This window comes from Neolamprologus multifasciatus, unplaced genomic scaffold (assembly GCF_963576455.1).
Source record: "Neolamprologus multifasciatus unplaced genomic scaffold, fNeoMul1.2 chr13_unloc_8, whole genome shotgun sequence".
In the NCBI taxonomy this organism is placed as follows: Eukaryota; Metazoa; Chordata; class Actinopteri; order Cichliformes; family Cichlidae; genus Neolamprologus; species Neolamprologus multifasciatus.
In genome coordinates this window covers 1-62,587 of record NW_028181981.1, presented here as the reverse complement: position 1 = coordinate 62,587, position 62,587 = coordinate 1, and the positions used below count along the sequence as shown (strand labels likewise).

General features: G+C 40.5%; 1 protein-coding gene, 1 long non-coding RNA gene and 1 pseudogene across 3 annotated transcripts; all 3 read left to right on the top strand.

Moving 5' to 3' along the window:
- The first annotated feature begins 8,100 nt into the window (after nucleotides 1-8,100).
- On the top strand, nucleotides 8,101-9,727 carry LOC146490386 (uncharacterized). The gene is made up of 4 exons (XR_014872780.1): nucleotides 8,101-8,514; nucleotides 8,695-8,831; nucleotides 8,912-9,134; nucleotides 9,225-9,727. It is a non-coding gene; the product is annotated as an uncharacterized LOC146490386 (long non-coding RNA).
- A 32,157-nt stretch (nucleotides 9,728-41,884) lies between these two features.
- Nucleotides 41,885-52,431, top strand: LOC146490384 (uncharacterized). 2 transcript variants are annotated; one of them, XM_085153253.1, is made up of 6 exons: nucleotides 41,885-43,649; nucleotides 44,507-44,560; nucleotides 47,720-48,748; nucleotides 50,668-50,823; nucleotides 51,066-51,161; nucleotides 51,415-52,431. In XM_085153253.1, exons 3-6 carry the CDS (start codon nucleotides 47,720-47,722, stop codon nucleotides 51,730-51,732), a joined length of 1,599 nt encoding a protein of 532 aa, XP_085009379.1. In that variant the 5' UTR covers nucleotides 41,885-43,649; nucleotides 44,507-44,560; the 3' UTR covers nucleotides 51,733-52,431. The 2 variants fall into 2 exon arrangements, with proteins under 2 accessions (XP_085009379.1, XP_085009378.1); XM_085153252.1 differs by having other exon boundaries at nucleotides 41,885-48,748.
- Nucleotides 48,742-50,605, top strand: LOC146490385 (uncharacterized; annotated as a pseudogene).
- Nucleotides 52,432-62,587: the final 10,156 nt, after the last annotated feature.

Below are 62,587 nucleotides of genomic sequence, written 5' to 3'. Positions count from 1 at the left end.
CCAGGACGTCTCATGTACAGGTTACAAACAGTGAAAGTCGTCCACGAGTGAGTAGCATCTGTGCATCCCGAAGTCAGGCCTCTGCTAAGTATGGAAAGTACCGGAATCAGCAATGCATGGCTAACAGTTTGGTTTTCCTGTCATTCTTACACGAGGATGAAATTCATTACCAGAGCAGATCTTAAACCGTGTGTTGACAAAGGCCATGCCGTGTATTCAGATGCCAGAAAGAGGTTTGTGAACAGCGTGTTTCTAAGCCTGTGATGAGCTTCCCTACAGTGGTCACCAGCCGCAGACACGAGTATCAAGTGGATATGTCTCAGTTTGCTCGTTATGGCACATTTGACTGGTACAGATCATCTTCCGAGCCTTGAACAGGGACTACAGTGTTTGGCTTCAGAGTTTCGCTACGCTTTGCTAGTCATGGGAGGAACAGTCATCGCAGTTTGCAGGCTGACTTCAGGTGAATATGCATACTTTGACCCTCACCCACGTAAGTCTACAGGACGCCATTGTCACTGAATTCTAAGTGGTGGAACTGCAGTAATGTTAAAATTCGCACGTCTAACGACATGATTGACAGGATCAAATGTTTTGTACCGAATGTTTAGCATCGCACCAACACTGCACTTTTGAGCTACAGCCCATCGAGTTCACAGTGAAAATGCTGCTTACCAAATAGATGCTAATCAAAACACCGAATACAGACAATGCACTACAAGTGCTCCAGCACCAAGATTTAAATGAACCTGTTCCTGAATTAAACTCCAAGACATCCACTGAGCAAGACACAGAAAACTGTGACTGACACTTAACCACAGAAGTGACAGTCATCCAGAGTGGATTATTCAAATGAGACAGCGCTCCTGAAAGCAACCATGTCCCTTCTGATTTTTTACAAAAAGAAACATCTGCATCTTCTGTGAGATGACCTCAGGTAACATCAGATTCTGTTCCTCAGAAGGATCCAACCGCTGCCTCCTGTTCAAACCAAGGACAACACAGGAACTTTCACATAAACTGCTGAAATATAGTAAACAGGAAAGGAAAAAAAATGAGGAGAAGATCACTGGCCCAACAAAAACTACCAAAAAGACAAGGAAAATCAGAAAAAGAAAGAAAGACAGATGTACACTTTTGATGAAAGCTTTAAGGCAAAGAAAAAGATTCTAGTAGAAAGTCTCATGATTCTGATCACAGTAAGAAAAAGAGTGTGTACAAAAATAATCTGTATAAACTCAATGCTACATATAGAGAGAAACAGAGAGACATTCTAGAAAAATCTATAGAGATAGTGCTAAAATTAGAGAGAGAAAAGAGAACGTGTCATAAGGATGTATAAAGAAGATTCTTCATTCAGAGAAAAGCAGAAGGAACGTATAACAAGAACATATAGAGAATCTCCCATTTTCCGAGAAAAGCAGAAGGCATATAACAAAACATATGAGAATCTCCCATTTTTCGAGAAAAGCAGAAGGAACGTATGAGAAAAACATATAAAGAATCTTATAGACAATCTCCTATGTTCAAAGAACAGCAGAAGGAACGTTTAAGAAGAAATTACAGAACTTGTGCTGGATTCAGAGAGAAACATAAAGCTTACATGAGGTCATATGTTATCTAACCTATATAAAGAAAGTGTAGAATTTAGACAGAAAAAAAAACTGTTACATCACTAAACGTTATGGAGAAGAGAGACAATTTCAGCAGCAACACAAGGACAATATGAGAGAACGAATGAGAGTAAAATATTGGAACAGTTTTTCTTTTAGACAGATGCATAACATTAGATGTGCAATGAAAATAAAAAGAAAATATTGTCAGATGCATCGACCAGCTGAAAGTTTACAGTGTCATCCAGATAACAGTTAATGAATGAGGCCATATCTCGTTTCAGATCAAACATTAAGTCAGGCACCATCTTATGTTTGTACTGTTTGTCTAAAAGCTTCTTTTCCTAATCAGGTGAAAATCTGCAAAGAGAAAATTACTCAAAACACCAAACTGTAGCTCAACAGTGTCTAACTGGTAAATTTGTTCATAGTGTGTGATGAAGCATGTAATGATCACTGCAGCTTTCCTGTTGAGAGAAAAAAAGGAGTATATCTGTCACACAGTGTCACAGTTCCCTCAAAAGTGGACGCATGCCAAGGCTTGCTGCTAGTTAACGGTTTAGAACTGCAGGATATTCCAGCTGAAACTGTGTGATCTCAACATTCTGGAGAGACATCTGATTGCCAAATGCATACCTTTTGCTAAGATTATTCCACTTCCAAAGGGCAGACAAAGACTCATACGTGGTAATGTGGTGTGTGTACCATCTGAAGTCCAACAAACAGTTGACTGTTTACCCAGACTCAGAAGCCAATTCACAGATAATGAGGGATAAAGCTGAAAAGACGACTGTGCTACAAAGGCCATCAGCTGTTCCAGACTGTCACCTGGTCTAAAACTCATGAAGCCCTGCGTAAACTCAAACAGATTCACCCACAGTACACAGATGTTGTTATCAGAGATGATGCATTGCTTTGTGATCCAACGTTACCTGATGATGACAGCAGTGATGAAGCCAGCATGGGAAGCGATGATTATGATGAAGCAGATTTAATGGAAATTGACAACTATGAAAAAGATGCCCTTTTGTGCGAAAGTGAGTCTGAAAGTGAACAAGATATTAATATGCAATCCTGTGATGAACAACCAGAGGAACAAAATCCAGATGAACCAGAAAGTGATTTGAACAATGGAGGTTTTGCTCTAGAAAGTTGTCTGCAGCCTGTAGACATTTCAGAAGAGATTCTCTGTTCACTGATAACACATATTGTGTGGCTCCTGCAGAAAGAAACAATCCTGTTAGCTTCTTCAGAACTCCTCATTTGGAAGCCATGGCATTTCCTGTGCAGTTTCCTACTGGTCAGAATACACTGGATGAAAAGAGACTTCTTAAACTCACACCAAGTGCTTACTTCAAGTCAAGGCTTTTCAACATTGATGCAAGATTTGCTAAAGACACAAATTACCTGTTTTTCTCACAGTTTGTCACTGAAATACACTTGGCTAATTCCAGCATGACAATACAGCTAAGGAAAGGTAAAACTATGACCAAAGATGGACAGCAAAATCACATCAGAATGTTACAAAGTAAGACAGAAGTAGAGAAGCTGGTAAGAAATAAAGATGCAATCAGATTTATGCAGCCACTCAGAGGAACTCCAGCTTACTGGCAGAAAACTACCAAAGATTCTATTCAGTATGCTTCGTCAAATAGGAACACCTCAGTTCTTTGTCACTTTCCTCTGCTGCTGAGATGAGATGGCCTGAAGTGATTCAAGCAATAAAGAGACAGCAAGGTGAAGAGGTTGATTTTGAAGCTCTGGACTGGTCAGAAAAGTGTGAAATTCTAAGATCAAATCCAGTAACCACCATGCGAATGTTTGATAAGCGTGTTGAGGCTTTGTTCAGGAGATTTGCTTTTTCTCCTGCACAGCCCCTTGGTGAAATCATTGATTACTTTTACAGAGTTGAGTTCCAGCACAGAGGTAGTCCGCATATACACATGTTGCTGTGGATTCGAGAAAAGGTAGAAGTAGATGTGGACGATGACCAAACGGTCTGTGATTTTGTGGACAGATACATCTCAGCTCAACTCCCTGATCCAGAAAAACAACCTGAACTGCACAAAAAAGTCACTGAACTACAAAAGCACAGCAAAAACCACACAAAAACATGCTTTAAGAGTGTGAACTCTGGTTGTAGATTTGGGTTTCCAAAACCACCAGCCACAAGAACAATGATTGTGAGACAGGATGAGGATTCAGACACTGAAGCTGCAAAAGCCAAACTCAGACCTTTGATGAACCTGCTGAAGGAACCTGAAGCTGCTTCCCTCACCATAGAGCAGATTCTGTCACGATGCAACTTGACAATGAATGAGTATGAACAATGCCTCCAAGACATAAACAAGAAAACAGCTCTTATTCTGAAACGTGACCCAAAGGACTGTTGGATCAACAATTACAACCCTCACCTGCTTGAAGCCTGGAACGCAAATATAGATGTCTCATTAATTTTGAATGCCTATTCATGTATAGAATACCTCTGTAAATATATAACGAAGAAAGAATCTGGCCTCTCTGAATACCTGAAGACAGTTATTGATAACTCTGCAAAGAACACGGTCAATGAATGTGATGAAATGAGAGCTGTGATGCAGGCTTACTCAAAAAAGAGAGAAATCAGCGCACAGGAGTGTGTGACTCGAGTCTGTGGCCTAAAAATGAAAAAATGTTCCCGCAGTGTTGTATTTGTACCAACAGATGATAACCCAGTAAAAATGAGTCGCCCCATGAGCTATCTGGAAACCACAACACATGACAGTTGTAATATTTGGATGACAAGTTTGAGTGATAAATACAAATGCAGACCTGAGACACCAGAATATGAGGAAATGTCGCTGGCTGATTTTGCTGCCCTGTGCAGGTTGGTGAGTGGTACAAATGAAGGAAAAGATGTGCTTCCTCTTCTAAACCAGCTTGGATTTGTACAAAGGCGAAAGAATGATAAACCAGCTATAATCAGATATTACCACTGTTCACAGGAAAAGATCCTGAGCAATATTATGGACGACTGTTGAGACTTTACCTTCCACACAGATCAGAGCAGGAACTGAAACCACAAGGGTTCCAAACCTATCAGTCCTTCTACAACTCAGGTTTTGTGCGACTTCCATGTTCAGAACACAGTGAGTGTGTTAAACGGATTGTGAAAAGAAATAAAGACAAGTATGAGAAGAACTCTGAGGATATTGAGAGTGCACTGGAAGAGTTTGAACAAAATAGGGATGTTGTGATCGATGAATGGTGTAATCTGGCTCCTGAATCTGAAGTTGTGAGGCTGCAATGTGATGAGAATCTTCCTGAGAGACATGATGATGATGAGAACGAACAGGAGAATGTCCCTGACTACAGTCGTCAGTCTGATGCTGTAACAGAGATCAGAGCCGTCAGAGAACAACCTGCAGTAGATCCAGCTGTGGTACGTGTCATGTATCAGAATCTGAACCAGAAGCAGGCCTGCGTGTTCTATGCTATAAGAGACTGGTGTATTCAGCGCGTTTGTGGTTTGAACCCAGATCCATTTTTCTTCTATATCAACGGTGGTGCAGGAACTGGAAAGTCACATCTGATTAAATGTATTCACTCTGAAGCATCAAAGATCCTGAGCAGACTGCCTGCTAATGCAGAAGAAGCTGACATATCAAATCCAACTGTTTTACTGACTTCATTTACTGGGACAGCAGCTTTTTCTATCAATGGCTCTACATTACATTCTCTACTGAAACTACCCAGGAGTCTGAAACCACCCATTCAAGGACTTGGTAACCAACTGGATGAAGTCAGATCTGAGCTGATGAATGCTGAAATTATTGTTATTGATGAGATTTCGATGGTTTCAAAACCCCTTTTTGCTTATGTGGATGCAAGACTGAAACAAATCAAAGGCACTCAGAGACCTTTTGGTGGAATGTCAGTTTTAGCTGTTGGAGATTTTTACCAGCTGCCACCAGTGCGACAGTCTAAACCTCTCTGTGTTTATGATCCAGAACAGATTGACCTATGGCAGGAACATTTTCAGATGATCACTCTAACCGAGATCATGCGTCAGAAAGATGATGTGGCCTTTGCAGAGATGCTTGAACAGATTAGAGTGAAAGAAAAGACAGATGAGCTTTCTCAGTGCGACAAGATTTGTTGTCACAGGCTGTGACTGCACCAGAAGAATGTCCAACTGAGGTCTTACACATTTATGCCACCAACAAGAATGTGGAATCCCATAACACAGATACCCTGAAGAAGCTTCATTCAAACATCATAATCATCACTGCAGACGATTTCCAGAAGGATAAACGTACAGGCAGAATGGCACGAAGAGGCAAACCATTTACAGGTGGGCGAAATGATTTACCCGACACCCTGAATGTTGCTGAAGGAGCTCGAATCATGCTGACCAGAAACTTGGACACACTAAACGGTTTGGTCAAACGGTGCTTTTGGTATACTGATAAAGGTGGTGAGATCTGAAAATGATGGACAAATAATTAAACTGGGGCTCAGAATGGACAACCGGCAGCCTATGAGACACAACCGCAGTTCTAATGCAGCATCTGATGATCTGGTTTACATTGAGAGATCAGAGGAGAGTCTGAAGTTTAAAGGAGCGGTACGCAGACAGTTTCCTGTAAAGCTAGCATTCGCCTGCACAATTCACAAAACTCAGGGTCTTACAACACAGACAGCTGTAGTTTCAATGAAGAACATTTTTGAACCAGGTATGGCTTATGTTGCTCTCAGCAGGGTGACGTCTCTCAGTGGACTCTATTTGCAGGACTTGGATGAGAAAAAGATTTATGCCAATCCCGAGGTAACTGCAGCACTCCAAACCATGAGACAAGCCAGTGTTGAGGAAATGATGCCTCTTCTTCAGGTCAGAGAAACAGCCAGCAGACCTGACACTCTTACACTGATCCATCACAATACAGAGGGTTTGCCATCTCACATCAGTGACATCAAGAGTCATCATGAAATGTGTTTAGCAGATGTTTTGTGTCTCACAGAGTCTCACCTCCAAGGCTCCTTTGTTGCAGATAGTCTTCATTTGGACGGCTACACAATGTTCAAACGCAACAGACATGTGTCCTACACAAACTTTCCTCACATGGCCAGCAGAAGTGGTGGTGGGGTTGTTGTGTATTTGAGGAATCATTTTCAGGTTCAGGTAAAACAGTATCTGCATAATGTCACTGATCTTGAGTTTTTAGTGTTGAAGGTTCAGGCTCCATTCCCTGCGCTCATTGCGGTTGTGTACAGACCCCCTGACTACAGTTTGACACCGTTCATGCAAAACCTGGTAAGTCTTTTAGATTCACTTGAAATAATGGACTGTCACCCAATAATTGTGTGTGGAGATTTTAATGAAAACCAGTTGCAGAGTGGAAGAAAACAGATTCTGGAGCAGTTTCAGTCTAGAGGGTATTCACAGCTGATCACTTCTGCCACTACAGACAAGAACACCCTGCTTGACCTGATTTTTATTTCTCAGCCACAGCAAAGTCTACATTCTGGTGTTCTGAGAACGTATTACAGTTACCACAACCCTGTCTTTTGTGTCCTGTCCTCGAGCCAATCATGAAGTCGTGTGGTGAGTTTTGAAACAATTACAGATCATGTTTGTTACAGAGTTTACTGATTGTAGAGTATGAAAAAGATTTTTCATTAAAAAACTTGTCTTCCCTACTCTGTCTGTAAGAAGACCCTTTCTTATTGCAATGTTATTAATCATTTCACCAAATCATGGCTGTACTTCATGCAGAGCCGGGAGATCTGCTTTCTGTTATCATGCACCTCAGATCTGAAATATGCTGCAAAAAGTATTAAACGGACATAATTTATTTTTTATTCTCATGTTTTAAATGATTAAATCTACTAATGCATTTTTTCATGGATGTTAATTGTCATCTCCTTTTTTGATACTTTTTTTTACTCTGACGTATGTAGCTCAACAAACAAGATCTTCCCCTCCAAGGGCTTTCAAATATGAAATAGTAAATAAATAAATTCCAGATAAATGCAAGTATTTATTATGGGTCACATGAATAAATACGGACAATTATATTTTCTTGATTATAGTAAATTTTGTAGAATCAATGTTTTTGGGATGAATGAGGTTTTGCTTATCATGTTTTACAGGTAAAAATTTTAAAAGTTTTAAACTATCTTTAGGCTACCAGAGATGTCTATAATTATACATTATGTAGAGAAAACATTTTTACAGCTTACAGAATATGTATAAAAACTGATTTAGAAGTACATGGAAAGTTTCTGCATCCATTTTCTGACTTGGCCTTTATCCGGGTGGGTTTGGGTTTGGGTGGATAAAGGCCAAGTCAGAATTCTCTGAGCAGCTGGAAAAAGCTGCTAATAAACAAAGACATCAGAAAGCGGGGGCTTTAGGTGTAGCCCCCGCTTTCTGACGCACTAATTAGATTTAGTAACTGACACCCCATACCAGCATTACATAGACACTTGGGGGCTGAGATGGGTGGGTGGGGGGGGGTGGGTGGTGTTAAAAGCACTTTATGTTTTGTAGATGTATTTTTTTCAGACAGGGCACACACAGTCCTGTTTCCTTTGTGGGAAAACCTTCAAACTTCACCATCCTCAGCTGAAACAACAACATCTTAACACCATCTTCATGAACTGCTGAGCCAAACCTGATCCATCAGTGCTGGACTGCACAGATAACTACATGCCACACAGAGACTGCTGTTTTATGAACTGCCATACCAGTGTGTCTTCAATGGAGAAGATGACACACCCATCACCTGACCTCCTGCCTGATCTGGAGACCATCATCATGCTGCCACACTACACACCTCTGAGACCATCAATGATGACTCATACTGAGGAAACTGTATTTCCTGTCAGAGATGCTCAGTGATCCTCAGAGCAGAGAGAGGTATGATTCTTTATCTTTAATAAAAAATGTCAGTGTTTTTAATTCAATTAATTAATTTAAATCCTGTTTATTGCACAAATAATTTCACATTCAAATGATTATACTTGTTGACACTTTTGAGTTTTAATTCACATTATGGATTACAAATCTATGCTTTTTCTACTCTGTCTCTCTGTGCAGGTACTGCTGTCTTCTGAGTTCTTCAGTGTCCCAACTGAGACATTCAAACCTCACTGCAGAGCTCATGTCTTTCCTCACCATCATGTGAGTGTGAGATTGCTCTGGATTCTGGTTATGTGGCCTGCAGCACCTATAAGGTATTTCAACATTGTTCATTGTATAACTTTAATTATAAGCCTTAACACAAATAAAATGTTCCTTTTTCTGTATTTTTTAGAACAAGCTCGTACAGTGTGCCTGCATTCCAGCTTCTTAGACTCTACGCAAGTGGACAGAGTATCAGTGTTTGGCCACTCTTACAGACACCGACTTCTGTCAACTCACTGCTACTGATCAGGCACCTCACTCCAGGAAGACAGAGGGCTGCAAGCCTGTCATCGTTTCCAGTGTGGCTTTGTATTCTTGGGGTAGCATCAGATTTTTCCCACAAATATTCAAAGGTAACACTTATTTTAAGCTTAGTTACTAAATCAAAAGTCTTCCCTTTTGTTAATTTTATTGTTTAAAAAAAAAAAATTGTTTTCTTTTAGATTTATATGCAGTGATCGGATGTGGTGGAGCTTTGTTAACTGTGTGAAAAACATCTGTTTGTGATGATATTTACAATGAGGCTTTAAGGTGACAGTTTCCATTTAATTTCAATCCTTTTACTAAGCAAAAACATGTTTGCAATTAACATTTTTTTTCAGTTTTGTCTTTTGGATTTATGGTTAACATTCCTCTATGACAGCAATACTAAACTGGTCCAAGTAACCAGCATATCATTGGTCAAAGGCAAAAAGGACCACATGTCACGCTAGCAATGAATTTTTGACTGTGTTTGTGTCACCAGATTTAACAAACAATATCAGACATATGAAACTGAACTCTGGATTAATGTGCAGATGTTTTTTGTGTGTTTTTTTTTTATTGTTGAATAATTATTTTGTAGGACAAACCCAATCTATTTACCCAAACAATGTAACTTGTTTGGGTAAATAGTGGATTAATATATCTAAGTCTATAAGTATAGCAAGCTGAATTCATACAAACACACAGCTCTAAATCTTGAATTGTAGGATGTACAAAAATGATCATGTGATTATTATGGACATTTAAATAACTATATCTATTGAACCATTACACGTATTCTTTACAGAGATTACACGATCTCAAAATGTGAAAAAAGAAAGTGTTTAAGAGAATAAATAATGTGTGTTTGTATGAATCCTGCCTTAGTATGGGGTGTCAGTAACTACATTAGTATAGAGTAGGTCTAACAGTGGTTTTCCACATCTGCTCTAATATGTATAGATAATGGGTCAGGCATATAAAGTCATTTTGAAAAGTTCATAAAGGTCATTTATATGTGTTCCTCTTTATCATTTTATATCAGGTCACACAGCTGACTTGAGTTTTGATCAGAGTAGAACCATAACATTCATGCTAATGGTTCTACTGTTTACAGTTACTTTATGATGGATTTCACCCTGGTCACAGCACTATGTGAAAAGCTGTTAGAGGTAAAGTTAACCCAATTAATACCTCATCATAAGTCACTCTCTAACGCAAAGAAGTGATTATTTTTCAGTGTAATTTATTGCACAACAATGTTCTTTATTTGATTCCTGTTTCTTTAAATATGCACATCGATTGTTCAGCTGTGTGACTCTCCACACCTCAAATATATCACAATGTGGACTTCATTTCGGTACAGATTTATCATCAAATCAGGAAACTGTAAACTAATTGAAAAAATGAAGCTTATGAAAGTTTTAATGTGGCATTGGAACATGTTGTTTATCCTTGCCAAATGGTATTTACACAAAACTCCAGCAAATCAGAGGATGTATTTTGTCCTTCACTTGCTGTTTATATATGTGTATATTTTTGCAGTTAATAGCCTATCATGTGTCTGCGCATCTTAGGGCCATAAACATAAACATGGCAAACAAGGATATGTTCACTATTCCAACAGATGTTTCAATTGTTTGTATAGATGTTAGATTCATTTGATTTGCATTTTCTATTAATATTATTCTGTTTGTCCCAAATGGGATTTTTATTTCTGTATGCCATTATTGTAATCATTGCAAACAACTGAGTAAATATTTTGTATCATATGTTTCTAAAAATATTTGAATGTTCTACTTTTCTACTACTGGTTTTCTACTTTCTAAACTTTCTGCCACTCTTTGGCATTTCAATAACATTATTTTTGGGTGTTTTTTTATCTCTGACCGCAGCATCTTGTGCATCTTGTATTACCTAAATGTTGTTTGTGTGGGTTTTGTTTTTGTTTTTGTTTTGTTTTTTTTTTGCCATTTTTAGATTTCACCAGCTGTGTAAACTCTGCAATTTTACCTTGGTTTTGTTCCACATCAGTTTATCTGCTGGGTGATTTTCTTCCTTTTCTAATGTTTCTGGTAATTTTTCACAGTTAAACAAGTAACTTTGAGGTTACTTCAGCCTTTTCGGTTGTTATCTGTTGACAGTTTTGCCTAATTATTACATTTCTGCAAAAGTATAGCAGTTCTGATAAGTTGTAATATTTCTGCCAAGTTTTTAATTTTCTACTAATTATATTATTTCTGCTAGGTTACACTACTTTTGTTTGTTATGTTATGTTATGTTAAGTTATGTTATTCTAAATTATTACATTTCTGCTAAGTTGTGGCTTCTGGTAAACTACAACATTTCTGCTGAATTGTTATGTTTATTAGTTATTGCATTTCTGCTAAGTTATTACATTTTTGTTAACTTGATGTTGTCCTGCAAATTTATTAAAATTTCAACAACTTTTTAAACACTGACTTTGATTTCTTCAGCTTCTTCAGCTATTTTCAACTATTTTCAGCAGACAGCTTCAGCTATACAGCATCCACACTGCATTTTCGCAGGAAATGCAAATTTTTCTAGTTATGTTTGGTTTAGTTAGGTTTGGTGTATTTTACCCCTTTTTCTGTTTTTGTGGGCTGATCAGCCACTATTTAAGTTTCCCCTTTGTCTTGTTAAGTTAGGTCAGTTTGTTTGAGTTATCAGTACTTTGAGTAGAGTTTTGTTATTTTGACCTCTTTTATGGGCCCAAGATTTTGATTCTTTTGTCATGATTTAACTAATTATGTTTTTTTTTTGGGTTAAATAAAAAATCATTTTTTTGGACGTTGACCTGTGCCTAATTTTTCCTTCACTGCTCGGTCCCTCACATCACATCACAGAAGAAAGACGAGTCCTGTATCGATATTTGACATCAAAATCAATACAGGACTCGTCTTTCTTCTGTGATTTCAAATATCAATGCCAGAATGTGTGCCGATGTATGTGCATTAATGTGTGCATGTATAGAGTCCTGAGGTTGGCTGGTAGGGTGGACCGCTACGCATAATCACAAGTGTGTGCAAACATTACCATGTTTGGATTTCTTGGAATTTGGTTTCTTTGGGGATTTCTTCAAGTTTTTGTAATGCGACAGGTTAAAAAATTAACATTCAGCTTACCCTCTGAAATGTCAGTGTGCATCTCAGATGTGTTGTTGTCATCAGGGATGATGTGACGTACCAGCCAATCCATCACCGCACCCAGCTGCAAAACTCTGACGCAATCTGCTGTGGTGGCATTAAAGTCCTGCCAGTTTACAGCGGCTGATTTGGTCCCTAAAATCCAGAGAGTAATTATTCATGGTAAGGAATTCATGTGGACTCTAAGCGTGTGGGCAGGCAAGGACATTTAAACAGTGAGGCTGATGACCTACCATTTCTTCGTGTGACTGCTTCTGGTCTAAAAGGGACTCCAATACCAAAAATCGATGAATTTGACACATAGAAATGCTGGATGATCAGGCGATGTGTCAAACACAATGTTGTCTGGCTTAATGTCTCGATGGTAGACACCCTTGGATTGCATTTCAGTGGCTGCATGTACCAGCTGTCTCATTATGACCAGACAGACAAATGAAAAATACGTTTCAAATAATCAGATTTACATTATCCATTAAGTTTGCCATATATGTTATCTTGCCACTCGCTGACCTTAACCTCCCTCTCGTGCACAAAGGTTCTTCTGTTTGCCAGGTAGGCTTCCAAGTCTATGTTTTTTTGGCCTTTCAAAGACCATAATGAGTTCGTCTTCCAAGTCATAAAAGTCGTTTTAAGCGGGCGTCACATTGCTGCTCGTAGCCTCTGGTCCTGCCCACCACTTTTATTAGCAATGCCACCTTCTTGGGAATCTCGGTCATTTTACCATTAAGAAGCTTGAGAAAGAGAACATCAAGGTCAGTGTTCAAATATTAGGCTGTTTGAGGTACACGTAGGGGGAAAAAAAACAGAAAAAGACAAACATTTCTTACCACTGGTAGGTAGCTGACTAAAAACTGAGCAACATGCTTAATCACCACCTGCATTACAGAGAAAATGTGTTTTAGAAAAAAGAGAACAGGAGGAACTAGAAGAATTGTAAAGTGCACACATAAGAAGCCATACTGGGAAATTGTCTTCTCTGCGTTTTCCAAAGAAGACAGTCCCAAAGCCTCCTTCACCCAGCTTATCCTGCTCTTCGTATTTTTCTTCAAAGTCCTCTACAGAGAGACAAAACAAATTGAATTTAACAGGTAAAGGACTTTACTCACCTAGATATTTACGCACACCCACAGCACGTGGTGTGGTAAAGGTCGGCCAAGATTTTGACCACATGTCAGAAACTGGATCAAAATTGGACTAAACTCACTTGAACTCTGACTTTGTCTGCACTTAGAACTATCACAAGACATTAAAACAAAACATCGGGCATTGATGACATCACAGGAATCTAACATTCTAATCTATGCAAACTGTCTCCATGGCTACATAATATCAAATTAAATCATAGCAAAGGAGTAAAAAGCAGGATCAGTCTTAGGGTGTATGTTACATGTTTGCCAGTTTGGATGAGTGAGTGCAATACTTCATCGGCCTGTGTTGTAGCAACCTGTTGAACCTGCTGAGAAACTTTTCTTTGTCCACTCTGCCCCAAACTTCACATGCTCCATAAAAGTCGAGGCCTAGAGACCTCTGCATAGTTATTAGCATTAGGTTATCAGTATCATCTGATATATATGACATTTACAGTACATTACTCACACATGACATAGGAGGAATAAATATGAACTTTTTGACATAAATTTGATCATATGAAATTGGATTTTTTTTAAATATGAAACTTTTTCCTTCCGTCATACTTCAGAAATATAATATATTAAGTTTTGAACATTTTAAAACATTTAAGTTTGCTCGTTGTATTTATAAGATCCTACATGGACGTGCTCCACAATCATTGGTCAGTCATGTTAAAATCCATTATCAGTGGAAAACAAACCTGATCCTCTACTAGAGGCGATTGTGCAATACCTTTTAGACATAACACTCAGCAAACAGTTATTATCAGTTAAAGTCAGTGAGATTTGGAGTGATACATGGCACATGACGGAATAAGCAAAACATGTAAACTAGAGGAGGAGACGGGAGAAAAAGACATTACTAAAATACATGAAGGGCCAGGGCTGGGGCAGCCAACCAGTCACAGACAAACAGCCACATTTTTTACTGTGTCACCGCAAAGAGCCACATCATACACCTGGGCACACATGAACATCACCCATCCCTTCCTCTGTCCTGCGTTCAGTTTGGGGTATCAAACTCAGGACCCTAACCCCATCAGGCCGGGTCTTTGTGTGGAGTCTGCATGTCTCTCCAGCTTCCTCCCACAGTCTAAAGACATGCAGTCAGTGGGGGTCTTCTCGCCCCGTTCACATTCACACAGAGATGCATTGAAGATCACCTTGTGGTTAGTGCCTTCTATTCGATGTACAGACTGAATAATAACACCTTCTAATTAGTTCTGTCTCCTATTGGTGCTCTTCTACGAGTAATCAGTGATTGATGGCTTACTAAGCTTAACTTTTTTCACAACATTGATAACAAACACACACAAAACAACAACAACATATATTATCTAAAAGAAACTTGATTGGACCACAGTTTGGATGTTCATCCTACATGTTTATTGAGATTGTCTAATGTCTGCGACGTTATCTTCTCCCACGTCTGCGGACACCCGAGGCCTTGTGGGCTCTCCTGCGTCTGCGAACGGGGCGAGAAGACCTCGCACGTTTGCGTCTATACCTGCGTTGTGGCATCGTCCAAAACGGCGGTACCTGCTCCACGTCACGGGTTCTATTTATGGACTCACTTGGCAACTTTAGTGATGTCACTGCTGATGTTGTGCCTCTACATAAACAGCATAATAATTTTATATTTTGTCAGCACTTCCTAGCAGTATGTAACTACACAATAAATGTCAGGGTTTGCGTGTTGAGATATGAATGGAGGACCCAAGATGCAGGCACTGCTGATGTGAGTGAGCTTTATTTATGGAGAGTGACATACAAACAAAGGCGAGGGAGGCGAGAAACAAAACTAGGAAAACCTAAACTGGGAAAGCTGAGAACCAGATAAGAAACCTGGACACGAGGGAATGGAGTTAAAACACGAAGGATGACAAGCAGGAAAAACAGCATGGAGGAACACAGACGGACCAGTAACGCACACAAGAGGACGAATGCTATAAATTAGTGATGGCCCGCTTGAAGCTGACGTTCCGGCGCGTGTGTCAAAAACACCAACACACCGCTTCAGAAGCACTCTGCCGATGCTCGATTTGTTTGGCCACAGTCACGTGATCAGTGACGTCCAATTGTGAATTGTGAATTCCACTCTGCAGAGTGGGCAATCATAATGAAGCAGTTCAGTTTTTTTGTAGATTCAAGCTGCTCTTCATATTTTTGACCACCAGATGTCACCACAGAGGACTGTGTTAAAAAGCTTCCAGTAATGAATCGTTTTTCAACACAAGCTTCAGAAAGCTTTGTTTGGCCATCACTACTATAAATACACACAGAGGGAAACGAGGAAACTGCACACAGGAGAGGGACACAGCTGAGCCTAATGAATCTGACGAGATGGGTCATTCATGTACTGTACATGATGCGGGTAGATGCTGTACGTTTATGGGCTGCAGGAGAGACACAGATTTGTGCAGCTGAGGTTGTTTGGGGTGCCTGCGTGTTCGCCTGCTGGGCCTGAGCGAGCCTCTCCACATCTGTGGCCCGGCGGTCTCTTCTCTTGCTGAGGATCTTAACGTAGTTTGCTGGGACGAGCCGGTGGTCTCACCGTCCACGCTGGCCAGGAGCCAGCCACGCACACGGGGCTGTAGCTCTAAACACGAGGGAGATAGTTGTAAACATGGGGCACGCTCACACAAAAGAAGAGCCCTCATCTGTTATTTCTAAGATAAGGACAACAAAAATAGAAGGTTTTGGGTCAAAGCACTCAGAATCAAATGTCCCGCAGCCAGTAAAAAGCTCATCACCTTTAGGAGCGAGGTTGAGCATCTCTCCAGCTTGCATAGAAAGCTCCTCCTGAGAAGCAGCTGTAAAGTCATATTCTCCTCTGGCCACCACGTGGTTGTCCTCCTCGCTCGCCCAGTTAGTGTCTAAACCAAGCAAGGAAACTGAATGAAAGACATTCATCATTTTAACTGGTCTTAACCAAAAACAAGTCCTTCTGCTTTTCCTTACACTTGTAAAGTAACTAATGGCATATGGAGCTATGGTACCCAATTTATTTGCCACTGAGTTACACAAAGGCACATATGATGTCATACAAGCAGACTCATCTTTACACGTGTACTGCAGCCCTGAACATTACCAGCTTCAGATTCTATTAACAAACTTTGCAACAGCAGCCTTAATTACTTTTAACTCAAAACAATTAGCACCTGCAGCCACTGTCCTGTGTTGAGTACACCTCTCAAAACAACTAAATGTACTCATATGAATATGTGAGTGCTTGCTGTTCCATCTCTTCAGCCTGCTGCACAAACCTGCTGGGGGGACGTCCTCAAGGTGAGGTGTGTGTCTGTATCCTCCCAGGCTGTAGCCGCCACCGTAGCTGTAGCTGTAAGGCCTGTAGCCACCACAGATGGAGCTCCCATAGGGGCTGTAAGAGGGGAGAAGGAGCTGTTGGATGGACAGTAGGACTGCTGGACCTTATGAGGGGGCACAAGGGGCGCCATCCTGGGCAGGACAGAAGGGCTAGCAGGGGTAGAGGAGCCTGTAGCTAATCCTAAATCTGTAGATCTGTTTGGTGACAACATAAAGATAGAATATCAGTAAAATCCACCCATAATTCATTGCAACATTAATTGAGCAAAGCATTAGTTCAGAAACGTCATGGAGTCAAGCTAAACCACAAACTGAATGAACAGCTCATAGAGTGGCTCTCTTCCACAGCGTGTCCTTTGTCCTTTCTCCCTCCCCTCAACCCCAACCAGTCCTCAGAGGCTGCCCCTCCCTATACCTGCTTCTACTGGAAGTTTCTTCCAGTTAAAATGGTGTTTTTCCTTCCCACAGTCACCAAGTGCTCGCTCAAAAGGGCTTGTTTTGATCATTTTGTTTTCTCTGTATTACAATAGGGCCTCCACCTTGCAGTATAAAGTGTCTTGAGGTGACTGTTGTTGTGATTAACGCTATATAAATAAACTGAAATTGAATTGAGTCAACTCTTCCTCCTGCCTCATCTCCAGCTCTGCTACTCTTCATCTGTACAGACTGTGGAAACACACAATAAATTCACCATCAACCAGCAGCTAGCGGCAACTTTTAGCATGGGATGTTTTCTCACATGAGCTGACGTTATGAACCAGTCAACACACCTTAAATATCCTTAAATATCATTATCACAGCTCTGATTGTTCAGCTTCTCCAATCTGATGACCATATTCTCTTAACCTTAAAAAGATATGTTGATATGTCCAAAAAAGATAAAGATGTGTCAGATTTAATTCCATTTCCTCACTTAAAGTGGAAAAAAGTGTCAGGGTGGGGGGACTGATTGAACTGTGATTGTGGAATTTGCCTCACACAGGTGCGTTCACTGTTGCTTGTTTGAGAATACTGCTGTATATATACAAATGCTGACTGCATAAACAAACTGTTGTACATATATTTTTAGAATTATCTGAATATATTAAGAAAAAGACAATAAAAAACAATGACTTGCAGCATCAAGCGGAGGACTTTAATCTTCTCTTGTTTACGAGTTTGGGGACAGGTGAGCAGAGGACTGACAGATGAAAAACACGAGCTTTCTCTAAGGGTGTTGCCTCTCCCTTAAAGACAGGCTGAGGAGTTCAGTTACTCAAAAGGGGCTCAGAGTAGAGCTGCTATTCCTACACGTTGAAGAGAGGCTGATGAGAAAAGGAGAAAGAGGCCCAGGGCAGACCTAGGACACTCTGGAGAGGCTATATCTCTCAGCTGGCCTGAGGATGTCTTGGTGTTATCCCAGAAGAAGTGGAGGAGGTGGCTGGGGAGAGGGAGATGTGGGCTTCTCTGCTTAGGCTGCTGCCCGGGTAAACCAGTCCTTGATAAGCAGAAGAAAATGGATGGATAACAATAATAAGCAGAAGAAGCTAAAAGACACAAATTTAAAATAAAACATTGTTAGTTATGAATTGAAATATATAATTATTCAGCTATATAATAACTCAGCTTATAAATATATATGTAGGCATTTTTTTGAAGTAAATTATCGGGCAAAAGAACTGAGTTTGTTGGCAAACAGCAGCTACATTTTCTTCTGAACTGACAGTTAGCAAGTACAGAACAAACAGAAATGCAATGAAAATATTTCTGCGGCTTTTATTAATTTCACTTATTAACCAGAACTGCACAAAACAAACAAAAAGGCTCAATTAACAGAAGAGAGAAGAAATCTAGCAGACACACTGACTAGGACACGGCCTCAGAGGACCAAACTAGCAGTCAGCCACTTGTACGGCTGTGCAGATAAATAATTAGTTGCTTTTTTATTCCTGGGACTTCTGATCCTCTCCAAATACACAGGGAAGTACCTGATGCAGCTAGTTTTGGGTACTACCATCACCAAGCATTTAAAAAATCTATTAGAGGATAATAAAGTGTTTTCACCAACCAGAAGAAAAACATATTTTAGCGTATAAAATAGCAGTCTCTTCCAAACAAGTCCTTTAGCATGCTGATGTTAAAAAAGATCATGTAGAGTAAGACAGGCATAGAGAACAGCACTGACTGGGAGAGGCTTTGAACAGATGACATACTCAGATCAATTCAACATATAAGACTTTAACAATGCACAAGCATCTATCAAAAACCTATTTAATCTATCATCTGTGATATTATTATATACAATTATAATGTATTGTTCATCTCCCTTAAATAAACAGGCAGCCTTAAGGTATGAAATATTCATTTGTCTACTGTTTCAGTGGCTGATAGTGCCTCACAGGCCTCAATGTGAGTTTGAAGCCATTATAATGTTCAAGTTGTTTAACGATAAACAGATTTTGAATGAAAGCCACGGAACTTCGGTAGCACAAAAAAGTCTATATTCTTTGTGTCCATATGGATCAGTCATATTACCATTATTTCCCCCTAAGGTTGCCAAAAGCACCAAGTTAATACTTGAAAAAACTGCAGCAATACACCAAAATAGAATCAATATTCTGTTTACTTGGTGACAACGCTGCTTTTAGCCTTCAATCAGAAAGCTTGAGTTGGCTAGTTAAGCATCGGGCTAACGTTTAAAGCTTTCACTTTGGGGAAGTAACTCGCATTACTGCTACTGCTGTGTAATCTTGGTTAAATTCACAGCATATTCCAGAAATTACCCTGCAATAACTAACTGTTAGAATAGCGGCACCGTATTGCATCACACTGAGGGCATTTCAATCATTTATCCCGCGAGTTTGCTAGCTAGCAAAATAATAAAAACGATTTTAAAAAATTAGCATGTGTAACGTACACACTGGAGAAAATGATTTACTAGGACTTACGCAAACTCCTCCACAGTGAAAACGTACAAATCCTTCTTGCAGACTCCTTCTTGTATTTTTCGTTTTCCAGCAAACACTCATTAAAACGGCCTCCAGGCACGTTAGTGCGCTCACCCCCGACTGTTCGGGGAGGGGGGGGTCACACATTGAAACAGACTGACGTGCAGAGGTACAAGGCAGCACAGGCAGAGAAATGTTGCTTTTAGACTTTGCCATTTTATTTCTCTATCTGATAAGAAAACTATTCAATCAGATAGTTATTTGTGGTGAATGAAATACAGTTTCAAGACGTTTTAAGCACAAAATCCGAAATAGAAGCACTACAATATATCCAAGATTTTCTCGTAATTGTCAGTTTCGTAATTTCAAAATTCTCCAAAACTAACATTTTCTTTGATTGGCTCATATTAAATTGCCTACGGTCAAATTTGGTGTGAACAATATTACACAAACAAACATGTGTGTGTGCACCTGCGCATACATTAGAATCACTTTGATCCCTTGTGACGCGGTAGCTTTGCTTCGATCCCAAAACCCATAATACGAGCGCTCACCCATTATACTTTATGGCATAACGGACGTTGACCTGACACCAACCCAAACCCTTTCCAGATGTTTTCAGAGCATTTTACAAAAGAAACCAAAACAAGTTCAGTTTTGTTTCTAACCAATTCACAGAGCAAACAGACAGATCGTGGCTATTAAAGTCAACAAGAGCGACCCTGAAATTCTGCAACAGGCAAAACTGACCAAAGAACAATTTCAATACGAGACAGATTATCAATCCAAGGAAACTGGATATATAAAACCTAAGCGTTTCAATGACCTCGAACAACTACTGAAGGTTAGGCGAGCACCTGAAAATGGTCAACCATTATTTGTTAGTCTAATCAAACAGATGTTGGCCATGTTTCTGAGGTCGGTTTTCTCCTTTTTTATGTTGTTCTTTCAGTTTTTCTCCTGAGATGAGGTTTGAAGTGTCTGTGGTGCAGCTGATCTGGTCTGTCTCGAGACAGTCCAGGCTGCACTCACCTGCAACAGGTGGAGACTCACCAGAACATTCAGACCTCACAAATTTTGTCTTTCTCAACTCTTCTATAAAGGATTTCTCTCAGGAGGGGAAGGCAGTGAGGCCTGGAGGAGGTCCACCCCATCACGAGGGCTGGCTAGGCTTTCGCAGCCTCTGTGAGTGTATGTGTCTGCACGACCGTGTTTATTGTTTTATATATTTCAAAAAGACGCATGTCCTCACATCTGCAGTTTCTTTGGTGGATCTGGTCTCGTCTGTCTTGAGACAGTCCAGGTTGCATCTTTCTGTAACAGGTGGAGACTCACCAGGACATTATTAACTCTGAATGTGTGTGCAGTGTGCGCAAAAGTTTCCATGTTCGGATTTCTTTGGGGGAGTTTATCTCTGGATGTGTGTAAATGTATGTGCATTCATATGTGCCTGCATCTGATCTGAGGTTGGTTGGTAGGGTGGACCTCTGTGCATAATCACAAGTGTGTGAAAACATTTCCATATTTGGATTCTTTGGAATTTGGTTTCTTTGGGGGAGTTTTTCTCTGAATGTGTGCAGATGTATGTGCATTTATGTGTGCATGCGTGGAGTTCTGACGTTGGCTGCTAGGATGGACCTCTGTGCATAATCACATGTGTGTGCAAGCATTTCCATCTTTGGATTTCTTTGGGGCTGTCCATTAATGTAAAGAGCAGTGAGGCGGCCCGCTCCCGGTTTTTCCTGCTTTCTTTCCCGCACCTGGAGGGCGTCGCAACCTCCTCATGAGGGCTGGCTAGTTTTTGGGAGTGTGTGTATGTGTCTGTACAACTGTGCTTATTGTTTTGTGTATTCCAAACTAACAGGATTATGACATCACATATATTTAGACTCTTACCACCAATTTGATCCTTTGATCCTTGAATCCATAAATAGGGGTGAGAAGCGATGACTTTTAGTCCATTAATCACAGCATTTATGTTTGCAGAATTGAAACGTTCGCCAGAGAAGTATTTTGAAACATCTGGATCCTTTTCAGAGTAACTGTTTACAGATTCCAACATGTCTCAGAGAAAACAACCCTACAGATTTTTAAGGTAAGTTTTCTTTCTTTTTTCTGTTGATCACTAAAAGAAAAAGGACTCACACAGGCTCACCTCTACACAGCTGCCGTCTCCTCTAACCCTGCATGTTTCTAAGGCAAGTTTTCTCCTTGTTTATGTTGTTCTTTTAGTTTTTGTCCTGAGATGAGGTTTGAAGTGTCTGTGGTGCACCTGGTCTGGTCTGTCTTGAGACAGTCCAGGCAGCACCCACCTGTAACAGGTGGAGACTCACCAGGACATTCAGATCTCACAAGTTTTGTGTTTCTCAACTCTTCTGTTGAGGGTTTCTCTGAGAAGAGGAGTGCAGTGAGGCCTGGTGGAGGTCCACCGATATAAAGGGTGGCCATGTGTGTGTATCTGTTAATGTCTGGATGTGTGCAGACTTATGTGCCTTAGTTTGTGTATGCGTGGAGATCTGAGGTTGGCTGGTAGGGTGGACCTCTGCACATAGTGACAACTGTGTGCAAACATTTCCATGTTTGGATTTCTAGGAATTTGGTTTCTTTGGGGGACTTTATCAGCTGCTCAGTGCGTGTCAGAGTATGACAACTGCTTTATGCGTTTGAGAGTATGACAGCTGCTCAGTGCGTGTGAGAGTATGACAGCTGCTCACTGCGTTTGAGAGTATGACAACTGCTTAGTGCGTGTGAGAGTATGACAACTGCTCAGTGCGTGTCAGAGTATGTCAACTGCTCAGTGCGTGTCAGAGTATGTCAACTGCTCAGTGCGTGTCAGAGTACATTGTGGCCATTTTTGTTGAATGTTTATAAAACAGCCCAGAATTTTAGTGAGAAGTTGCATGCACATGAGTCCACAGACAGCTTATTTTGAGGCAAAAAAGCAGCTTTAGTGGAATTTTGGTAACAGAGCAAAGATAACAGCTGCATTTATAGACAAGGCTCTTAACTGGTCAGTTTTAAAGTCTGATGATGCTTCAGCATTACGAGCTTACACATTCTTTCTAAGAAGCTGCTTCAACACAATGGATGAAGCTGGGTTTCTTGATGAGCTGGAAAATTCAACCAATATGAGGATTCTGGTTTCAAAGTTGCCTTTTAGACTTCGCTATAAATGGCGAATAATAGTTGTTGATATAACAGAAAAGTGCAATCGCAGAGCAAGATTTAAAGATCTTCTTGATTTTCTTGAAAAGCAAACTGAAAAGAGCTCATTCAAACTAAAAGCCAACAAAGAAAAGGTGACATTCCTTAAGAGTAAAGGTTTATGCTTTGGTTGCTTACAGAGAGGCCACATGAGTAAAGCTTGTCCACATTGTTTGACGTGCCACACCTGTAATAAAAATCACCCTACTGTTCTCCACATACACTCAAAAGAACGGCAGTGGCAAGCAGCTAAAGCTGTCTGTAAAGAATCATCAGTCTCAAATGCTCTTGTTTCTTTAAACTTTGGTAGCCATACTGGGGCCGGGTCTAATGAATGTACCTTGTCAGTTATTCCAGTAAAAGTGAAGTTGGAAAATGGGACGAAGGTTGTTGAGACATATGCCTTTCTTGATCCCGGCAGCTCTGCAACTTTTTGCACCGAGGCATTGATGATGCAGTTAAATGCTAGGGGTGGGGGGACAAATCGATACTGTGTAGTATCGTGATATTTTGTTTGCTAATAATGTATCGATACAGGGACAGCAGAAATCGATATTTTGTTACAAAAAAAGGTTTTCTGAGCAAGAATCCTGACATTCCTTCACTGACTATGTGTCGCGCTGACCTAGTAGGTGTGGCTGTTGCTCTTCTCTTCCTCCTCCTGCCCACTACCTGCTCTGTGCTGCTGCTTGTGCATGGCTGCTGATTTAGACCTTGTGCAATCTACAGCCTGGTGTGCGCCGCTCCGCCAGGTGAGCTGAATTAGGGAAATCAAGGGCTGGCGTGCCTAGTAGGCCTTAAAATGCATGCAGCAGTCATTTGACCCGAGTGCGACATACTGAGAGGACAGCAAACAAGCAATCCACTTTCCACTGTGAGGAAGACTTTGAACTAGATGGGCTATCGGTTTTTCACCTACCTACCTACCTACCTATCAGATATCAAAATAAAGTTGAGTGAAATTCAAAGTCTGGTCTTTTTCAAGTGTGGGCACCTCACAGACAGAGAACACTTGACAGTGAAAAACCGCCCTGGCCAGTAAAGAAACCGGCCTTGACCAGTGAAGACTCCACAAAAGCTCACCACGAAGACGGAGAAGACTCCACCTGGGGGCCTGGAGGAAATCGCAACTTGCCGTTTGCCTGTCCAATCAATAACCAAGAAAGCAGCATGGCTGAGTCCAAGTCACTCGAAGAGCTGAAAACGGAGCGAACCACTGCAAAGAGACTGTTTTCCAGACTCACCAACCACATAATAAGGACCCACATGGATATGTCTGTAGAGGAGCTGCAGGATTCCTTCAAGAGACTCACAGCAGAGGGCTCCAAAGTGATTGACGTGAATGAGGAGCTTGAGGCCGCCTACATCACGCAGTGTGAAGCAGAGGGCACACCGGAGCTGATGGGCCAACAGAGAGCAGACATCAAGAAAACGGAGAAAGAATGTGAGCAGAAGTTGAAGGAGGTCAAGCACCTGATCAGAGAGACACTGTGGACATCATATGGTGAAAAAGAACTGACCCTTGCTCTAAAATCAGCAGAAATGGTGTGTGAGAACGTCACATCCACTCAGCCTGATACACCCCTGGAGGCATATGATTTTATGCTCCACCATCTGGAAGAACTGGTGAAGAAAGCTAAGCAGGCACACCAGACATGGAACCGCTGGGCTCCACCTGCTGAGGGGCGAGATTGTGATCGTCGACTAATGGAGCTCGAAACCTGCCTTCCACAGCTGGTGTCAGGGAAGGCAGCCCTGATCAAAGCAGAGAGAATTAAAAGAGATGCTGACCAAGCAATTGTCACAGTCCGCAACGCGGCCCCGGTCGCAGCCATAAAACTGAAAGCCACAGCTTTACCAAAGTTCACCGGCAGCCAGCGTGAGTTCTACAGATGGCGGAAGGAATGGGAGGCTCTGCAAAAGCAAGGTGAACCAACCAGGTCCATGGAAGTAAAGAAATTCCAACTTCTCGATAGCCTCGACGATAAAGTGGCCAAAGATCTGCGCCTGTCCACATACACCTCGGCCGATGAGATCTTCAGAGTCCTTGAGAACCGCTATGGAAATCAAGCCACCATCGCCATTGAAATCATTGAGGAGCTTCAAGCTATCCCTCCTGTCCGTAGCAACCAGCCTAGAAGAATTATAGAGCTTATCCACGCAATTGAAAAGGCCCTCTATGATTTGAATGAGCTGGATCAAGCAAGCGCCATAAAGAACCTATTAGTAATAAAGTCTATTGAGAGCAAGCTGCCTGAGTCCCTAAAGAAAGACTGGCTTACCCACGCTGCTGATCCAAAGAATGCTGTGACTCATCAGAACCGGTTTGACAAGCTGCTTGCGTACCTCCGATCTCAAGAGTCCATCTACGAGCAGTTAGACCAGCTGAGAGACATCGACCCTGCCAAGGAGAGAACAAAGTTCCCAATAAAGTACGCCCGTACCAAGTCAGTTAAATCCAGTACTGATCCAGCAGGCTGCATCATCTGTGGGGACCCGAAACACAAGAGAAAGCTCTACATCTGCAGACGGTTTAGAACCAACACAAAGTTACAAGAGAAAAAAGATGCAGTGCAGCAACTTGGAGCCTGCAAGAGGTGCCTCGAGATCCACGACGAACCCTGCAGAAAGACGACTTACCTGTGTGGAAATCCAGAATGCAAAGACCAGCATCATTACCTTCTTTGTCCCCTGCCACGACCCTTATCACAAAGGCCCAAGTCTGGTCCGGCGAGAGCTGAGGGGAGGAGGTACACAGAGGTTCAAGAAGAGTTCATCTCTAAACTATCGCCAGAGCTAGCGCAGCGGTGTCGGGAAGCTTTCTGCAACGTCTCATCACGAGCCTTCAACTCCATGGCAGCAGAGAGAGGTCTACTGGAGGAGACTGGTCTAAAAGAGTACCCTGTGATCCTGATGCTCCTTGACGTCATCGCCAATGATGGGCAGAGAGTTGGGACACTGATTGATCTAGCATCTGACACAAACTACATAACCCATAAAGCTGCAAGTAAGCTCAACCTTCGCAGTGAAGACGTCATGCTTGTCATCCAGGGTGTCGGAGGTATGAAGGTGTCTGTGGCAACCAAGCGCTACCTTCTCAAGATCCATGTCAACACCTCAAGAGGAACTTTAAAGGCTCACCAGTTAGTTTGCTATGGTCTTGACAAGATTGCTGAAGTGAAAAGACATGTTCCACATCAGAAGCTACAGAAGATCTTCCCTGACATCCCTCTCCAAGACCTCATCAGACCCAGAGAGATCCAGCTTCTAATCAGCCATAAAGAAGGCCAGCTGGTGCCCCAAAAGATCCGCTCCATCGGTGACCTGGTTCTCTGGGATGGTCCACTTGGCAAGACAATTGGGGGCACGCATCCAGATCTCTTTGAGGAAGTCACCTTGACGGCCCACACCTCCAAGACTCACTTCGCAAGATCAATGAGAGCTGCTGCATTCAAGTACCAAGAGTTCACTAAAGACCTAGCTTCCTGTCAGCATCCTGATCACCCTGAGACTCTATCCATCACAGCTACCAGCAGCAGAGACTTTCTGAAGTGGTGGAGGTGGGAAAGCATCGGAGCCGCTTGCCAGCCGAGATGTGGAGGGTGTCGTTGTGGGAGCTGCCAGCCAGGGGGTAAAGAAATGACGCTCGCAGAAGAGAGGGAGATGGAGATCGTGAGGAATGGCCTGACTTATTCCACTGGAGATGACCACAGCAGTGAACCACATTGGCATGCCAAATACCCATGGGTGGAAGATCCAGCAACCTTGCCAAATAACAGGAAAGCGGTAGAAGCAACATTCATCAGAACTGAGATGAAGCTATCTAAAGAACCTGAATGGAAGACGGCCTATGCTGCACAAGTTCATGAGATGGTAAACCGCAGAGCTGCAGTGAAGCTGTCCAAAGAAGTCCTGCAGAGTTGGACTGGGCCAGTATGGTATATAAGCCACCTCATCGCGCCAAACCCACACTCGGTCTCCACCCCAGTGAGGCTGGTGTGGAACAGCAGCCAGAAGTACAGGGGCCTCAGCCTGAATGACATCCTCATCAAAGGTCCTGATGTCCTGAACCCGATAAGAGCTGTCCTGTTGAGGTTCCGAGCTGGTGTCTACGCTGCCCTTGGTGACATCCGCAAGATGTACAACTCCGTCTGGCTGGAAGATCGAGAGGTCCACTTGCACAGATTCTTGTGGCGTGACACAGAAGATGCAGGCATAGAAGACTATGCCATAACAAGAGTCAACATTGGAGACAAACCTGCTGGTTGCGTAGCCCAAGTCGCCATGAGAGAAACTGCAAACCTACCTTCATTCAGTCACTTCAAAGAAGAGAAACGTGTGCTGGAAGAAGATGCTTACGTCGATGACATCCTGACATCACACAATGACCTTGACCATCTGAGACGCCTAACAGCCAACATCGAGCACATCCTGAGAGCTGGAGGATTCTACATGAAGCCTTGGGTCTACTCCAGTCAAAGTGGGAGGGAGGAGTCAAAGAAAGAGTTGCCTCGATCAGAGCCAAAGACTATGATCCTGCCGAACCAGCTGACTGAAGATGACAACAAAGCCCTTGGCCTTGGCTACACCATCAATGATGACAAGCTTCATGTCATGGTTGCAGTGAACTTCTCAAAGAAAAGGCGGAAAATGCGCCTTGGTCAAGACCTGCTCAGAGAAGAAGTCAGAGAGCAAACACCTTATCCACTCACCAGGCGAGAACTGCTAAGCCAAGTCTCCGGCCTATATGACCCACTCGGTCTTGTGACTCCCGTCAAACAAAAGGGTGCCATCCTGGTAAGGAGAGCTTTCCAAGAAGCAAAAGTAAAGCACTGCCTCGAAGACACATGGGACGCAGCCTTGTCTGAAGGTCTCCGAGAAGATGCCATAAAGCTTCTGGAAGAGTATGCTGACTTGAAGAAACTGCATTTCACTAGAGCCCTGACTCCACCAGATCCCTGTGCAGAGCCCAGCGCCATCACGTTCTCTGATGGCAGTGAACATGCATATGGCGCAGTGATGTACCTTCGCTGGAGCTGCAGCCATAGTGTCATCGTGAGACTAGTAGAGTCCAAAGCCAAACTGACGCCTCTCAACCACAAAGGCGATCCTATTAAAGCAGAGATGTGTGGCGCCGTCTTTGCTGCCCGTCTGAAGACCTACTTCCAGAGACACTGCAGAATCCAGGTCAATAAATGGTACCACCTCGTCGACAGCCAAACAGTCTTGGGTGCAATCCAGCGTGAGAGCTACGGTTTCCAGACCTTCTTCGCAAACCGCGTTGGTGAAATCCAGAGTAGCACTGATGTCCAAGATTGGTGGTGGATTCCCGGGTCAGCAAACATCGCAGACATTCTCACCAGAGGGGCCAGTCCAAATGTCCTAACCGAGGACTCCGAGTGGCAGTCGGGTCCAAAGTTTCTCCAACTTCCTGAAGATGAGTGGCTGAAGAAATCCGCTGGAGAAGTTGCTGCCCAAGCTCGAGAAAAGGTCACAGCTACAGAAAAAGACTTTTGTTGCAGTCCTTACCAGACTCCACATCAAGGCAGCTCAGGACTCAGCACACGTAGAGTCGAGAAGACCACTGGCAGGAGTAGCAACCCAACAGCTAATCGACGAAAGGCGATTCAGCAACCTGAGAAGGCTGATTGGGATGGTGGCGTGGGTCTGGAGGGTTGCAAAAAAGTTCATGAGATCCAAGACCAGAGACCAAGAAAAGTGGGAGGTAGTACCATCTTCAGGTGTCCTCACAGTCAGCGAGAGACGAGATGCTTTTCGAGACCTTTGCCTAGCAGCACAAGAGGGCGTCAACTTCCCAAGCACCACAACAAACAGACTAGTCGTTTACAGAGACCAAACAAGTGGACTTCTAGTTTGTGGTGGCAGAATCCAGACCTTCAAAAAAGACCGCAGAGCCGTTCCCCTTCTACCATTCCAAGCCTGGTTATCCACCCTCCTCGCCAGAGAAGCACACAGCGAGGGACATGACGGAGTGGCAGGAACCTTACTGCGGATGAGAATGAAGGCTTGGGTTGTAAGAGGAAGAATTATTGCCCAAAAGGTTGTTGACCAGTGCATCATCTGCAAGAAGGCAAAGGCAAGAACCTGTAAGCAAGTAATGGGAGACTTACCTGAAGAGAGGTCAAATCCTGCTGCACCATTCGAATTCACATCTGTCGACCTGTTTGGACCCTATCATGTGAGGGATGATGTCAAGAGAAGAGTGACCATGAAAGTCTGGGGAGTTGTGTTTTGCTGTATGGCAAGCCGAGCCATTCATGTCGAACTAGCGAGCACACTATCAACAGAGAGCTTCCTACTTGCCTACCAGAGGTTCACCTCTGTCCGAGGCCATCCCCGAAAAATCTGGTCAGATCCTGGCACAAACTTTGTCGGCGCCAAACCTGTATTAAAAGAAATGTATGCTTACCTGAGACAGCAAAACAAGGAGTCACTTGAAGAATACTCTGCCAAACATGAGACCACCTGGGCATGGAAGATTCTTCCTGCTGACTCACCTCACCGAAATGGGGCCGCCGAAGCCGCTGTCAGAGTTACCAAGAGAGCCCTTCATACGCTTGGCAATGCGGAGGCTCTTACCTTCAGTGAGTTTCTGACAGCACTCCAGCTAGCTGCCAACCTTGCAAATGAGAGACCCATTGATGCCAGAATTCAGAGCCGAGAAGATCGCATTGACTACATCACGCCGAATAATCTGTTACTTGGTCGAGCCACACAAAGTGGGGACTTCAAAACTATCGACTTCACAAATTATCCTTTCAAAAGGCTGAAAGAAGTACAAACCATGGTCAACAACTTCTGGAGGTCCTGGAGCCAACTCGCTGGACCAAACCTGTTCATCCGCAGTAAGTGGCATACTGCAGAAAGAAACATTGCTGTTGGAGACATAGTTTGGCTCTGCGACCAAAATGCCCTTAGAGGGCAGTTCAGACTCGCAAAAGTCATCAGCGTGAATCCTGATTCCAGAGGGATTGTTCGAGATGTGCATGTGAGGGTCTCTCCAAGTTCCAGCATTGCAGTCAGGAGTCCAAAATCTGCTACCAGAAGTCCTGAGCTGGGCACCATTTTACATCGGGACATCCGGCGTCTTGTGGTCCTTTTACCGGTGGAAGATCAAGCAAGGGACCAGCCCACCTGAGTGCGATCTGTCCAGGCAGTGCTGAGCAAAGATCGAGTGGGAGGTGTCGCGCTGACCTAGTAGGTGTGGCTGTTGCTCTTCTCTTCCTCCTCCTGCCCACTACCTGCTCTGTGCTGCTGCTTGTGCATGGCTGCTGATTTAGACCTTGTGCAATCTACAGCCTGGTGTGCGCCGCTCCGCCAGGTGAGCTGAATTAGGGAAATCAAGGGCTGGCGTGCCTAGTAGGCCTTAAAATGCATGCAGCAGTCATTTGACCCGAGTGCGACATACTGAGAGGACAGCAAACAAGCAATCCACTTTCCACTGTGAGGAAGACTTTGAACTAGATGGGCTATCGGTTTTTCACCTACCTACCTACCTACCTATCAGATATCAAAATAAAGTTGAGTGAAATTCAAAGTCTGGTCTTTTTCAAGTGTGGGCACCTCACAGACAGAGAACACTTGACACTATGGGTCAGGAAAGGCCAGTAAGTAGCTATAAACCTTTTGGTATGGAAGTAGCTGCTTTAAAACAGAATGAGTATTTGAGGTTGCCTGATGTGTACACTCAAAAGGCTATTCCTGTCACTAAAGAAAATATCCCTAAAGAACAAGACTTAAGAAAATGGCCTTACTTAAAAGATGTTGAGTTGACACCGATAAATGCTGGCATTGGGCTGCTTATTGGTGTGAATTCTCCCAAAGCGCTGGAACCTTGGAGAATCATTAACAGTGAGGGTAATGGACCCTATGCTGTGCTAACTCGTCTTGGTTGGGTTGTCAATGGGCCACTCAATCAGGGTAGTCAAAAGGATGAGCATGATGCTAGTTTTGTCCAGGTAAACCGCATTTCTATAAGTAGTTTAGAAGAAATGCTGGTTAAACAGTAGAATCAAGATTTTGTGCAGAAACAGTGTAATGAGCGTGCAGAAATGTCTGTAGAAGATAAACAGTTCATGAACATAATGTCAGACTCAGCTGTACTTAAAGATGGTCACTATTACTTGAAATTACCCTTTCGTAAACCTGAAGTAAGAATGCCAAACAACAAGCAGGTGGCTCAGCAGGAGGCGCAATATCTGCTAAAACGGTTCCAGAAGGATCAGTTATTCTTTGAAGAATATAAAGAATTCATGCACAATGTTAGTATGGAGGGACATTCAGAAATCATACCACAAGAACAGTTGAAGCATGAGGAAGGAAAGGTGTGGTATATACCTCATCATGTGGTCTACCACCCCCGCAAGAAAACACTGCGTGTTGTGTATGATTGTGCTTCAACATTTGCTGGAACATCACTGAACAAAGAGCTATTACAAGGCCCAGATCTGACTAGCACTTTATTAGGTGTGCTGATTCGCTTTCGGCAGGGTCCAATAGCGCTTATGACAGACATTAAAGGGATGTTTCATCAGGTCGTTTTCTCTGGTGGCCCGATGGTGACATCACAAAACAGCTGGTGGAACATAGCATGTTAGTCCACATTTTTGGTGCAGTATCCTCCCCCAGCTGTGCCACCTATGCACTACTAAAGACTGCTGATGACAACCAACATCTGTACCCAGAGGAGGTTATACGTACAATCAGGCACAGTTTTTATGTAGATGACTGTCTTAAATCTACCCAGTCTGTTGAGCTCAATAAGTGGGTATGTAGTGATCGCTCTGTCCTCTGTCAGACCCCGGAGGAAAATAGAGCCACAGGTGTAAAGATGCTGGACCTTAGTCGGGATCAGCTACCCACAGAAAGAGCTCTCAGTGTGCAATGGGATATTGAACATGATGTTTTCACATTCAGTATTGTGAACAAGGACAAACCACTTAAAAGACGTGGTATTCTGGGTTGAGGATTTAGTTCTTCTTAACAAGTTTAGTATTAGTAGATGTGTCACACCCGAAGGATTTGGGGAGAGAAAAGGTGCACAGCTGCATCACTTTTGTGATGCCAGTGAAACTGGGTATGGTGCTGTATCATATCTTAGGCTATCTAATAGCAAGCAGGAAGTGTGTGTTTCCTTTATTATTGGTAAAGCAAGGGTGGCGCCATTAAAACAAGTCACCATCCCACGTCTTGAGCTGGCTGCTGCAGTTTTAGCTGTGCGCTTGGACAAAATGTTACCAGTTGAACTTAAGCTTAATCTGAGTGAATCAGTCTTTTGGTCTGACAGCACAACTGTGCTACAGTACATTGCAAACACAACCACACGGTTCAAAACGTACAGTGGGGCAAAAAAGTATTTAGTCAGCCACCGATTGTGCAAGTTCCCCCACTTAAAATGATGACAGAGGTCAGTAATTTGCACCAGAGGTACACTTCAACTGTGAGAGACAGAATGTGAAAAAAAAATCCATGAATTCACATGGTAGGATTTGTAAAGAATTTATTCGTAAATCAGGGTGGAAAATAAGTATTTGGTCACCTCAAACAAGGAAAATCCCTGGCTCTCACAGACCTGTAACATCTTCTGTAAGAAGCTTTTCTGTCCCCCACTCGTTACCTGTATGAATGGCACCTGTTTGACCTCATCATCTGTATAAAAGACACCTGTCCACAGCCTCAACCAGTCAGACTCCAAACTCCGCCATGGCCAAGACCAAAGAGCTTTCGAAGGACACCAGGAAAATAATTGTAGACCTGCACCAGACTGGGAAGAGTGAATCTACAATAGGCAAGCAGCTTGGTGTGAAAAAATCAACTGTGGGAGCAATCATCAGAAAATGGAAGACATACAAGACCACTGATAATCTCCCTCGATCTGGGGCTCCACGCAAGATCTCATCCCGTGGGGTCAAAATGATCATGAGAACGGTGAGCAAAGATCCCAGAACCACACGGGGGGACCTGGTGAATGACCTGCAGAGAGCTGGGACCAAAGTAACAAAGGTCACCATCAGTAAAACACTACAACGGCAGGGAATCAAATCCCGCAGTGCCAGACGTGTTCTGCTGCTGAAGCCAGTGCATGTCCAGGCCCATCTGAAGTTTGCCAGAGAGCACATGGATGATACAGCAGAGGATTGGGAGAATGTCATGTGGTCAGATGAAACCAAAGTAGAACTTTTTGGTATAAACTCAACTCGTCGTGTTTGGAGGAAGAAGAATACTGAGTTGCATCCCAAGAACACCATACCTACTGTGAAGCATGGGGGTGGAAACATCATGCTATGGGGCTGTTTTTCTGCCAAGGGGACAGGACGACTGATCCGTGTTAAGGACAGAATGAATGGGGCCAAGTATCGTGAGATTTTGAGCCAAAACCTCCTTCCATCAGTGAGAACTTTGAAGATGAAACGAGGCTGGGTCTTCCAACATGACAATGATCCAAAACACACCGCCCGGGCAACAAAGGAGTGGCTCCGTAAGAAGCATTTGAAAGTCCTGGAGTGGCCTAGCCAGTCTCCAGACCTCAACCCCATAGAAAATCTGTGGCGGGAGTTGAAAGTCCGTGTTGCTCGGCGACAGCCCCAAAACATCACTGCTCCTGAGAAGATCTGCATGGAGGAAAGGGCCAAAATACCAGCTACTGTGTGTGCAAACCTGGTAAAGACCTATAGTAAACGTTTGACCTCTGTTATTGCCAACAAAGGTTATGTTACAAAGTATTGAGTTGTATTTTTGTTATTGACCAAATACTTATTTTCCACCCTGATTTATGAATAAATTCTTTACAAATCCTACCATGTGAATTCATGGATTTTTTTTTTTCACATTCTGTCTCTCACAGTTGAAGTGTACCTCTGGTGCAAATTACTGACCTCTGTCATCATTTTAAGTGGGGGAACTTGCACAATCGGTGGCTGACTAAATGCTTTTTTGCCCCACTGTATGTAGTGTCGGATTATAATATTATTTTATGCCATGTTAGACCCCTAATTAAAGATTGTGAATTATTATGTAGTTTTAGTTTGCATTATGCTCCTGAATTAGAAGAAGGTGATAACTATTACATTTGGTAAACTGATTTGCATTACATTAGACTGTTGATTTATTGTGAATGAATGATATTGTTTTATGATGCATTATACTGCTGAGTTATAAGAAATAATGTTTGCAGAAAGTCATCGCCTTATTTGTCTGGTCAGAAGAGAACAGAGCATACTGCCCCATCTCAGCAGGAGCAGATAAAAAGGGAGCCAAGGTCGTAGCTTAGACGCTGTGTGAGAAAGAATGTGAATGTTTAGGCTTTTATGATTAGGAGGGGGCCACTAGAGGCTATAAGAGTTTGATCAATGCTCCACCAATTTGAGATCTGATGCTGTCTGCTGTATGGTGTCCATCTCCCACGCGTGTGTTCATTAAATCATCGTTTGACTTGACCCGGCCGACCAGTGTGGTTATTTTGGGTTTTCCTCTTGTATCCATCCCCAATATTTGAATCCGTAACAAAACCTATACTTTGTTTCGGCCGAATTCCCCCATTCAAATGCATGTAATCGTAGGAAACGCACTCTCTTGACGAAATAAAGCGTTTTTGTACAACTTCATATAAATAGCTGTAAGTCTTGATAGAAGAAGCATACACACATATTTGTGGCTTTCTCTTATACAATTCAAGATCCCCGTGCTGGGCAAACAGGTTTTGAAGCTGTTTGAGCTAAGATTTTCAAGTTATTCACATAATGAAAATCTATACTTTGTTTCGGGCGAATTGCCCCATTCAAATGCATGTAATCGTAGGAAACGCACTGTCTTGACGAAATAAAGCGTTTTTGTACAACTTCATATAAATAGCTGTAAGTCTTGATAGAAGAAGCATACACACATATTTTTGGCTTTCTCTTATACAATTCAAGATCCCCGTGCTGAGCAAACAGATTTTGAAGCTGTTTGAGCTAAGATTTTCAAGTTATTCACATAATGAAAACCTATACTTTGTTTCGGGCGAGTTCCCCATTCAAATGCATGTAATCGTAGGAAACGCACTGTCTTGTCGAAATAAAGCGTTTTTGTACAACTTCATATAAATAGCTGTAAGTCTTGATAGACGACTCAGACACACATATTTACGGCGTTATCTTATAGAATTTAATATCCATCCCCGTGCTGGGCAAACAGGTTTTGAAGCTGTTTGAGCTAAGATTTTCAAGTTATTCACATAATGAAAATCTATACTTTGTTTCGGGCGAATTGCCCCATTCAAATGCATGTAATCGTAGGAAACGCACTGTCTTGACGAAATAAAGCGTTTTTGTACAACTTCATATAAATAGCTGTAAGTCTTGATAGAAGAAGCATACACACATATTTTTGGCTTTCTCTTATACAATTCAAGATCCCCGTGCTGGGATAACAGGTTTTGAAGCTGTTTGAGCTAAGATTTTCAAGTTATTCACATAATGAAAACCTATACTTTGTTTCGGGCGAGTTCCCCATTCAAATGCATGTAATCGTAGGAAACGCACTGTCTTGACGAAATAAAGCGTTTTTGTACAACTTCATATAAATAGCTGTAAGTTTTGATAGACGACTCAGACACACATATTTACGGCGTTATCTTATACAATTCAATATCCATCCCCGTGCTGGGCAAACAGGTTTTGAAGCTGTTTGAGCTAAGATTTTCAAGTTATTCACATAATGAAAACCTATACTTTGTTTCGGGCGAGTTCCCCATTCAAATGCATGTAATCGTAGGAAACGCACTGTCTTGACGAAATAAAGCGTTTTTGTACAACTTCATATAAATAGCTGTAAGTTTTGATAGACGACTCAGACACACATATTTACGGCGTTATCTTATACAGTTCAAGATCCCCGTGCTGGGCAAACAGGTTTTGAAGCTGTTTGAGCTAAGATTTTCAAGTTATTCACATAATGAAAACCTATACTTTGTTTCGGACGAATTGCCCCATTCAAATGCATGTAATCGTAGGAAACGCACTGTCTTGACGAAATAAAGCGTTTTTGTACAACTTCATATAAATAGCTGTAAGTCTTGATAGAAGAAGCATACACACATATTTACGGATTTCTCTTATACAGTTCAAGATCCCCGTGCTGGGCAAACAGGTTTTGAAGCTGTTTGAGCTAAGATTTTCAAGTTATTCACATAATGAAAACCTATACTTTGTTTCGGGCGAGTTCCCGATTCAAATGCATGTAATCGCAGGAAACGCACTGTCTTGACGAAATAAAGCGTTTTTGTACAACTTCATATAAATAGCTGTAAGTCTTGATAGAAGAAGCATACACACATATTTAAGGCGTTATCTTATGCAGTTCAAGATCCCCGTGCTGGGCAAACAGGTTTTGAAGCTGTTTGAGCTAAGATTTTCAAGTTATTCACATAATGAAAACCTATACTTTGTTTCGGGCGAGTTCCCCTTTCAAATGCATGTAATCGTAGGAAACGCACTGTCTTGTCGAAATAAAGCGTTTTTGTACAACTTCATATAAATAGCTGTAAGTCTTGATAGACGACTCAGACACACATATTTACGGCGTTATCTTATAGAATTCAATATCCATCCCCGTGCTGGGCAAACAGGTTTTGAAGCTGTTTGAGCTAAGATTTTCAAGTTATTCACATAATGAAAATCTATACTTTGTTTCGGGCGAATAACCCCATTCAAATGCATGTAATCGTAGGAAACGCACTGTCTTGACGAAATAAAGCGTTTTTGTACAACTTCATATAAATAGCTGTAAGTCTTGATAGAAGAAGCATACACACATATTTTTGGCTTTCTCTTATACAATTCAAGATCCCCGTGCTGGGATAACAGGTTTTGAAGCTGTTTGAGCTAAGATTTTCAAGTTATTCACATAATGAAAACCTATACTTTGTTTCGGGCGAGTTCCCCATTCAAATGCATGTAATCGTAGGAAACGCACTGTCTTGACGAAATAAAGCGTTTTTGTACAACTTCATATAAATAGCTGTAAGTTTTGATAGACGACTCAGACACACATATTTACGGCGTTATCTTATACAATTCAATATCCATCCCCGTGCTGGGCAAACAGGTTTTGAAGCTGTTTGAGCTAAGATTTTCAAGTTATTCACATAATGAAAACCTATACTTTGTTTCGGGCGAGTTCCCCATTCAAATGCATGTAATCGTAGGAAACGCACTGTCTTGACGAAATAAAGCGTTTTTGTACAACTTCATATAAATAGCTGTAAGTTTTGATAGACGACTCAGACACACATATTTACGGCGTTATCTTATACAGTTCAAGATCCCCGTGCTGGGCAAACAGGTTTTGAAGCTGTTTGAGCTACGATTTTCAAGTTATTCACATAATGAAAACCTATACTTTGTTTCGGACGAATTGCCCCATTCAAATGCATGTAATCGTAGGAAACGCACTGTCTTGACGAAATAAAGCGTTTTTGTACAACTTCATATAAATAGCTGTAAGTCTTGATCGAAGAAGCATACACACATATTTAGGGATTTCTCTTATACAGTTCAAGATCCCCGTGCTGGGCAAACAGGTTTTGAAGCTGTTTGAGCTAAGATTTTCAAGTTATTCACATAATGAAAACCTATACTTTGTTTCGGGCGAGTTCCCCATTCAAATGCATGTAATCGTAGGAAACGCACTGTCTTGACGAAATAAAGCGTTTTTGTACAACTTCATATAAATAGCTGTAAGTCTTGATAGAAGAAGCATACACACATATTTAAGGCGTTATCTTATACAGTTCAAGATCCCCGTGCTGGGCAAACAGGTTCTGAAGCTGTTTGAGCTAAGATTTTCAAGTTATTCACATAATGAAAACCTATACTTTGTTTTGGGCGTATTCCCCCATTCAAATGCATGTAATCGTAGGAAACGCACTGTCTTGACGAAATAAAGCGTTTTTGTACAACTTCATATAAATAGCTGTAAGTCTTGATAGAAGAAGCATACACTCATATTTAAGGCGTTATCTTATAGAATTCAATATCCATCCCCGTGCTGGGCAAACAGGTTTTGAAGCTGTTTGAGCTAAGATTTTTAAGTTATTCACATAATGAAAACCTATACTTTGTTTCGGGCGAATTGCCCCATTCAAATTCATGTAATCGTAGGAAACGCACTGTCTTGACGAAATAAAGCATTTTTGTACAACTTCATATAAATAGCTGTAAGTCTTGATAGAAGAAGCATACACTCATATTTAAGGCGTTATCTTATAGAATTCAAGATCCCCCTGCTGGGCAAACAGGTTTTGAAGCTGTTTGAGCTAAGATTTTCAAGTTATTCACATAATGAAAACCTATACTTTGTTTCGGGCGAATTGCCCCATTCAAATGCATGTAATCGTAGGAAACGCAGTGTCTTGACGAAATAAAGCGTTTTTGTATAACTTCATATAAATAGCTGTAAGTTTTGATAGACGACTCAGACACACATATTTACAGCGTTATCTTATAGAATTCAATATCCATCCCCGTGCTGGGATAACAGGTTTTGAAGCTGTTTGAGCTAAGATTTTCAAGTTATTCACATAATGAAAACCTATACTTTGTTTCGGGCGAGTTCCCCATTCAAATGCATGTAATCATAGGAAACGCACTGTCTTGACGAAATAAAGCGTTTTTGTACAACTTCATATAAATAGCTGTAAGTCTTGATAGAAGAAGCATACACACATATTTAAGGCGTTATCTTATAGAATTCAAGATCCCCGTGCTGGGCAAACAGGTTTTGAAGCTGTTTGAGCTAAGATTTTCAAGTTATTCACATAATGAAAACCTATACTTTGTTTCGGGCGAATTGCCCCATTCAAATGCATGTAATCGTAGGAAACGCACTGTCTTGACGAAATAAAGCGTTTTTGTACAACTTCATATAAATAGCTGTAAGTCTTGATAGAAGAAGCATACACACATATTTACGGCTTTCTCTTATACAGTTCAAGATCCCCGTGCTGGGCAAACAGGTTTTGAAGCTGTTTGAGCTAAGATTTTCAAGTTATTCACATAATGAAAACCTATACTTTGTTTCGGGCGAGTTCCCCATTCAAATGCATGTAATCGTAGGAAACGCACTGTCTTGACGAAATAAAGCGTTTTTGTACAACTTCATATAAATAGCTGTAAGTTTTGATAGACGACTCAGACACACATATTTACGGCGTTATCTTATCCAGTTCAAGATCCCCGTGCTGGGCAAACAGGTTTTGAAGCTGTTTGAGCTAAGATTTTCAAGTTATTCACATAATGAAAATCTATACTTTGTTTCGGGCGAATTGCCCCATTCAAATGCATGTAATCGTAGGAAACGCACTGTCTTGACGAAATAAAGCGTTTTTGTACAACTTCATATAAATAGCTGTAAGTCTTGATAGAAGAAGCATACACACATATTTTTGGCTTTCTATTATACAATTCAAGATCCCCGTGCTGAGCAAACAGATTTTGAAGCTGTTTGAGCTAAGATTTTCAAGTTATTCACATAATGAAAACCTATACTTTGTTTCGGGCGAATTGCCCCATTCAAATGCATGTAATCGTAGGAAACGCACTGTCTTGACGAAATAAAGCGTTTTTGTACAACTTCATATAAATAGCTGTAAGTCTTGATAGAAGAAGCATACACTCATATTTAAGGCGTTATCTTATAGAATTCAAGATCCCCGTGCTGGGCAAACAGGTTTTGAAGCTGTTTGAGCTAAGATTTTCAAGTTATTCACATAATGAAAACCTATACTTTGTTTTGGGCGTATTCCCCCATTCAAATGCATGTAATCGTAGGAAACGCACTGTCTTGACGAAATAAAGCGTTTTTGTACAACTTCATATAAATAGCTGTAAGTCTTGATAGAAGAAGCATACACACATATTTAAGGCGTTATCTTATAGAATTCAATATCCATCCCCGTGCTGGGCAAACAGGTTTTGAAGCTGTTTGAGCTAAGATTTTCAAGTTATTCACATAATGAAAACCTATACTTTGTTTCGGCCGAATTCACCCATTCAAATGCATGTAATCGTAGGAAACGCACTGTCTTGACGAAATAAAGCGTTTTTGTACAACTTCATATAAATAGCTGTAAGTTTTGATAGACGACTCAGACACACATATTTACAGCGTTATCTTATAGAATTCAATATCCATCCCCGTGCTGGGATAACAGGTTTTGAAGCTGTTTGAGCTAAGATTTTCAAGGTATTCACATAATGAAAACCTATACTTTGTTTCGGGCGAGTTCCCCATTCAAATGCATGTAATCGTAGGAAACGCACTGTCTTGACGAAATAAAGCGTTTTTGTACAACTTCATATAAATAGCTGTAAGTCTTGATAGAAGAAGCATACACACATATTTAAGGCGTTATCTTATACAGTTCAAGATCCCCGTGCTGGGCAAACAGGTTTTGAAGCTGTTTGAGCTAAGATTTTCAAGTTATTCACATAATGAAAACCTATACTTTGTTTTGGGCGAGTTCCCCATTCAAATGCATGTAATCGTAGGAAATGCACTGTATTGACAAAATAAAGCGTTTTTGTACAACTTCATATAAATAGCTGTAAGTCTTGATAGAAGAAGCATACACACATATTTAAGGCGTTATCTTATACAGTTCAAGATCCCCGTGCTGAGCAAACAGGTTTTGAAGCTGTTTGAGCTAAGATTTTCAAGTTATTCACATAATGAAAACCTATACTTTGTTTCGGGCGAATTCCTCCATTCAAATGCATGTAATCGTAGGAAACGCACTGTCTTGACGAAATAAAGCGTTTTTGTACAACTTCATATAAATAGCTGTAAGTTTTGATAGATGACTCAGACACACATATTTAAGGCGTTATCTTATACAGTTCAAGATCCCCGTGCTGGGCAAACAGGTTTTGAAGCTGTTTGAGCTAAGATTTTCAAGTTATTCACATAATGAAAACCTATACTTTGTTTCGGGCGAGTTCCCCATTCAAATGCATGTAATCGTAGGAAACGCACTGTCTTGACGAAATAAAGCGTTTTTGTACAACTTCATATAAATAGCTGTAAGTCTAGATAGAAGAAGCATACACACATATTTAAGGCGTTATCTTATACAGTTCAAGATCCCCGTGCTGAACAAACAGGTTTTGAAGCTGTTTGAGCTAAGATTTTCAAGTTATTCACATAATGAAAACCTATACTTTGTTTCGGGCGAATTGCCCCATTCAAATGCATGTAATCGTAGGAAACGCACTGTCTTGACGAAATAAAGCGTTTTTGTATAACTTCATATAAATAGCTGTAAGTGTTGATAGACGACTCAGACACACATATTTACGGCGTTATCTTATAGAATTCAATATCGATCCCCGTGCTGGGATAACAGGTTTTGAAGCTGTTTGAGCTAAGATTTTCAAGTTATTCACATAATGAAAACCTATACTTTGTTTCGGGCGAGTTCCCCATTCAAATGCATGTAATCGTAGGAAACGCACTGTCTTGACGAAATAAAGCGTTTTTTGTACAACTTCATATAAATAGCTGTAAGTTTTGATAGATGACTCAGACACAGATATTTAAGGCGTTATCTTATACAGTTCAAGATCCCCGTGCTGGGCAAACAGGTTTTGAAGCTGTTTGAGCTAAGATTTTCAAGTTATTCACATAATAAAAACCTATACTTTGTTTCGGGCGAGTTCCCCATTCAAATGCATGTAATCGTAGGAAACGCACTGTCTTGACGAAATAAAGCGTTTTTGTACAACTTCATATAAATAGCTGTAAGTCTAGATAGAAGAAGCATACACACATATTTAAGGCGTTATCTTATACAGTTCAAGATCCCCGTGCTGAACAAACAGGTTTTGAAGCTGTTTGAGCTAAGATTTTCAAGTTATTCACATAATGAAAACCTATACTTTGTTTCGGGCGAATTGCCCCATTCAAATGCATGTAATCGTAGGAAACGCACTGTCTTGACGAAATAAAGCGTTTTTGTATAACTTCATATAAATAGCTGTAAGTGTTGATAGACGACTCAGACACACATATTTACGGCATTATCTTATAGAATTCAATATCGATCCCCGTGCTGGGATAACAGGTTTTGAAGCTGTTTGAGCTAAGATTTTCAAGTTATTCACATAATGAAAACCTATACTTTGTTTCGGGCGAGTTCCCCATTCAAATGCATGTAATCGTAGGAAACGCACTGTCTTGACGAAATAAAGCGTTTTTGTACAACTTCATATAAATAGCTGTAAGTTTTGATAGACGACTCAGACACACATATTTACGGCGTTATCTTATACAATTCAATATCCATCCCCGTGCTGGGCAAACAGGTTTTGAAGCTGTTTGAGCTAAGATTTTCAAGTTATTCACATAATGAAAACCTATACTTTGTTTCGGGCGAATTCCTCCATTCAAATGCATGTAATCGTAGGAAACGCACTGTCTTGACGAAATAAAGCGTTTTTGTACAACTTCATATAAATAAAAGCTGTAAGTCTTGATAGAAGAAGCATACACACATATTTAAGGCGTTATCTTATACAGTTCAAGATCCCCGTGCTGGGCAAACAGGTTTTGAAGCTGTTTGAGCTAAGATTTTCAAGTTATTCACATAATGAAAACCTATACTTTGTTTCGGGCGAGTTCCCCATTCAAATGCATGTAATCGTAGGAAACGCACTGTCTTGACGAAATAAAGCGTTTTTGTACAACTTCATATAAATAGCTGTAAGTCTTGATAGAAGAAGCATACACTCATATTTAAGGCGTTATCTTATACAGTTCAAGATCCCCGTGCTGGACAAACAGGTTTTGAAGCTGTTTGAGCTAAGATTTTCAAGTTATTCACATAATGAAAACCTATACTTTGTTTCGGGCGAGTTCCCCATTAAAATGCATGTAATCGTAGGAAACGCACTGTCTTGACGAAATAAAGCGTTTTTGTACAACTTCATATAAATAGCTGTAAGTTTTGATAGACGACTCAGACACACATATTTACGGCGTTATCTTATACAGTTCAAGATCCCCGTGCTGGGCAAAAAGGTTTTGAAGCTGTTTGAGCTAAGATTTTCAAGTTATTCACATAATAAAAACCTATACTTTGTTTCGGGCGAATTCCTCCATTCAAATGCATGTAATCGTAGGAAACGCACTGTCTTGACGAAATAAAGCGTTTATACAACTTCATATAAATAGCTGTAAGTCTTGATCGAAGAAGCATACACACATATTTACGGCTGTCTCTTATACAGTTCAACATCCCCGTGCTGGGCAAACAGGTTTTGAAGCTGTTTGAGCTAAGATTTTCAAGTTATTCACATAATGAAAATCTATACTTTGTTTCGGGCGAATTCCTCCACACCCTAAAAAATTATTCAGGGGCTTAGTAAATATCATTATAATTCTAAGTTAGATGACCTTGATTAAATCTTTGAAAATCACAAAAGTGTTATCTTGAGTTGAAAATACTGAAAAGAATGCTTAAATTTTCAACACCAGTTTTTGAGTTGAACTGAGCTCTTTTGTTCAAGTTTATTTAAAAGAAAAAATTCTGTATTTTAAACACAGGGTGCATTATTTAAATCTACTCAATATATCTCATAGAAAGTACTCAAAATAACTGAGACACTGGTATTCATACTTATCATTGTCTTTAACTTTAATTATTAATGGTTCAAAATCAATATAATTTTGTCCCCCAATACTAACTTAAAACTTTGAGTAAGACTAATGACCTTTGGCATGTACCGCGCGCGAGGAGCATGGCCTCATGGGAGATTTTCTGCACGTTGAACGAGACAGACACACATCCACTGCAGACTTGGTAACGTTTTCAGGTAAGTGACCAATTCTTACATTAGCTGTCTTTATCCACACCGTTCTTTTATAACATGTTCTGAAGAAAGCGTTTGTCATGGTGGCTCACTTTTCGCAGCGTGTTTGTGCACGTTAATTTAAGTTTTCAACCCGTCTTCCAGTCAAGGCAGCGGAAAACCGCGCCCTTTTATCCTTTTACATTCTGAGTCGCTATCTGCGTTCCGGGTAATTTGACCGGAATGTCCCGGTACCAGCGACCTGACCGTTTAATCGGGGGCATTTTAGGAACCACGTGAAAGCAGGTGTGCTCAGACATTTCTAGAAAATGGCCCTGTTGAGTCGCGGCGCGGGAGCTGCGGTAGTCACACGGCCTGACTCACTCTGTCAGGTTGTTCAGGAGGAGATGAACAGACGTCATCAATGGCTTTGGTAACTAAGAAGACCTGCCCGCGGAACAGTTCATAGCAGCAACCATGCTGCTTAGCTTTCTTGTTCTATGTGGGGTCTTTCAGAGCATATAAGACGCTGCTTTCAGCTTTGTCCCGAACAGGGCCAGTTTTTGAGAGAACGCTGAGAGGACCGCCGGGGTCAGCAGATTACCTCATCCAGGGCCGGTCCAAAGTACTATGGGGCCTTAAGTAAATTTAGACTCGGGGCCCTACTTCCTTTCAGATCCCAGAAAATAATGAAAAAAAAAAAGCTTTGGTCCTTTGGGTCAAGCCAAAAGTACCATCATTTCCAGTATAGTTACTCCCAATTTACATAAATAAATGTTTATTTCAATCCAAGCTAAAATTTCTTATAAGAGATTGATGTTATGGCAGATTACTCTGTGACATGTTTTGTAATGATAAAGTTTTGATTTGTATTTTTTCAGCACCATCTTCACCACCAGGAGAAAAAAATCTGCATCAACTACAAAGTAAAGCAGGTAATTTTACTCAGAGGACTTGATGTGTTAAATTTTGGAATGATATGATATTGTTTTATACAAGCTGAGTAGTGTATGGTGATACCACCTAAATATTTATACTGGTTTTGTGGTGGGTTATTTTAGTCATACAAATGCCAAATCTAAATTTTGAGAATTTTTCAGTTCGGTAAATATATTGATGAGTTCATGGTCTGTCATCTAGTGTCACCATACTATCTTTTTATTTATACAGCGTGGTGATGTGATTCAGATTATTTCAATGTGGTTAAGTATTGTACTTTGTTCCATGCTGACTTATTTGTAAGTTGTATCCTCCACCTGAATTGGTAGTGAGTATTGGTTATTCAATCAGTTTATACAATACAAAAACTGTGTAAATATGGTTATACACCATTCTGTCATCTTCATACTGTGAGACATATTTTCTCACAATTTTTTAGGTCACAGGTGATGAGATGGCAGTGTAAACTCTGCAAACATGAGGAGTCATCAAAAGTGTCACTACTCAAACATTATCGAGTGAAACATGGTACATTTGGTCATGGCTATTCCATACCCTGTCTTCATTTGAATTGTCCTTGCTCTTTTAAGACATGGGGTGCCTTACGCTCACACTTGTCTAGGTCTCACAGTTCGCATGAAACGGAAGAGTGTGAGGTCCTTCCAACTATTAGATGTAAAATCTGTGACTCTTTTTACCCAAACACAAAAGACTATTTTCAACATATAAATTCCCATTTGAAAAGCCATGAAACCATAGAGTGTGTTTTTGATGGTTGTGAGTTTAAGACAAACATTTGTGGGACTTATGCGACTCACAGAAGTCGAAAGCACAGATTTTGTTCATGGAAGCACTTTAAAACTAACTTGATTTCAAAGCAAACTGTCAGTACATCTAATGAAATCTTCTTGCCAGCACTGGAATTAGAAGATCACGAGGACTTGGATGTCACCATTGAACTTGGTTGTGAAAGGGAAACAACAAATGAAATTTTGAAAAATATTGGTGTGCTCTTGTTAAAACTGGAAAGCATCTATAATGTTTCTGGTAAATGTGTGGATGACTTGGTGGAACAGCTCAGTTATATCTGCACATTATCACTTCAGTATATTCCAAAGTCAATAAGTGATATTCTTATTAAGAATAACTGTAATATTGATCGGTCTTTTGTCAGTGAATTGGCTGAAAAAATATGTCACTGTAGTCCTTTATGTGCAGCCCTTAGTCCTGATGGTCCCTTTGCTTCAAGATATAAGAGACAGAAATATTTCAAGGAAAACTTCTGTGTTATTGAACCAGTAGAATACTGTTTGGATCCAGAAAAGAATTCCACTTTTCAGTATGTGCCTATTCTTCAGTCCTTGCAGCTGTTACTGAGTAAAGAAGATGTTAACAGTATTTTAACTAGACATTTGAACACTTCACAGTTATCCTCTTTCCACGATGGACAATATTTCAAGCAAAACCAACTTTGTGCTATTGAGGACTTAAGTATTTCCCTTGTTCTCTATGTGGATGACTTTGAAATTTGTAATCCACTTGGGACTTCAAGAAAAAAACACAAAGTCACAGCTGTGTACTGGGTACTTGCTGATATACCAACTGAACTGAGATCACAGCTAACATCAATTCAGTTGGCTCTCCTGTGTAAGGCAAGTGATGTTAAAACTTTTAGCTATGAAACTGTTCTCGAGCCACTTTTAAAGGATCTCATAACATTAGAGAGAGACGGGATGTTTTGTTCACAGCTTGGTAGATATATCAGGGGCACTGTTTTTTGTGTTTGTGCTGACAATCTTGGCGCTCATTCTCTTAGTGGACTCGTGGAAAGCTTTTCTGGACATTACATCTGTAGATTTTGCCTTGGAGACCATTCAGACTTTCAGCAAAAAGAAGTTCGTTCAGGAGCTTTTCCACCAAGAACAAAAGAGAACTATGATCTACATGTCCAAACCATAAAGGAAAATTCCTCCTCGGTTCATTTTTGTGGTGTGAAGAAAGGTTGTCCATTAACAGGGAAATTAAAATATTTCCATTTTGTCACAGGGTATCCTCCAGATCTTTTGCACGACCTTTTTGAAGGCATAATTCCACTAGAATTAGCATTATGCCTTCATGTGTTTATCCGTAAACGTTTTCCTTAACTGAACTCAATAACTTCATAACAGAATTTCCTTACAAATGGACCGATAAAACAGATCGCCCCCAAATCATCCCCCTAAATTTTTCCACTCGCAAAAGCATTGGTGGCAACGCACATGAAAATTGGACGTTATTGAGACTATTACCTTTTATTATTGGGGAAAAGATTCCCAAAAATGATGAAGCATGGCAAGTTCTTATGACTCTAAAAGATATAACTGAACTTGTTGCGTCCCCTGTTCACAGAGAGGAAAGTATTTGCTACTTGGACACACTTATATCTGAACATCGCAACAGGCTATTGGAGGTTTTCCCAGAGCAAAAACTAACTCCAAAACACCATTTTTTGGAGCATTATCCTGACTTGATCAGAGGATTTGGTCCATTAGTATGCCTCTGGACTATGCGCTTTGAGGCTAAACATAGTTTCTTTAAGAAGGTTGTTAAACACACAAACAGCTTCAGAAATGTACTATTGTCACTTGCCTCAAAGCACCAGATGATGATGGCATACTATTCAGATGGTAATGCATTGAAGCCATCAGTGTGTGTCACTAAAGTATCATCTCTTCCATTGGAACTGCTTGATGTAGAAATACAGCAGTGTCTCAAGGAACTTTATCCAACACAAGCCTATGTGAATTTGACCAACTCTCTGACTCATCATGGAACTAAATATGCCTCAGGAATGGTTTTGCCTCATGGATCTACTTGTGGCTTACCTGACTTTGTGGAGATTTTACAGATTGTTGTCTTAAGCAATGAATTTCTTTTCATTGTGAAGTTGCTCAACAGCTGGTATGATGAACATTTTAGGGCATTTATTCTGGATCCTTCTGGGAAAATGACCTTAATACATCCCAGAGTACTTGGTGACACTTACCCCTTAACACCATATCGTGTTGAAGGCAAGCAAATGGTTTCAATAAAACGTCACATTGTTTGTTAGTGTAAGAGGAAAGACTCAGATACCCCCTTTCTTTTTCTTTTTTCTTGTGGTTTTTATTCTGCAGATGGACTCCGTTGCCTTGAAAGTAATTTTTGGACAACAGAGTGAGAAGCTTGTGCTCTCTTCAGGAATACCCAGGACTGTTGAGGAGTTGCATGAGACAGTGAGAGAGACATTTGGGCTAGTTGAGGATTTCGCATTGCACTATTATGATGACTCATTTGGAGATTGCTTTACACTTCATTCTCCCAACCAAATCAAAGATAGGGGTACAGTCAAAGCTGTGGTCATTCCATCAGTAGTGCTTACATTGATTCCTCAGTGTGAAAATCCCTCAGATGTAAGTTCACTGAATGAAAGTTCAGGCTCTTCAACCTATAAAACCACAGAGGACCAAACAGATGGATCATCTCTGTCTTCAGACAACACTGTCATACTATCCCCTCTTCAAATTCCTCTGAAGACTACATGGCCAGATGAAATTGTCATTCCACTTTTCTCTGTGGCAACTGAGACTGTACTGAAAAATGCCAATGAAGTCTTTGTTCAAAACGGCACTGTGCTGAACAATACTTCAGTCAAGTCAGATATAATGGAAAAATTAGCTGATTATATGTACAGCTACACAGCCTACCCTACTGGCCTTCAGATTGGAGAAGTGGCAGAGGCTCTGGTCAAAAAGCACCCATGTCTGACAGAGCCAGGCAGTCGTAATGGCTGGATGGGATGGATGTATAGTCTTAAATACAAGATGGGAAATTACAGGTCAAAGTTACGAAGTCTTGGAGTTCCAGAGGTTACTTGCAACTCACTGAAGAACAAGCACCCTGATGACAAGGCTCCAGCGAAGAACATAAAGAAGGCGCGGAAAGGAGAAGTGCTGTTTCTGCCACACTATCCAGGACAAGATGGTAAAGAACAGCAAGAGCTGGAGCGACAACAACTGATTGATGAGTGTAAGAAGAAAAACAGCACAGCCATCAAGGATTTAATGTGCAAAACCTTTGCACATAGAAGACATGATATTATCAGCCAACAGCTGAGTGTCAGCGACATCAAGGACAGATGGCCGGCGTTGTTTGACGTCTCCCAAGTAAGTGAACATTTAAAGGGATATCCACTTGTAAATAAAATTTGGTCTGTTAGATCCCCCATCATAAGATAAGTGAGGAAAAACATGTTGCTACCATCCTAGTGATTTTGATGATCTTGCAGCAGCCAGGTTGCTTTAATTTGTCATAAGACTCTAGAATCACTAGGAATTTGAATCAAAATGAGGAATCTGAATCAAAACCAGAATGGTTCTAATCGAAACCATTCCCAAGCCTAGGGAACAATAAATGCTAGTAATTTCCATTCACTTAACTTGTTTTAGGCTAAGCTAATGTAACCTGACTGAAGAATGACTGGGCTGATTGCAAAGTGCCTTTGTCTCACTTATCTAACTCTGGAGCACATAACGACAGACTAGATTTTACTAAAGAGTGAAGAGTGATTTAATATTTTTATGAAACGTTGGTTACGTATTGTAACCCCAGATTCTATGAGTATAGGCGCAGCCCTTCAAGTGGGTATTCCCCTTGTGCGCGCAGCACTGAAGTATTTTAGTCCACGCCCACCTGCTGTGTGGGCCTCACCCTGGTCTAGTATAAGTTACGGTGAGACCAGGAAATCGGCTCTACCGTTTTTCTTCAGCCAGCCAGAAGATGTCCAGTGAGACCATCCGTCTGTGTCCATCCTGCCAGACTGGCTACATCATGTCGTATGACCGACATGCCGTCTGCGTGGGCTGCCTCGGTCCTCACCATGCGGACCTCGCCCTCACACCTTAATCCTATTGCCGCTCCTGTTAGCTCCTCCCGCCAGAGGAAAAGCAGCGGAGGTCAGCCTTTTTCAAGGCTGATGCTGAGGAGGCGTTCCCGCTAAGAGAGAGGTACTCGCTGGAAGAAGCCGGAATTGGATGATTCCACCCACCGTGAGGAAAACGGCAGTGGTGGCAGCTCCACTGCCTCCCAGCTGGGCAGCCTGGCGACAGAAGGGAGGCGGATGAGCGGACGCTCATCCACCCCTGTCCTTCACATGTCGGCGAGGACGCCGCTCCCAGTTGTTGGTGCGCTGCTCCTGGATCTGCCTGGCATCATCCAGGAGGCAGCTGGTGAGAAGGGACTTCCCGTCCCTCAGCCTGCTCCACCCCCATCGGATGATCTGGCGGGAAGGTATGGCTCCGCTCACTCTCGTTGCCCAGATCCCATCTGGCCTCAGTTCCCGGCGGTGATGACCTACCTCTCTGAGGCAGCAGCAGAGCCAGCGAAGATTAGAGCGCTGGTCTCTACCTAGGGCTTCACAGAGGGCTTCACAGACCGGAGTTTTCCGCCTGTTCCCCCTCTAGAGCCGAGCCTCGCTTCAGTTTTCGGCACCAAAATGACCAAGGTCGTTGGACAGCGACCGGCCCATCCCGCCAAACTTGACCAGCTGATAGCAAGGTTCACTGATCGCGCACATCAATGCACTGTTCAGTCAGCTGCAGTGACTAACAACACTGCCTTGCTAGCGTTTGTCATCTCCAGGAAGGTGGAGGAAGCAGAGCTGCCAGAGGAGCTGAAAGGCTTTCTCTGTAAAGCCGCTGACGCGATTCTGAATATGTGCGCCACTTCAGCGGTGTGTTCCTCTCGCATCGCTGCCTGGCAGACGATGGTTCAGAGGGCAACCTGGCTCCGCCTCTTCCCTCCAAGATTATACAATCTCACAGGGAAATAGTGCAAGCAATTCATAACATAAAATTTAGAAGCTTAGTGGAAGATAATACTTTATGTTAAGGCTTTAGTCTGCATACTGAACAACTCCACTTATATGGATTTATGTCTGGATGAGTAAATTAATCTTTTGCATGTTAGAAAATAAGGTCCAGGTTGCAAAAAATGGTAGTTCCACTTAAAGATTTTTTTTTTGATTGAATCAGAATGTTGGCCTTCAGATTTTTTTGTCCTTGGTTTGTTGTCCTCTCCCATCCAGGTCAGTGCAGAGTTTCATAGGATCACGACCCTGAACCTTGAACCAAAGTTCATGTCATTGTTGGACTTGTATTCATCCAAACTCCTGTCCTTGTTTCAAGCCAAGAAAGGTGCTGCTGGACAACGCCACAGGGCACAGTTAAACCTTCTGCTTCAGGTAAGGAAGATTGCATTTTCTAACCACAAAAACATTCCAACACAGCATTGAAGAGGCCCTTCCACTAAAAACGGCTTTTCTTAGGTTTCTGTTCAATATTTTAGCTCCACGGGTGTTCTTACCTTGATGGTGGGTGTGAAAACAGGTCAACAACAGAAAAAAAAGTTATGTTTAAGCTAGAAATGGTAAGTCATGTTTTAAATGTGCAAATTTTGCCTCAGTTGAGACTTCCTGTTTTACAGAGTGGAAATTCCATCGAGAAAAAACGAGAAGTCATCATCAGATGTCTCATTGACCATCTGGGAGAGGATCCAAGTGCCTTAATCAAAACCTTTGAGGTTGGTGCAATAAATCTGTTTTAGGAATATTAGTAGTTTATTTTAGCTTGTGAGATCATAGAAAAGTTTTAAGATACTGTTCTAAAGAAGAAGAAAAAAACACTTCAAAGCATACAAAAGAATAGCATTTGCTCAAAGATTTTGGAGCACAGTGTCCACATATTATGAGTACCGGTGATGTCATACAAATGAAACTTTTTGTTTCAATGTTTGGAAATATGTGAGCTTAAAACAGTTGTTTCTCTTTTTAAAGGACGGTGCTGATGCTGTCTTTGTTGAAGAGGCTTTGGCTGAGGAGGTGATGAAGATTTACCTGCTGCAGAATCAAGACAGGTCAGGCGAACCTACTGATGTGGGTATTGTTATTGAAGGCGTTACTGTTCTGGGAAAACTTGGGAATCTGAGCAAAGCCTGTTGCTATCTTTTGGGACTGTGCTATGCTCTGGATCTGAAATACCCCAAGAATTTCAAATGCACATTTGAAGCATTTCAAAAAGTGTTCATGGAGCTGGATCCAGGAAACCTTTCTGTCAAGGTTCAAAGACTGAAAAATGACCTCTGTTCATTGTAGACAAAATTTCACAGGGCTGTTCTTAAAGTGTTAGACTTGTTAAGTGACATGTAATGCTCATCAAAAGGTTCAGTTGCGGCATTACATTGTGTTGACATTCCTGTTCATAAATAATGTTTGTACCATAAACTGTGTTTTTGTATTAACTTTCCAGATTCACATTAAGGTGTAAATGGGAGAGTATCTTCTGTATGGTTTTTTTTTTTTTTTTTTTTTTTTTTTTTTTTAAGCGCAATCCTTTTTGAAACCTTTTTATTTAAATTATGGATGTTTTTTGGTCACTCTTTAGTTATAATCTTCCCAATTTTTTGGAATCAAAATAAGATGTTCAATAACTATGTCACAGTGCGAATGTTTTTTTTTTTTCAGGATTTATATTTTTTTGGGATCTTAATTTTATTTTTGTCATTTGACCTTTTCTGAAAAGGTAAAGCACTGCGTTCACTTGAGCCACTTTTATTCTTTGTATGGCAGGTACATTTTTCTTGTTGTTAGCATCAATATGCCAGTTTTACAGAGTTTTATCAAGCATGCCAATTTGGATGCAATTTTATTATATAAGGCTGTTGTGACTGAAATTTTATCCAAGTTTTATCCACTGAATGTAGAACAGATTTCAGCTCACTGTGTTCAGAGAAGGAATCTGCTAAATGTGTGATTCACAAAAAAGCTGTTTAAAATAAATCATTGTGAACAATGTTGAACTGACGTGGTTCGTTTTTCCTGTGTGTGTGTGTGTGTGTGTGTGTGTGTATGTGTGTATGTATGTATACACTTAATTGTGATTAACGTTTTTGCTTTGGTTAACTTAAAAATATTAAGTAAATTGAACCATTATTTAAAAACAAATAATTGTAATGGTGTAGGTTAAATGTGCCAAGCATTTCAGCATTTCCTAATTAATATTTTATGTAGTTTGAACTTTTGGTTACTGTTGTTTTAACTTACATTTTTAATTGTATTTACTCAATTTTGTATGTTACTGTAACATCTTTAATTGTTCATAACAACTTATTCCATTTTAGTTGGATTTACTCAATTAATAAGGTGTATTTAAGAGATGTGATTGTTTTTGCATTTACTCATTATTTTTGAGTGTAAAAGTGTTGCACCAAAATATTTAAGTAATTATCAGTTTTAGTTCTTAGAGTGCATTCAAATGCATGTAATTGTAGGAAACGCACTGTCTTGACGAAATAAAGCGTTTTTCTACAACTTCATATAAATAGCTGTAAGTTTTGATAGATGACTCAGACACACATATTTAAGGCGTTATCTTATACAGTTCAAGATCCCCGTGCTGGGCAAACAGGTTTTGAAGCTGTTTGAGCTAAGATTTTCAAGTTATTCACATAATAAAAACCTATACTTTGTTTCGGGCGAGTTCCCCATTCAAATGCATGTAATCGTAGGAAACGCACTGTCTTGACGAAATAAAGCGTTTTTGTACAACTTCATATAAATAGCTGTAAGTCTTGATAGAAGAAGCATACACTCATATTTAAGGCATTATCTTATAGAATTCAAGATCCCCGTGCTGGGCAAACAGGTTTTGAAGCTGTTTGAGCTAAGATTTTCAAGTTATTCACATAATGAAAACCTATACTTTGTTTCGGGCGAGTTCCCCATTCAAATGCATGTAATCGTAGGAAACGCACTGTCTTGACGAAATAAAGCGTTTTTGTACAACTTCATATAAATAGCTGTAAGTTTTGATAGACGACTCAGACACACATATTTACGGCGTTATCTTATACAGTTCAAGATCCCCGTGCTGGACAAACAGGTTTTGAAGCTGTTTGAGCTAAGATTTTCAAGTTATTCACATAATTAAAACCTATACTTTGTTTCGGGCGAGTTCCCCATTCAAATGCATGTAATCGTAGGAAACGCACTGTCTTGACGAAATAAAGCGTTTTTGTACAACTTCATATAAATAGCTGTAACTCTTGATAGAAGAAGCATACACACATATTTACGGCGTTATCTTATACAGTTCAAGATCCCCGTGCTGGGCAAACAGGTTTTGAAGCTGTTTGAGCTAAGATTTTCAAGTTATTCACATAATGAAAACCTATACTTTGTTTCGGGCGAGTTCCCCATTCAAATGCATGTAATCGTAGGAAACGCACTGTCTTGACCAAATAAAGCGTTTTTGTACAACTTCATATAAATAGCTGTAAGTTTTGATAGAAGAAGCATACACACATATTTAAGGCGTTATCTTATACAGTTCAAGATCCCCGTGCTGGGCAAACAGGTTTTGAAGCTGTTTGAGCTAAGATTTTCAAGTTATTCACATAATGAAAACCTATACTTTGTTTCGGGCGAGTTCCCCATTCAAATGCATGTAACCGTAGGAAACGCACTGTTTTGACGAAATAAAGCGTTTTTGTACAACTTCATATAAACAGCTGTAAGTTTTGATAGACGACTCAGACACACATATTTAAGGCGTTATCTTATACAGTTCAAGATCCCCGTGCTGGACAAACAGGTTTTGAAGCTGTTTGAGCTAAGATTTTCAAGTTATTCACATAATGAAAACCTATACTTTGTTTCGGGCGAGTTCCCCATTAAAATGCATGTAATCGTAGGAAACGCACTGTCTTGACGAAATAAAGCGTTTTTGTACAACTTCATATAAATAGCTGTAAGTCTTGATAGAAGAAGCATACACACATATTTACGGCGTTATCTTATACAGTTCAAGATTCCCGTGCTGGGCAAACAGGTTTTGAAGCTGTTTGAGCTAAGATTTTCAAGTTATTCACATAATGAAAACCTATACTTTGTTTCGGGCGAGTTCTCCATTCAAATGCATGTAATCGTAGGAAACGCACTGTCTTGACGAAATAAAGCGTTTTTGTACAACTTCATATAAATAGCTGTAAGTCTTGATAGAAGAAGCATACACACATATTTAAGACGTTATCTTATACAGTTCAAGATCCCCGTGTTGGGCAAACAGGTTTTGAAGCTGTTTGAGCTAAGATTTTCAAGTTATTCACATAATGAAAACCTATACTTTGTTTCGGGCGAGTTCCCCATTCAAATGCATGTAATCGTAGAAAACGCACTGTCTTGACGAAATAAAGCGTTTTTGTACAACTTCATATAAATAGCTGTAAGTTTTGATAGACGACTCAGACACACATATTTACGGCGTTATCTTATAGAATTCAATATCCATCCCCGTGCTGGGCAAACAGGTTTTGAAGCTGTTTGAGCTAAGATTTTCAAGTTATTCACATAATGAAAACCTATACTTTGTTTCGGGCGAGTTCCCCATTAAAATGCATGTACTCGTAGGAAACGCACTGTCTTGACGAAATAAAGCGTTTTGGTACAACTTCATATAAATAGCTGTAAGTCTTGATAGAAGAAGCATACACACATATTTAAGGCGTTATCTTATACAGTTCAAGATCCCCGTGCTGGGCAAACAGGTTTTGAAGTTGTTTGAGCTAAGATTTTCAAGTTATTCACATAATGAAAACCTATACTTTGTTTCGGGCGAGTTCCCCATTCAAATGCATGTAATCGTAGGAAACGCACTGTTTTGACGAAATAAAGCGTTTTTGTACAACTTCATATAAACAGCTGTAAGTTTTGATAGACGACTCAGACACACATATTTAAGGCGTTATCTTATACAGTTCAAGATCCCCGTGCTGGGCAAACAGGTTTTGAAGCTGTTTGAGCTAAGATTTTCAAGTTATTCACATAATGAAAACCTATACTTTGTTTTGGGCGCATTGCGCCATTCAAATGCATGTAATCGTAGGAAACGCACTGTCTTGACGAAATAAAGCCTTTTTGTACAACTTCATATAAATAGCTGTAAGTTTTGATAGACGACTCAGACACACATATTTAAGGCGTTATCTTATACAGTTCAAGATCCCCGTGCTGGGCAAACAGGTTTTGAAGCTGTTTGAGCTAAGATTTTCAAGTTATTCACATAATGAAAACCTATACTTTGTTTCGGGCGAGTTCCCCATTCAAATGCATGTAATCGTAGGAAACGCACTGTCTTGACCAAATAAAGCGTTTTTGTACAACTTCATATAAATAGCTGTAAGTTTTGATAGAAGAAGCATACACACATATTTAAGGCGTTATCTTATACAGTTCAAGATCCCCGTGCTGGGCAAACAGGTTTTGAAGCTGTTTGAGCTAAGATTTTCAAGTTATTCACATAATGAAAACCTATACTTTGTTTCGGGCGAGTTCCCCATTCAAATGCATGTAATCGTAGGAAACGCACTGTTTTGACGAAATAAAGCGTTTTTGTACAACTTCATATAAACAGCTGTAAGTTTTGATAGACGACTCAGACACACATATTTAAGGCGTTATCTTATACAGTTCAAGATCCCCGTGCTGGACAAACAGGTTTTGAAGCTGTTTGAGCTAAGATTTTCAAGTTATTCACATAATGAAAACCTATACTTTGTTTCGGGCGAGTTCCCCATTAAAATGCATGTAATCGTAGGAAACGCACTGTCTTGACGAAATAAAGCGTTTTTGTACAACTTCATATAAATAGCTGTAAGTCTTGATAGAAGAAGCATACACACATATTTACGACGTTATCTTATACAGTTCAAGATCCCCATGCTGGGCAAATAGGTTTTGAAGCTGTTTGAGCTAAGATTTTCAAGTTATTCACATAATGAAAACCTATACTTTGTTTTGGGCGCATTGCGCCATTCAAATGCATGTAATCGTAGGAAACGCACTGTCTTGACGAAATAAAGCCTTTTTGTACAACTTCATATAAATAGCTGTAAGTTTTGATAGACGACTCAGACACATATTTAAGGCGTTATCTTATACAGTTCAAGATCCCCGTGCTGGACAAACAGGTTTTGAAGCTGTTTGAGCTAAGATTTTCAAGTTATTCACATAATGAAAACCTATACTTTGTTTCGGGCGAGTTCCCCATTCAAATGCATGTAATCGTAGAAAACGCACTGTCTTGACGAAATAAAGCGTTTTGGTACAACTTCATATAAATAGCTGTAAGTCTTGATAGAAGAAGCATACACACATATTCAAGGCGTTATCTTATACAGTTCAAGATCCCCGTGCTGGGCAAACAGGTTTTGAAGCTGTTTGAGCTAAGATTTTCAAGTTATTCACATAATGAAAACCTATACTTTGTTTCGGGCGAGTTCCCCATTCAAATGCATGTAATCGTAGGAAACGCACTGTTTTGACGAAATAAAGCGTTTTTGTACAACTTCATATAAACAGCTGTAAGTTTTGATAGACGACTCAGACACACATATTTAAGGCGTTATCTTATACAGTTCAAGATCCCCGTGCTGGACAAACAGGTTTTGAAGCTGTTTGAGCTAAGATTTTCAAGTTATTCACATAATGAAAACCTATACTTTGTTTCGGGTGAGTTCCCCATTAAAATGCATGTAATCGTAGGAAACGCACTGTCTTGACGAAATAAAGCGTTTTTGTACAACTTCATATAAATAGCTGTAAGTCTTGATAGAAGAAGCATACACACATATTTACGGCGTTATCTTATACAGTTCAAGATCCCCGTGCTGGGCAAACAGGTTTTGAAGCTGTTTGAGCTAAGATTTTCAAGTTATTCACATAATGAAAACCTATACTTTGTTTTGGGCGCATTGCGCCATTCAAATGCATGTAATCGTAGGAAACGCACTGTCTTGACGAAATAAAGCCTTTTTGTACAACTTCATATAAATAGCTGTAAGTTTTGATAGACGACTCAGACACACATATTTAAGGCGTTATCTTATACAGTTCAAGATCCCCGTGCTGGGCAAACAGGTTTTGAAGCTGTTTGAGCTAAGATTTTCAAGTTATTCACATAATGAAAACCTATACTTTGTTTCGGGCGAGTTCCCCATTCAAATGCATGTAATCGTAGGAAACGCACTGTCTTGACCAAATAAAGCGTTTTTGTACAACTTCATATAAATAGCTGTAAGTTTTGATAGAAGAAGCATACACACATATTTAAGGCGTTATCTTATACAGTTCAAGATCCCCGTGCTGGGCAAACAGGTTTTGAAGCTGTTTGAGCTAAGATTTTCAAGTTATTCACATAATGAAAACCTATACTTTGTTTCGGGCGAGTTCCCCATTCAAATGCATGTAATCGTAGGAAACGCACTGTTTTGACGAAATAAAGCGTTTTTGTACAACTTCATATAAACAGCTGTAAGTTTTGATAGACGACTCAGACACACATATTTAAGGCGTTATCTTATACAGTTCAAGATCCCCGTGCTGGACAAACAGGTTTTGAAGCTGTTTGAGCTAAGATTTTCAAGTTATTCACATAATGAAAACCTATACTTTGTTTCGGGCGAGTTCCCCATTAAAATGCATGTAATCGTAGGAAACGCACTGTCTTGACGAAATAAAGCGTTTTTGTACAACTTCATATAAATAGCTGTAAGTCTTGATAGAAGAAGCATACACACATATTTACGGCGTTATCTTATACAGTTCAAGATCCCCATGCTGGGCAAACAGGTTTTGAAGCTGTTTGAGCTAAGATTTTCAAGTTATTCACATAATGAAAACCTATACTTTGTTTTGGGCGCATTGCGCCATTCAAATGCATGTAATCGTAGGAAACGCACTGTCTTGACGAAATAAAGCCTTTTTGTACAACTTCATATAAATAGCTGTAAGTTTTGATAGACGACTCAGACACACATATTTAAGGCGTTATCTTATACAGTTCAAGATCCCCGTGCTGGACAAACAGGTTTTGAAGCTGTTTGAGCTAAGATTTTCAAGTTATTCACATAATGAAAACCTATACTTTGTTTCGGGCGAGTTCCCCATTCAAATGCATGTAATCGTAGGAAACGCACTGTCTTGACCAAATAAAGCGTTTTTGTACAACTTCATATAAATAGCTGTAAGTTTTGATAGACAACTCAGACACACATATTTAAGGAGTTATCTTATACAGTTCAAGATCCCCGTGCTGGGCAAACAGGTTTTGAAGCTGTTTGAGCTAAGATTTTCAAGTTATTCACATAATGAAAACCTATACTTTGTTTCGGGCGAGTTCCCCATTAAAATGCATGTAATCGTAGGAAACGCACTGTCTTGACGAAATAAAGCGTTTATACAACTTCATATAAATAGCTGTAAGTCTTGATAGAAGAAGCATACACACATATTTAAGGCGTTATCTTATACAGTTCAAGATCCCCGTGCTGGACAAACAGGTTTTGAAGCTGTTTGAGCTAAGATTTTCAAGTTATTCACATAATGAAAACCTATACTTTGTTTCGGGCGAGTTCCCCATTAAAATGCATGTAATCGTAGGAAACGCACTGTCTTGACGAAATAAAGCGTTTATACAACTTCATATAAATAGCTGTAAGTCTTGATAGAAGAAGCATACACACATATTTACGGCGTTATCTTATACAGTTCAAGCTCCCCGTGCTGGGCAAACAGGTTTTGAACCTATTTGAGCCAAGATTTTCAAGTTATTCACATAATGAAAACCTATACTTTGTTTTGGGCGCATTGCGCCATTCAAATGCATGTAATCGTAGGAAACGCACTGTCTTGACGAAATAAAGCCTTTTTGTACAACTTCATATAAATAGCTGTAAGTTTTGATAGACGACTCAGACACACATATTTAAGGCGTTATCTTATACAGTTCAAGATCCCCGTGCTGGACAAACAGGTTTTGAAGCTGTTTGAGCTAAGATTTTCAAGTTATTCACATAATGAAAACCTATACTTTGTTTCGGGCGAGTTCCCCATTAAAATGCATGTAATCGTAGGAAACGCACTGTCTTGACGAAATAAAGCGTTTATACAACTTCATATAAATAGCTGTAAGTCTTGATAGAAGAAGCATACACACATATTTACGGCGTTATCTTATACAGTTCAAGCTCCCCGTGCTGGGCAAACAGGTTTTGAACCTATTTGAGCCAAGATTTTCAAGTTATTCACATAATGAAAACCTATACTTTGTTTTGGGCGCATTGCGCCATTCAAATGCTTGTAATCGTAGGAAACGCACTGTCTTGACAAAATAAAGCGTTTTTGTACAACTTCATATAAATAGCTGTAAGTCTTGATAGAAGAAGCATACACACATATTTACGGCGTTATCTTATACAGTTCAAGATTCCCGTGCTGGGCAAACAGGTTTTGAAGCTGTTTGAGCTAAGATTTTCAAGTTATTCACATAATGAAAACCTATACTTTGTTTCGGGCGAGTTCTCCATTCAAATGCATGTAATCGTAGGAAACGCACTGTCTTGACGAAATAAAGCGTTTTTGTACAACTTCATATAAATAGCTGTAAGTTTTGATAGACGACTCAGACACACATATTTAAGGCGTTATCTTATACAGTTCAAGATCCCCGTGCTGGGCAAACAGGTTTTGAAGCTGTTTGAGCTAAGATTTTCAAGTTATTCACATAATGAAAACCTATACTTTGTTTCGGGCGAGTTCTCCATTCAAATGCATGTAATCGTAGGAAACGCACTGTCTTGACGAAATAAAGCGTTTTTGTACAACTTCATATAAATAGCTGTAAGTCTTGATAGAAGAAGCATACACACATATTTAAGACGTTATCTTATACAGTTCAAGATCCCCGTGTTGGGCAAACAGGTTTTGAAGCTGTTTGAGCTAAGATTTTCAAGTTATTCACATAATGAAAACCTATACTTTGTTTCGGGCGAGTTCCCCATTCAAATGCATGTAATCGTAGAAAACGCACTGTCTTGACGAAATAAAGCGTTTATACAACTTCATATAAATAGCTGTAAGTCTTGATAGAAGAAGCATACACACATATTTAAGGCGTTATCTTATACAGTTCAAGATCCCCGTGCTGGGCAAACAGGTTTTGAAGCTGTTTGAGCTAAGATTTTCAAGTTATTCACATAATGAAAACCTATACTTTGTTTCGGGCGAGTTCCCCATTCAAATGCATGTAATCGTAGGAAACGCACTGTTTTGACGAAATAAAGCCTTTTTGTACAACTTCATATAAATAGCTGTAAGTTTTGATAGACGACTCAGACACACATATTTAAGGCGTTATCTTATACAGTTCAAGATCCCCGTGCTGGACAAACAGGTTTTGAAGCTGTTTGAGCTAAGATTTTCAAGTTATTCACATAATGAAAACCTATACTTTGTCTCGGGCGAGTTCCCCATTCAAATGCATGTAATCGTAGGAAACGCACTGTCTTGACGAAATAAAGCGTTTTTGTACCACTTCATATAAATAGCTGTAAGTTTTGATAGACGACTCAGACACAGATATTTAAGGCGTTATCTTATACAGTTCAAGATCCCCATGCTGGACAAACAGGTTTGAAGCTGTTTGAGCTAAGATTTTCAAGTTATTCACATAATGAAAACCTATACTTTGTTTCGGGCGAGTTCCCCATTCAAATGCATGTAATCGTAGGAAACGCACTGTCTTGACCAAATAAAGCGTTTTTGTACAACTTCATATAAATAGCTGTAAGTTTTGATAGACGACTCAGACACACATATTTAAGGCGTTATCTTATACAGTTCAAGATCCCCGTGCTGGGCAAACAGGTTTCGAAGCTGTTTGAGCTAAGATTTTCAAGTTATTCACATAATGAAAACCTATACTTTGTTTCGGGCGAGTTCCCCATTCAAATGCATGTAATCGTAGGAAACGCACTGTCTTGACCAAATAAAGCGTTTTTGTACAACTTCATATAAATAGCTGTAAGTTTTGATAGACGACTCAGACACACATATTTAAGGCGTTATCTTATACAGTTCAAGATCCCCGTGCTGGGCAAACAGGTTTCGAAGCTGTTTGAGCTAAGATTTTCAAGTTATTCACATAATGAAAACCTATACTTTGTTTCGGGCGAGTTCCCCATTCAAAGGCATGTAATCGTAGGAAACGCACTGTCTTGACGAAATAAAGCGTTTTTGTACAACTTCATATAAATAGCTGTAAGTCTTGATAGAAGAAGCATACACAGATATTTAAGGCGTTATCTTATACAGTTCAAGATCCCCTTGCTGGGCAAACAGGTTTCGAAGCTGTTTGAGCTAAGATTTTCAAGTTATTCACATAATGAAAACCTATACTTTGTTTCGGGCGAGTTCCCCATTAAAATGCATGTAATCGTAGGAAACGCACTGTCTTGACGAAATAAAGCGTTTTTGTACAACTTCAAATAAATAGCTGTAAGTTTTGATAGACGACTCAGACACATATATTTAAGGCGTTATCTTATACAGTTCAAGATCCCCGTGCTGGACAAACAGGTTTTGAAGCTGTTTGAGCTAAGATTTTCAAGTTATTCACATAATGAAAACCTATACTTTGTTTCGGGCGATTTCCCCATTCAAATGCATGTAATCGTAGGAAACGCACTGTCTTGACGAAATAAAGCCTTTTTGTACAACTTCATATAAATAGCTGTAAGTTTTGATAGACGACTAAGACACACATATTTAAGGCGTTATCTTATACAGTTCAAGATCCCCGTGCTGGACAAACAGGTTTTGAAGCTGTTTGAGCTAAGATTTTCAAGTTATTCACATAATGAAAACCTATACTTTGTTTCGGGCGAGTTCCCCATTCAAATGCATGTAATCGTAGGAAACGCACTGTCTTGACGAAATAAAGCGTTTTTGTACAACTTCATATAAATAGCTGTAAGTCTTGATAGAAGAAGCATACACACATATTTAAGGCGTTATCTTATACAGTTCAAGATCCCCGTGCTGGACAAACAGGTTTTGAAGCTGTTTGAGCTAAGATTTTCAAGTTATTCACATAATGAAAACCTATACTTTGTTT

Excerpts from the sequence above, each read along its gene's own strand:
- LOC146490384 (XM_085153253.1), top strand. The coding sequence starts at position 47,720 with ATGGACTCCGTTGCCTTGAAAGTAATTTTTGGACAACAGAGTGAGAAG. Across the intron at positions 48,749-50,667 it reads CGTTGTTTGACGTCTCCCAA|GTCAGTGCAGAGTTTCATAG; the intron begins GTAAGTGAACAT and ends TCTCCCATCCAG. Across the intron at positions 50,824-51,065 it reads AGTTAAACCTTCTGCTTCAG|AGTGGAAATTCCATCGAGAA; the intron begins GTAAGGAAGATT and ends CCTGTTTTACAG.